Consider the following 72089-nt stretch of genomic DNA (forward strand, 5'->3'; position numbering starts at 1 on the left):
GCAGCAAAAGTTTATTCCTTTTACACATTACTTCCCCCAATGTAATAAAGACCGAAGTATGAAGCATTAGGTTAACATAACATGTAAGCAACAAATTTCTTCAATCTCAACACTCAAATTTTACTATGTTTAAACTAGTTCGCAAACTTAACTTACAGATTCTTTGGGGTATTGTAATGTTTTCTGAACAATGCACAGGCTTGCAAACAGAATCAACATTAATGCAATCAACAATCTGCAAATCAAAACGTATAAGTCTGCCGGCACCATCTGGGTCCGCAATATTACAGTCAGCTGTGCAACAATTCTCTTTTCCACCGTGTCCGATTACAAACGTCATTCGTATTGGTATGAAATTGGACAAACTAACTGCAAGGACAGATTTCCATTAGCGCTGGTAAAATTTCCAAGGTTCGTCAAGTGATCAATATTCACCTGCATATGTAATGCGGGAAACACCTGCAACTTTCATCTGAAGCAATATATATCTCACTATAGCCAATGTAACGAACAAGTAAACACATTCCTTGTTTGACTGTTGTACTTGTTGCTGAGTGAGTAAGTCAAATTAAACCATTTTGCCTATTGTAAACTGCAACTGCTTAAGCATTTTTGGTAAAGAAACACGTGTTTTATACTATAGTCCAGAATCAAGACCTTTGCTAATTTTACGTAGTAATTTAGTTGTTTGTAACGTTTTTGTATTTCCTAAAAGCTAGGGGAGGTGTCATGAAAAACTAACAAAAATGCTCCGAATTAAACAGAAAGTTTTCAACAACGTATATCGATTGTTTAAATTGCCCTAAACCGAAGGCGTTTGAAGTCTCGTCAGCGCGAACAAACGTTTTATTGCTAACATACGACTGATGTCTGAAACTTTTTTTTAATCTTGTTATGTTTTTTTATTGAGATAAGATGGATTGCGTGCTAACACACACAAAAAATTCAAAATAGAGCACTACCAAGGCACGCAACCGACAAGAATTTGCTTCATTTAAAACAGTGCTTCCCAACCTTTCCCAGCTCGCGGCCCATTTAAAAAAAAATTTGGTGGGGCGGACCACCGTTAATATTGCGACAAAACCACAATGGAAAAGAACTAAAATTGACATAAAAATAATAACCGCACTAGCAATACTTCTGTAAATGTAAAGCCTGAGCTTGCTGATTTGATATGATTATGAGATCACTACTACTTTCTAGGAAAAATAAACTATTCATTTTGTAGCTACGCAAAGACCAAATAAACCTAACAAAGACAGTTACAGCTTCAAGATTTTACAACTAGTACAAGTACTGTTGTGACGCGACAATTGCTTTGTTTAACGTGAAATCTTATGCGGCTTTCATAGTGAGTAATAGTATATTTTTGCGAAAAAAGGTTAAATTTGAAAGTTCGTTCACACAAACTGTGTAACTTTTTTTAACTTCTATATTGGTATGGTAATAGTTTGAAAACCTTCACGGCCCACCAGAAAGTACGTCGCGGACCGCCAGTGGGCCGCGGCCCACCGGTTGGGAAGCGCTGATTTAAAACGATGTCCTAAAAACTTCTACCAGTTCATTTCAGAATTTTCACTTGTTAATGTGTTTCAGTTCTATATTAAATGTTCTAAGTAGAGTGGAAGGTATTTAAAGTAATTTACAGGTTTGTCTGTTTGAACATTTTACCAAAGTTCAGTGAAAAACTAGAGCTGTTTTGATTAAACTATTAAGTACTCAACACATATAATCTGTTCATAACCATCTAATCAGTATCATAACTTACCATGTAAAATTCACATATGTATGGAATACTTTAAATGACTGCTGCCTGCTCACCCAACGTGTAACAAATTCTGAACAGAACGAGTTTGTTGTTGTTTCAAGATTCATACAAATTCAATTTTCAGCCCAAGTAAACCTTTTAATGAACATAACAAGTTACGTTTTAGTGTGAGACAACATGTGTATTTTGAAATTTCCAAACCGGGTGAACGTTCTATCACCAACATCGCATCGACGAGGTTTCTTTTTATTGTCAATCAACATATGGGTATTCAAACTACCACTTTGGGTGAACTTTTTTTCACAAGTATCACATCGAAGTGTTTTTATTCTTTTTAGTGTGAATCAACGTATGGGTATTTAAACTTCCACTCTGGAAAAATCTTTTATCACAATAAGTATCACATCGATGTAGTTTTTTCTTTTGTGTGGGTCAACATATGTCGTTTCAACTGTCCACTTTGGGTAAATCTTTTATCACAAGTATCACATCGATGTGGTTTTTCTTTAGTGTGAGTCAACATGTGTGTTTTCAAATTTGAAATGAAACGGAAACTCTTTTCACAAACATAACATCGATGTGGTTTCTCTTTAGTGTGAATCAACATGTGTGTTTTCAGATTTGAAATGACACTGAAACTTTTTTCACAAACAACACATCGATGTGGTTTGTTATTGGTGTGAATCAACATGTGTTTTGTTAATTCACTACTAGCAGTGAACTTTTTTTCACAAGTATCACATCGATGAGGTTTCTCTTTGGTGTGGGTCAACATGTGTGTTTTCAAGTATCCACCACGAGCAAATCTTTTTTCACAAACATCGCATCGATGAGGTTTCTCTTTGGTGTGAGTCAACATGTGTCTTTTCAAATCTTCACCACGAGCAAACCATTTTTCACAAACATCACAACGATTAGGTTTCTCTTTAATGTGAGTCAACATGTGCGTTTTGAAACTGTCCATACGACCAAACCCTTTTTCACAAATATCACATAGATGACATTTCTCTGTGGTGTGAGTCAACATGTGTCTTTTCAAACCATCAACACGAACAAAGGTTTTTTCACAAACATCACATCGGTGAAGTTTCTTAATGCTGGGTGTCAATATATTTCGTTTTACATTTCCACGTTCAATAAACCCCTGTTCAAAATCATCACTTTGCTCGAAGTCAAAATCCTGATATATCATCTCGTCAATTTAGTTGTTCAGATATTGTAAAGAAATGTTTTTATTTGACTTACGAGTACTTGGTTATGCCCTGTTAATATTTTCACTTTTGTTTTGAATTGTTTGACACAATTTAACAGAACAAACTTACTACGAACCAGAACGTAGAATCAAAGATATATTCACACCATAATTTTCCAAGAAATATGGGTGCAAAGCTAAAATATACTGCACACTTCTATCCTACTATAATGACCGAAATACGAAACACTCAGGAAACATACTAAGTAAAAGCAACTAACCTCTGTTGAATGTCAATATTTGAACTTTGTTTTAACAAATTCGCAGATATAAGAGACTCTGCGGCGCATAGTGTTTTCTAAACTAAGCATCGCCCTCACAAATAGAATAAACGTTAATAAGATGAACTTTATCTGCAAACCATAATTTGAAACCGACATTTGAGCTAAACGACATCAACTTGCTTCGCGATGTGGCAAGCAGCTGTGGAACAATTCCCTTTTCCTGCGTGTCAGATTACGCCTTACTAATATTGGTCCGAAACTGGGCCAAACCAACTGAGGCAAAATCAAAAAGGTTTGACTAGAAATTAATAAGATGTCAAACTCAACAAGTAACAAAATGAAGTGTGGAAATTCCAATAAGTCAAAACGAAAGAAAGTTAATAATGTTGTTAAAATGGTGGGTCACTAACTTTCACAAAACTTGATCTTGGCAAAAGAAGCCAGTGTCACACCCACATCCAATTTAGTAAACGGTCAGACTAAAAGCGTTTTTATTTTACCACATGCCTAAAAAAACCTTTACTCCGTGTGTAGAACAATGTATTCATATTGTTGCGAAGTCTGAATGTTAACACAAAATAAATTGTATACCAATAAACAATCGAAACTTTGGTTGACATTTCTAGGCTTTCTTAGCCAATACAAACCCGTTTGCACATTGCAACGTTTACAGAATCAAATTAAGCTTTTTAAACAGGTCAAACACTTTTGCGATTAACTAGATCCTAATTCTCAACTAAAGTGTTGAGCTGAGTGGCTTCGCAATGCGGCAGTCGGCTGTGCAACAGTTTCCTTTTCATGCGTGTCCGATTACAAGCGTATTTAGTTCGAAACTGTGCCACACCAACTCATAGGAAAGAGTTCACTGACCCTGGCACATTTAAAATTGTTTCCTATTACAGCTCAATGAAATATCGTCTTTAACCGACAACTAATTATAGCAAACAAATTCCAATAAGTCAACACAAAAAAGCTTTGTGGTGGGTCTTAAACGTTATTTGGGCAAAATGAGCGACTGTCACATCCACATCAAATTTAGTTACGGGCCAGGCCGAACTGTTTTCATGTTAACACATGCAGAAAAAAACATGCATTCCTTGTGCATAGCATAGTATTCATAATGCTGCGAAGTCTGAATGTTAACATAAAATAAATTGCAATGCATCCCAATTAACAATCGAAACTTTGGTTGACATTTCTGAACTTTTACCAAACTTGTTGTCACATTACAACGTTTACAGGACCAAACATAAGCCTTTCAAACAGAACAAACGCTTATGCGATGAACTATAGTCTAATTTCCTGACTGTGTAGAGCTAACCGACTTCAACTGGCTTCGCAATGCGGCAGTCAGCTGTGCGACAATTTCCTTCTTCAGCGTGTCGTATAACAAGCGTCATTTATAACTCCACTAATCGGACACAGGCCACTGGCGCTGGTAAAATCAAAGGGCTTTATGCAGTGCTTTAATAAAAACTTAAGTATTTATTTTGCCCGATATTTGTGTGACTCCAACTTGAAGCAACATATCTTGCTGTGGTCAGTGTGACAAACAACAAAATACCTTTTGAACAGACGTATCGGCACGTCGCTTCTTGCAAATTTATTACCGAGATTAGTTTTCGGGTATGAATACTAACAGTATACATTTAATTAATATTTACAGCGTAGGAAGACACAAAACTATTTACATGCATTCGGTTTTTGCAAATAGTGCATCGAATCAACGTATATTAGTAAACAAAACACATTTATATCAACCTATAGGTTACGTAAATCAAATAAATTAAAGCTCCCGGGAAAGAATGCGATATGAATGTACTAAGTGTATCATGGCCGAGACGTTTTTTTTTTTCATGAACACTTCGTTGTTTGAATTGTATAAATCCGTTAATCAACAACAAGAATAATTAAAGCATAATTAATTAACATGTCCAAAAAGTTTTTAAATTGAAACAACTCATTAACCACACAAAAATAGATTTGAAAAATAATTATACTTATGCGTACAGAAGTCAATTTATTATTACAATTTTTTGTCGCACATTTGTTCGTTGCATTATTGCAAACTCTACGTAGATTCCAATGAGATTTAACGGTAGAATATCATAATTGTTGAATTCAAATCCCTCAAAGAATGAGCATAATCAACTGGAGTCGTTTCGTTCAACACGGTTTTTGGCAATCCGTTCCAATCTATTTTTAAGTTATAATTTTACACAGAGGAATGTTAAGGTGAATGACAAAAAATTACTTGTAAAGTCATTGCAGTCATTACAGTGGGAAAAATCTGGATTGTTCATTCCTCCAATGCACACAAATTCACTTCTCCAATCGTTTACTCTAAATAAGAAACAGCTTTTATACATAATAACGTTGCGATTATTAGACGAAGTTACGGCACAAGATTAAGTATAAACTTCGGAAAAGTTGCGCTTCGATAGAAAGCAAAACAGTGTTAAAACATAGAGCAATACAATATATAAAAAATTTAGGCTAGAATCTCCCAGCTCGTTGCTCGGTGAAAGAATACTACCATGAACCTTATTCTTGGTGATTCAAATTTATTAAAATCCCTTCATTTAATTTTATGATTTTAAGATAAAACTCTTTCGCCTTTGTGGCATCTTCCGTATCAAAAGGCAACCACATAAGTATAAATTATTAAAGCATACATAAAACAATAATAAAGACGCATGGAATTAATGTTAAAAATCGAACATTTATACTGCCGCCCCTGAATTCACACCAAGTAACTACATTGAGTAAAACATGTGTAAACCTGCAAACGAAAACGCCATGTAAACCTGCAAACGTTCGGTTCGGTTTTTAACATTAATCGTGGCAGCTGCAAAACGTTTGTTTGAGCATGAAGTGAAATGGTTTATTGACAAATACAGCGGTTTTTCGACAAAGTTTAACTTTCAAACTTACAAGACATAAAAGTTGTGGCTGTGCTTTGTGAGGCATTGCCAATTAAAGCGCAACTATGTGCCAGGTTGTACTGATTTAAACGAAAGTCTTTTTATCGGATAATTATAGGCTTGATTTACATTTTATAATCACAAAGAATTTGTTTGCTAAGTAGACTGTACTTACTTTACAGCAGGACACATTGCGTAGACGCTCCCAGTTCTTCCATAAGCACGAAACTGAACAAAACCGGTCGGTAGAGGTTTTACACTTGGTGGCAGCATCGAGTTAACTACTGAATCGTTTCCGATAGAAAATTGAACTGGCACTGAAAGTACGTCATCACCATAAAAGCAATTTGGACCTGAAACAACGGCGCAAAATTTTGTAAATCATCAAGTTTATTGTGACGTATTGGTATTTGGGAACACTATACACGGACTTGAAAAGTAGTTTAATCACAAACATTACTGCCAAGGTAGTGGTGCAAAAACATGCACCGATGATGACAACAGAGATTGTCGAAAAGTCTGAACGATGTATTCTATATACACCACTACCTTGGCAGTAATGTTTGTGATTAAACTGTTGGTATTTGGTTTTTTTAAAAAGTTTTGCTTACAAAGTTGCGTTTCAGAAATAGTTTCCAATATTTTGAAGGTGAATGCGTTGATCTCTGTTTCAGGTATTAAATCACTAGTTTTCCTACAAAGTAAAATCAATATGAGGATGATCAACTACAAAGGGTAAAACAGCAATTTCAATTTACTTCACAAAAAATCGTGAGCGACAAGTTACCTTGAAATCATTGTGTAACCGAATACTGTGTTGGACACGGCTTTATGGATACTCCATCCAAAATAATAATATGTTGAAGGCGTGTATGAGTACAAACTTACACTTGGAATTTGGGATGATTTCGAATTCTACATGACAAACAGCAAAAGATCGTTTACAATTGTGGTACAATTGTACAGCATGCCAGCTTCATTGTAGGTGATCGCCAGATGATCATCCCTAAAACGTCTATGCGTGCTTGGGCCTTGTGTACTGTGTATATATAAGTGCACCGTGATCGCTGGTCTGCATAGACGCTTTAGGGCTGATTCTAGTTATGATTTTATGTTGATGTGTGACGTGTTGGAATTGTTGTCTTTCATTATTGATGATTGACTTTGATTACCAGGCGCTTTTAGTGCCTTTGAATGAAGAGTTTGCTGGTAAACTGTATTTTAACCAAAGCAGTGTAAAACAGTCTGATTGGTTTTGAGACTTTCTAAAATGGCGTAAAAATGATTTTCAATTGTTTGGCAAACCAAATGGTAAACAAATGCCTGCTTGTGTCAGAAGGTATTCAATGCAACGAACCTCAATATTAATGACGTAAAACCAAACATCGCACAAGCTGGACAATGACGAACCATTTCTACATTGTGTTTCGTAATGTAAAAAGAAGTTGTTAAGCGTGTGATTTCCTTTGTACATAACTTTTAAGTCAGCATTTGGTCTAAAAGCAAACACCTGCACACATCAAATTCTTGTTATTTTAACACAGGGCAATAATTTGACGCTGTATTTACGTACATCGAGGGAAAAAGAGAAGAAGCAGTGATCAAAGTTTCCCACAGCAAACAAGGCAAAGAAGGGATGCATTTTTCGGCTTAAACTCATTATGTTGCCTAGGTCACATCTACATTGTTCACAAGGATTAACAAAAAATATTGTAAAATATATTAGAAAAGATATCTTAAACCAACCTATAATCCAATCCGAAATTTAAAACGCCACCTGGACAGTTTGTTTGATATGTATGTGGATAAAATGCTTGATATGTATATGGATAACATGCTTGACGTGTTTGAAAGCTGATCTGAACAAGATTTATTATTATTCTTAAACAAAACATGTTAATAAAGTTACTTACTCTCATTCCGAAATTGTTACCATACAATTTATTATCATCCAGATAATAAGCAACAGAACCATAGTCGTAAAAATAGAAATCAGAAATTAAATTTGTAATTTCTGTAGATTTCTCCTTAAGTCGATCCAACATCGAGTTTACGTTTGAATAAAAACCTTGAATGACAAACAAAGGAACTACGACACATGTTTTAGTAATGTGAATGATTTTTTGAACTCTAATTAAAAAAACGTTATCCGTACCATTCGCTTGCTTCAGTGGATAATGATAATTGTAAATTTTATGCAAATTTCCTCCGTAATTTTCCATAAATCTGTTTTCCGTTTGATATTGCAGAAAACTCTGTTTTCTGCTGGCTTTTAGTGGTGTTTGGTTTGGGACATGACGTAACATAATATCTTTGCCCTACAAAATTGTCTTGTTGTATTTAAACATTTATTTACTTTATAGACTATTTGCCTGATATTCAAAATATGCTTGACTTTTGAAATCTGATCTTGTGCAAGTAGCAAATGTTCCAAATGTGTTTGTGTTCATCCAATTTTGGTAGTCTAAAATTTTAAAGAAATATTACCTTTTAGCTTTGTAGGAATTAAAAAAAGGTTAAAAAATATAGTTTACCTATTGAAGCTTGAGTAGTCTTTTTTGTTGTAAGAAACCACAAATCACTATAAGATTCTTGTAAAGTGAAATTATTATCATTGATGGTAGCAGCAAGAATCCATCCACCACCAGCAGCTATCATGTCACAGTAAACCTAAACAACGTAAGAAAGTATTTCTTCCCGCTTACTGCTGTTGTAAAAATGTAAAGTGGATTTGCAGAAGAAACACAAAATATGTGCTTCTATCCTTACATTGCGAAACGTTTCACTTTTTTCTGAGCATATTTTTAATAACGCTACAACTAAATTTAGTTGGAAGAAAGGTAGAGAACATAATTTGAATGTATTTTTAGCAGTGTATATTTCATAGTTTAGTTTATTTTCATTTTAGCGGAACATCAGACACGTCAAAGCAGTTTTGCTTTTTATAGTCTAGCGGCCTTAGATGTTGCGTTTTCTTAAACCACACGCACTAGCACTTGCGCAATCGTAAAACTGCTTCTTGTAGCCGCCTTTCTTTCGCAGTAGTTATTTCTTTTGTTTTGGAGCGACACTACCTTTGCCCCGGGTTACGATACCACGTTGTCGCTTGACTACATATTTGCGTTTGCTAATCTAAGTACTTACTTCTAAATTACTTATTTGAACTTACTTACTTACCAGAGGCTAAACGAAGTTATCGCCAACGTTATGCACTTACGTTTGTTGTAGTTATATTCGTTTTGTTTATTAAACCGCTTTAGTTGTTATCAGTCAGGTGTCATTAAGAGTTTTTTATTTTTGGAGTCAGATCGCGCATTTTTCTTCTTAATTTTAACATTGCATAACACCGCAGAAATCGGCCGAATAACTCATATTTATTGCAGCATGTTAAACTACTGGTGCGAAAATGAAAAACAAATTTGACATACTGCTTTGGGTACATATTCAAAAAAATCACAGTTTACCTGAAAAGGAATTAGGGAAGGTTGTATAACGTAGATTCCATCTTGAAACCCAGCGTCTCTCAGTTCAACACATGAAAGAGCTGGATTAAGGAATGTACCAAGCGGTGGTTTTGTTGCGGAATCAATTGTGTTCAACGTTAAATTTGTATTTGTCTGCTGTGCTGCTCAAAAATAATATTAGAATCAATTTACATATGTGTAGGACAATTTTTAAAGGGAATGTTTGTCACTGAAACAACCTTTTAGACACTTTATCGTACAGGTTTTATTGTAGTTTGATTCTTTTAATTAGTTAAGCATTGTGTAATCTCAACTTGGTATTTGAATCGCATAATTTTGTCCACAAATCTAAATTATCTTTTCAGACATATGGTGACCGAAGAAGTTAAAGGCCTTTGTTAACGTTCATAGATTACCCCGAAAATTAAAACATGTTACTTTACTTACTTTGAGAAGTATTTTCATTTATTTTCTGAAACAACAAAACATAAGGTAGTAATAAAAAAGGATTAAACAATCAGTTGATTACACTATTTCAAGAATTTTCAAACACCTGGTTTGTTGTAAAAATGAGTATCCCGAAAACTAGACTCAAAGCAGCCAGGATTACAACAGCACACGCCAATATTATAACCGCGTGCGATAACTTTTGGTGTGTTGAGGATTTTCGCAAACCATTTGGTTGTGTCGTTACAGTTTCTGTGTGATTTACAAAATAATAAAAAATGTTATTCTGATAATCAGTTGAAACGAGATGCATAAATCTTTATGCAAAAAAGGAAGCAGAAACCCCAAAAATATTTTTGTTAAAAAAAATCAGTTGCTTAACAGAGAAAATGGAGTAGAGTAAAACAACTTACCATAATTGTGCATTGCTCTGCTTGTTGTTTGGTCTCTGTTGTTACTTTCTTTTTGAAAATATGCTGAAGATTCTTCGTACACATTACGAAATGTCTCATGATTTCCTGGTTGATTAAATCAAAGATAAAGGTAGGTACAGGTTATAGTTTCAAATCGTTTATCTTCTATAAAATTGCGGTTAAATTTGCGGTTTCAAAAATGTGATGAGGTAATATTGCTGGTCAAACCGGCATTCCTTTACATTAAAGTATTGCCAAAGGATAAAAGCTATTAAACTAATGTTTAGTTACTGCACACATTATACCAAATCCTTTCGACAAATCTTTTGATTTATATTGATGATTTAGTCAACTTCAGCATGTAACAAGTATTGTTACAGCAACATTTTTGCTCATGTTTGATAAACCCACTTGGATTCGTATTATGAGCAACTTGCTGTCCTTTAACCTCCATAGTTTCGTATGCACCAGTATCATTATTTGCAGAAGCTTTAGCCATTTTTAAACTTCCATTAAAATCTGCAAAGCGTACGAACATGATACCTTATCACCGTATGTTAACAGTTGCGAACATAAAAAAGTTGCTTTGTTGGGTCCATATACAATCTTTACCCGACGGATCTTGCGTATAAAAGATGTTTCTATAGTCTCGCATTACCTCAATTGTAACATTTGTATGTAGGGCGCATTGAAAACCTTCCTTTCGTCCAGTAGAAAAATGCTATCTAACGCTCATAACCAAAAACTGGAATGGCAATGGTTGTATTCAAAATAGCAACATTCCTGGAGATGTTTAACTAAACACTGCTTATATAGAAGGCCTGTGTGGTATAATTACGTACACGCAAACTATTGTGTTTGCCCACGGCAATCTTTATTTAAACGCATTCTGTCATCGACAACCAACAAACAGTGGGGTGTTATTTAAAGGTTGTTACGTCTACTGTGGGAAGCAAAGAAACAACCCCCGCCTATTAATCGATACAACAATTCGAACAACATGTTTTGCAGGAGCTGCTGGATGGTTCAAAATCTTGTTGTTTTTAGTTTATGTACCACACAAATTGTACAGTGCACTTGTGACACAAAACGCTGGTGTACATCTTAACACATAATTAACATGTAAACAAGTTGCTAATCAAAACTGCCTAACTATTTGCTTACACTACCAGCAACAAAACGTACCAGACTAATATAATAATTCAATCAAACTATCGCTTAACCTTGCGGTTTATAAAAACTTTTTGCCGTTTTAATGTTCTACTGTCATTGTAAATCTAATTGTTGCTGTTTTGACCGACAATTTAATGAATGTATTGTTTACTTTTTCTGAAATTCGGTTACACTGCCACTTAGTCGTTGAATCTTATTAGATGGTTCCAAGAAGTCTCTAAGTTCTGTTGTTTGTGCAATAATGTATTAATAACTATGCGTGTGCTTATTGGAATACTAATTTTTTTTCGTCTCATGCGTGTTGAGCTGGTCAAGTGGAAAAGAGTGGGCCGCGTTTTATACGAGCAAGCAAACAACTAATCACAGTGGCAAGGAAACAAACAGCATTGCTGTAATACGGTTAAATATAAAATGGTATTATTACACCTTTTTACCTAGTTGACAATACGAAACATTACTGTTCAACACATATCTTGTTAAAAAAATGCTAAACCAGAGGAAAAAATAGACAACATCTTTATGACGTCAGGTCTATTTTCGATATTAAATATAACATGGTTTTCACATGTATCTTGCACAATGAAACACTTTTGTCAGGACATATACTTGTTTAGCATGGTTTAATAGGCAATTGGCATTTAAATCCTTTGTAAGAGGCAAAACGGCATCAAGTTCTGAAAACAGCAGGAACGGAATAACTCCATCTCGTTATTAGACGTTTCCATAAGCAAAACAGTCAATGAAATTTCAACATCCACTTATCGTAAAGCAACAAACACAGGGCTTTGCAGCAAGTGGTTAAAGCTTTACACCGACGCATTTCAAATGCAACCTTGTGTTGGCCTTTTACAACGCGGCTACAAAATTGTCAGTTCGTACAGGATAATTGAAATTGACAGTTCAAGAAAATCAAACAGGTCTTTCGGAGCGGTTACCCGTCCCATTTTATCGACAAGTGTGTGCAACGATTCCTCAGCAAGAAACACTTTACCCGAACAAGAGCTCTAGCCGAATTGCATCTTCCCTTTGTTGGGACAGTTTTCCAAAGTCCGTTAGGCACTGGGCCGGTTTATCGACCGCTGTGGCGAAGGGACAATCGATCGAAACCCAGGGGTTTGGCAACGCCGAATCAGGGGTTCGACGGAGGTCTTTTTGAAGTACAATACAAATACTCGTTTTTGTCAAACTTCAGCGCCTATAGTCGCTAAAAACGGCAGTGTGTGTTTGCCAAATATCGAAACACTGGAAGGTTAAACTTGGTCAGGTGTGTTTTAAACTGCTCTAAATATTTCTGTGGTACTGAAAAGAGTATTACCAGCCTAATAACCATATGTGTTAGAATTTTTGTTCGCCTATTGTAAGCCAACAATGCGACAAAACAGGTACTACAAGCATCATAATATAAATTATGACATCATAAACACTCAAGACTGATCTCTTCGCTGTGCAGCTCAACCTGTGCACCGAGCTAGAATTAATCTGGGCTTTTTGAGCGCTATTAGATGGTAAATACATGATATAAACCAAGTATTTCAAAACAAAAAATATGAAGGTAAATTACGGCAGTTGGTGAAATAAGAATCTACAATGCGGCCGTCCTAGCAAAATAGTTGTGCACCCATGCACTAAGGTTTTTTGACATAACAAAGAGCATTGTTCGCCTTGTTCGTAAGCAGAAACACAACGAAATTTAGGTGGCAGCAAAAACATATTACAGTCAAACTTTGATACTATGCCACCTTGCTATTATGCCACACTCGCTGCTATACCATGTTTGATCGTCACCAAGGAAATTCAATAGAAAATATATTTACTATGCGAACTTTCCGTTTGAGCTCATGATAAAACAGAGAAAACACGAAAAACAAATCGTTGAATAAACAAACGTGGTCATGTTAAGAGGTTTTGCGCTTTGCAGTTATGTAAACGCCGTTCTGTGCTTGTGTCACGGCAAAACTAACAGAACTTGTTAGTTCTAGGCACGATCTATCCGGTTTTTTGTAAATTATACTGTTAGCTGTAATAAATTATAATCGTACAATACAACGTGGCATTACAGTACATTGTCACGTCACAATGCTATGTTTAAAAACAATCCTCGCTATTATGCCACTTTTTCTCGGTCCCAAAGGATGTTTCATGTTTGTGTACAGATGTCAAAAATACAATGCTTCATTTTGGTAAAAAAACGCAAATTCCTGGATGTCAAGCAATCATGAAACAAATTACTTGTATTATTATGACAGAATTTAACAAAATGACAAACAGTAACTGTTGTCACTATGTTTCAACAAAAACTAATTATGACCCACCAAACAAAATGGGTTAAAAACCTAGGATGTAACTTTGGGGTTCGACGAAAGGCTGAAGAATATCGTAGGGGTTCGGCCGTTGTAAAAAGGTTAAGAACCACTAATATAGAGGTCGCCCCGTGCCTCGGCAAACCTCCGCTTGCAACCTTTCCGCGTGCGTTTTATTTCATCTCTGTTTAATTTCACCCTGAGTAAACATTTTAACGAACGTCACACTGGTAAAGCTACTTTTTGTGTTGAGTCAACAAGTGTATTTTCTACCTTAAATGACATTGAATGGCTTTTTACAAACATCGCATCGATGAGGTTTCGTTTTGTGTGAATAAACATGTGGGTTTTCAAATTCCCACTTTGGGTAAATCGTCACAAACAGCACATCGATGAGGTTTCTCTTTACCGTGGGTCAACAAGTGTGTTTACAAATTGGAAATGACACTGAAGTTTTTTCACAAACACCACATCAATGTGGTTTCTGTTTAGTGTGGGTCAACTTGTGTGACTTCAAATCGCTACCACGAGCAAACCATTTTACACAAACATCACAACGATGAAGCTTCTCTTTAATGTGGGTCAATATGTGTGTTTTCAAACTTCCACTTTGGGTAAATCGTTTATCACAAACATCACATCGATGTGGTTTCTCTTTACTGTGGGTCAACAAGTGTGTTTTTAAATTGGAAATGACACTAAACTTTTTTTCACAAACATCACATCGATGAGGTTTCTCTTTAGTATGTGTCAACATGTGTGTTTTCAAATCTCCGCCACGAGCAAATCTTTTTTCACACACATTACATCGATGTGTTCTCTCTTTAGTATGGGTCAACATGTGTGTTTTCAAATTTCCACAATGGGCAAAACATTTTTCACAAACATCACATCGATGAGGTTTCTCTTTAGTGTGAGTCAACATGTGTGACTTCAAATTTCCACTGTGAGCAAATCTTTTTTCACAAACATTACATCGATGTGTTTTCTCTTTAGTATGTGTCAACATGTGAGTTTTCAAATTTCCACGTTGGGTAAATCGTTTATCACAAACATCACATCGATGTGGTTTCTCTTTACTGTGGATCAACAAGTGTGTTTTTAAATTGGAAATGACACTGAATTTTTTTTCACACACATGACATCGATGTGGTTTCTCTTTGGTGTGGGTCATCATGTGTATTTTTAATAATCCCATGCGACCAAACTTTTTTTCACAAACATCACATCGATGAGGTTTCTCTTTAGTATGGGTCAACACGTGTGTTTTCAAATCTGCGCCACGAGCAAATCTTTTTTCACACACATTACATCGATGTGTTCTCTCTTTAGTATGGGTCAACATGTGTGTTTTCAAAGTTCCACAATGGGCAAAACATTTTTCACAAACATCACATCGATGAGGTTTCTCTTTAGTGTGAGCCAACTTGTGCTTTTTCAAATTTCCACAGTGAGCAAATCTTTTTTCACAAACATTACATCGATGTGTTTTCTCTTTAGTATTGGTGAACATGTGTGTTTTCAAATTTCCACGTTGGGCAACACTTTTTTCACAGACATCACATCGATGTGGTTTCTCGTGAGTGTGAGTCGACATATGCGTTTTTGAACTTCCCCTTTCGACAAATTTTTTTTCACAAACATCACATCGATGAAGTTTCATAATGCTGGGTGTCAGCTTATGTCGTTTTACATTTCCACGTTCAATAAACCGCTGATCAAAAACATCACTATCCTGGGATTTCATCTCCTCAATTTAGTTGTTCAAATATTATAAAGAAATATTATATTTGACTTACGAGTGCTATGTTATAAGCTGAAACAAGACGTTTGCCTTGTTGTTTATCAGTTTCACACAATGAAACATTATGTTTAAAATGGGTTGACACACTTAGTTTCACAAACTTTCTAGGTACCAGAACGTAGAAGCAAAGTTATATTCACGCCATACTACAAATTTGAACAACTTGTATGCTAGGCTAAAATATACAGCCCAATGCTACCCTGGTGTAATGAGATTCAAATAAATACAACAAACATTAATGCGATTGACTTTCTGCAATATAATTTTCAAGTGAAGTTTTAAGCTAACCGGCATAAACTGGTTTCGCAATGTGGCAGTCAGCTGAGTAACAATTTCCTTCTCCAGCGTGTCCGATTACGCATTACTTATACTGGTCTCAAACTGGGTCAAACCAGATAGAACTCAATAATATGTCAGATGCAGCCAGTAACAAATATTAATATGCTATTTCCAATAAGTCTAAACTAAAGGAAACTTGTATCATTGTTGAGATTAATTTTCACAAAACGTGATCTGGGCAAAATAAGCGACCGTCACATCCACGTCAAATTTAGTGAACGGTCCCGCTAAAAGCGTATTTTATGTTAACGTATGCAATCCCATGTGTAGACCAAAGTATTTATAATTCTGCGAAGTTATCTTAATATAGATTGTATTGTATACCAATAAAGAATCAAAACTTTGGTTGACGTTTCTGGAATTGCTCTTCCAAAACAAACTCGTTGACACATTACAACGTTTACAGAACCAAACATGTCTTTGAAACTGAACAAACGCTTATGCGATTAACTACAGTCTAATTCTCGACTGAAGTGTTGAGCTAACCGACTTCATCTGGCTTCGCAATGCGACAGTCAGCTGTGCAACAATTTCCTTTTCCAGCGTGTCCGATTACAAGCGTCAGTTATAAAACCACTAATCGGACACGGTCCACTAGCGCTGGTAAAATCAGCATGTTTCGTCCAGTACTTGAATAAAAACCAATACGTGTATTCATTTTTGCGCGATATTCGTGTAACTTCAAACTAGAGCACAATATATCTCGCTGTAGCCAATGTGACAAACAACCAAACACACGTGACAGAGTCACATTTTTGAACCATAAGCGGTCGACGTCGCAATCAAGTGCTTGTTGGGTTGTTATCGAGTTTGGCTTTCGGCTTCACAAAGCAATGGTACACATTTGTTAAGTCCTAAAAGCGATGGAGGCCGGAAGTTATTTACATACGGTTTTTGCAGACAGTTCATCCAACCAATGTTCATAATATTCGCAATACGAAACTTGTTTTTTTTACCAATCAATCTAAAGCCCTCAAAATACATCAATTAAAGTTCGTGTACAATGTGTTTTAGGAATGTGTACAATGTGAATGTATATGGTGTATCATGGCCGATATGTCTGTCACAGTAAACCTAATTCAACAAGAAGTTTACAGCCACAAACTTTGAAATTAAAAAACTAAATGTTCTACCCATACAGTCATTTTGTCACCTTCAAATAGATTTGCTGAACAACAAAACAAAAACAGCTCAATTGGTTACAGTACACACTGATTTAGTAAAGAATAATTTAATCAAAAACATAACTGCAAGGGAGTTGTGCATAAAGAAAACATCATGTAGACGTCTACTCAGTTAGATCAAGTACCTCGAACGGTGTAAGTGAAGGTTGTATGACGTAGATTCCATCTTGATAACCAGCGTCTCTCAGTTCCATACATGAACGGGCAGGATTAGGGAAAGTACCAAGTGGTGGTTTTGTTACGACGGATACCGTCGTGTTTAACTTTGTTTGTTCAGTTGTCTTCGGTACTGCGTAAATAAAATAGCTATGTCACAGTGACTGTGCTTGCCATTAAAGATTTGTGGGAAACATATCTCTTTCATCATAAACCTTATTAAAACATAATATGAATTTTAAACTTCATGTGCATATGCATGGTTTGGTTAATATTTTGTGTTATAAAAGCTTATTACCCTATCCGATATTAATTGTATTTTTGAGACTCTTTAATGTTTTCCAAAAAGTAACATAATAACGGCCAAATCTTAGCTCGAAAAAAAATACTAACTTAGTTGTATAGCAGCAAAAGCCAATAATGTAGTTAATCTATCAAGTATGATAGCTTTTAGAACCCGTAAGGAAAACTCAAAAGAAATTGAAAAAGAATTTCTTTTGTTCAACTTACTTGGTGACATTTCTTCATTAACGTTCTGTAAACGTGGTAAGTGTTAAGGTTTAAAAAGCAACATGAGATTAGATCAGTCTGTTTCAATTTACTAACCTGATCTTTTGTAAAATTAAGAATTCCGAGAACTAGTCCCAAAGTAGCCAGGATTATAAGCACACACACCAAGAATATAATCACCACCGACAACCTTTGGACTTTCGAAGACTTTTTGAGAGATAGATTTTCAACAATATCTGCATATTAGTAAATGCAATGCTATAGTCTAGCATCTAATTTAAAACTACTAGACTTGTTTTGAAGTAGACTTCTTTACTGCAGTTATGATGTGAACTTGCAAAATGACACAAACATATATGTTTGCTTCTTAGCAAATTGCAACTACTTCTTTTTACGGGTCCAGAAAAGCGAAAGCACTTATCAACTGTTGGATTCTCTCGTTCAATGTTTTCTTCATACACAGTTGCAGAAGAATCTGAGTTGAAAAATGAACGTTATTGGTACGTTGATTGCAATATTGTTGCTTTAAAACAAAAAAATATGACCATTTCTTTCGGAGCTCAACAGAGCAGATTAACCAATTATTTACCTGGTTTTCTTGTATTGATCGTTGTTTGCCGAAGTTGTCCTTCAAAGTCAATGCTTTCGTAAACCCTTGCATCACTATTTGCATAAGTACGAGGCATACTTAAACTCGTAGAACATACACAAAGTTTTATTCTTATATCCTAAAACACTGAATTTTTTATTACATTTTGGACAGGAAAAGACTTTTTTTATGTGTTTACGTTGGGTTTGCAGAGTACGACGGCTAGTCAACAGCCTCATCGCTTTTTCTCCGACATGCTTTTTGTACTATGTTACTATAAGTTTTCGTTTAACCCCAGTTAATTGCAAGAACACACCGACCCTGGAGTCTGATAATTCGATACAACTACTTGCATTCACAAACATACAACAAATCCCCAACGCATTTTTTGTCTTAACAGTTGATTACATTGCACATTTCAGTGTAATCGACTACAAAATGGATTTACTGCATTGACTGTAACACGTCGTATCAGCCACCAACATCAACTAATGTGCGCTAGCCTAAACAGAAAGTAGCATAGGTCAAATTCTTATTGTTTGAACGTCCGATAAGCTGACTTCGTTATCATGAAACACGTACATTATCGCCAACCGCATGTTTGTTCAAATATGTAAGTTTACTGAAATGGCCTAATGCTTTTCAAACAGGCCCTTGCACAAGTTGCTGTACCGCGTTATGGTTCTCTCTCGCCGCATTGTGGTTTTGATAACATAAAAGATGTGTTTGTATTATTTCTATTCCCTTAATAATTGTTTGTCTTTGTAGTTAATTTTATTTACATTGTGTTTAAATTTTGCGGTGTATTTTGATTGGCAACTGATTTAGACTTCGCCCAGTTGTTCAGTTTCCTGGAGACTGATATTGTAACCAAAAGCACATATTCGGACAATGAACAGACACTTTGCCACCTCAACTCACCTGAAAGATTAATCGTTTAATTTAAAAAGTCACCCTCAGAGGAGCATGGTCTCAAAATGTCAGTGTTTCAAGCAGTAAGAGGCATTGCGTGTGTTACCAAAACATTGCATAATAAAACCGCTTCTGCGGCAACTCGATGCTTAAATTTTAAACGAATGTTAAATCGTTACCTGTTAAACGTAGTTTAGATCATCGATGACGTACCTCATTATAAATATTCTGATTGGATCATACTTTATTTACCGATTAAAAACAAGAGATATACCGAAGCGGTAAGTCATGTGACACCTTTAGCAAAATTTAACAGTTTTAGTCTGAAATGTAAAGCAAAACTTATATTGCAAAATAATGATGCAAGAAGTTAGGGGAAAGCAGGGCAATGAGGGACGTTAACAGATAAACGACCATAATTAACTTATTTGTAACATTTTTTTAGTTTTTTTATTTTAACTGGTTGATTTTACATTAATAAAGTCATAGACGAAAAATGGCTTTTAAGTTTTGACCGGAAGTGAAATTATTTCAAATTTCATATTTTTGTTATTTGTCTCCCTTTGCCCCGCAGTCGGGGCAATTAGGGACATTGTCACCTTTCCCATTTTGTCACATTTTACTTGTACTAAAGCTTTAGATTTCTATTTTTATTCAACACGCTTCTTAAGCTTAACTGGTGGCATTTGACTTATTACAAGACAACATGTCTACTTGCCTAGAAATTAGTCTTTTTGATACAATGCATCGAAAACTGAGATTTATATTAAACAGCTGGCACAAAACAAGGTCTCTAAACATATCAAAACATTTTCTCACTACAGAAATAACATTGGAATGAAGTTTTATTTGACAACTAAAAATCACAAAAAATATAAACCTGTACCGGTAGAACAGAACAGTGACAATTTTAAGACCGGTAGAAAATAACTTCTAACTTTTCAAGGAGCATTTAACAAAAATCACACACAAATTTTCCTTTGCCACTGTAACTAGAACATTTATCATGGCACCAGTATTTGCACACACTACATTCAATCCAGTCCTCAGTCAGTGGTTGCTGGTACAATTCAAGGCAAAAAATGCACCTATAAACTTTCTTCGCATACAGTTTCTTTTGGCTGGTCTTTGTTGGATTCTTGGACTTTGGATTTTGTTTGCTTTTTGGTTTTGGTTTGCTTCCAGCTGCCACTAAACTGTTCTTAAATGGTGATGATGTTAAAATTTCTGATCTTTTGGCTTTTCTTTTACGACAGGAGAGTTTAGCATGAGGCAATGGCGATATGTCTTGCACAGAAACTTTTCGTGGCGTTGCCAATGATTGCATCAAAGAACTGCAGCAAGGCTGATCATCAACCGCCGGTTGAAAAAGTTCGGCTGTGGCCGTTTCAAAAAGGTCACCAGAAGTGGATGCTTCTGCATTTGCGTTAGCCACAACAGGGTCACTAATTGAAGTACTGACTGGGTTTAGTGCAGCACTTTCTATCACAATTGGTAACATATCATTGCTTATTTCTGGAACACTTGGCACTTCGTTAACTGAAGGACTTTCTAAGTTTGGTGCTTCAGTTTCACGACAACACAACTGATAGAGATGCAGCATCAGAGGTTGTTCCAGCAATGATCTCTGTGACAGTTGAAGGAGCGAAGTCACTGTCACAAAAAACATCTGGATTATATGGTGAGATCCCACAAAATCGAAATCCATTGGACGCTTTTTCCATCGTGGCTGCACGCACATAAGCTTTGCCTGCCAACTCAGCAACATCAAAGTCACTAACACGTTTTCCTGGGTGATTGACCAGCCATTTGCTAACTTCTTGATTGTAAAATATTTTCAGAGGGCCAAAAAATGTCTTGTCCAGAGGTTGAAGTTTATGCGAACTATGTGGAGGGATTGACAGCATGATGATTCCATGTTTTCGAGCAAATTCAATTCCAGGTAGAGATAAGTGGCTGCTGTGATTATCCAGTATAAGCAAAACCTTGTTTTCAGCAGATGAGTTGGAATGAGATTTGAAGTGAATTAACCACTTGTGGAAAATGTCAGAATCAACCCAGCCTGATGATGAACAAAATCCTTCTGAACCTTCAGGAGCACCTCTTATCAGGGTGTCAACCATTCGTTTCCATGGGAAAATAAAAATGGGAGGAATGTAGTGGCCAACAGCATTCATTTAATCTATCATTGTGATAGTCTTGCCACGCTCCGCACTTATGATAAAAACTTGCTTGCTTCCTTTTTGTGACAAAATTTTTTTGGGTTTTTGGACAGAAGAGACTCCGGTTTCATCGACGTTGTAAATTCGACTTTGTGGGATCTTGTGTACCATGAGCACCTGCTCCAGTTTATCAAAAAATGCAGACACTTGGACTTTGTTAAATCCAGTTGCCCTTGACAAGCTGGTTGCATCGGGCTGGTGGAGACTTATGTTTGGATTTCTCATCAAAAAATTTCCCAGCCAGTCTTTTCCAGCTTTCTTTTTACTGTCATTAAAAGGCACTGTGATGTTGTTTGCTTTGGCAAGCTCATAAGCAAGTTTACAGAGTATGTCAGTCGACAAACCAAAAAACATCTTTTGCATTTGCAATACATGTTCTGCAAGCTCTTTTTCCATATTTAATGGTAAAGCAGGCACAAACGACCCCAGCTTAATTTGGTCTGGTCTTGAAACTTTTTCATTAAAATGTCTTTCAAGAGTGCTTTTGGAAATTTTGTATGTTTCAGCAGCTTTTCTAAAAGATAATTTTTTGGAACGGATGTCATCCAAACCTTGCTCTAAGTCTTGCTTCGAGTACTGAGCAATTGCAGTTTTACGTTTATAATTTCTAACCATGATAGTGTAACTTTGACAAACCGAGCTATCTTTACTCAGCTGTATGTACTCTAAGGTAAATACCAGTATGGTACTGAGTAACCTATGCCTATGAACAAATTAGTTAAGGCACCTAAGTTAAGCTCAGGCTAGGCTGAATGTTAAGCTCAGGCTAGGCTGAATTTTAAGCTCAGGCTAGGCTAAGCGCAGGCTAGGACAATGTCCCGCTTTGCCCCCATCTCTCTGTCCCGCTTTGCCCCCATCTCTCTGTCCCGATTTGCCCCCAACGTACAGCCTCCGAAATTACCGTATTTGAAAAACTAAACAAGAGTTTAGCAAAACAACTTTTTCAATGTTTGATCACCATGTTCTAGTGCAGTGGTCGTCAACCTATGGGTCGCCTAAACTTTTTCTGGGGTCGCTATAAGTCACCGAATTAATTTATTTCATTTCAAAATTAATTACTGAAAGTAAAACTAATAGTATATGTTCTTTTAGTTTGCAACTTTTGCTCCTGTTTTGTGGTAAAGCCTGCTACCTCCTGTTGCAATTAAATCGTGGTAGTGGAAAAACACAAAATGGCTTTACATGGATTTATCGCGTAACAATGGGTTTGGACAACGTGTATTATGACTCAACACTATATCTTTGTATTACTTAAGGTGGGACCAGAACTAGTGAATAGTTATTTATGGTGGTGTAGTGTGCAGATATTTCACGCTATTTAAAGTTCGCTTTGCAGGATAGTACCAGTAATTTGTAGCCTGTACGTAAAGCTTAGCATTATACTACCATGGCCTCAAAAATCACAAGAAAAAGATCATATGACGAGGCCTTTTTAAACCTTGGTTTTACTGAATTTTATGGCAAACCAAAGTGTGTAATCTGCCATAAAGTTTTGGCAGAAGAATCGATGAAGAAAAATAAACTTACACGTCATTTAGAAAAAAACCATCCAGACGAACAAACCGTGAACAAACCAACCGAGTTTTTTGAACGTAAATTGCAATCCCTTGCATCACAAGTAGGCGTGATGAAAGCATTCACTGCTGTAAACAAATCTGCTGTTTATTCTTCATATGTCGCCTCTTATCACATTGCAAAGCAAAAGAAAGCCCACACAATTGGAGAAAAATTGCTAATGCCGGCAATGAAGGAAGTTGTGAAAATTATGATTGGAGAAAAGGAGAGCAAAAAATTGGATTCAATTTCATTATTAGCTGCAACAGTAAAACGTAGGATTGAAGACATGTCCAATGACGTTCTTGACCAAATTGTAACTCAAGTAAATGTTTCTCCATGGTATGCAGTTCAATTAGACGAGTCTACTGATGTTGCCGACCTGCCTCAGCTTCCTGTATTTGTTCGATATATCAACGAAGGAGAAGTATTAGAAGAGCTTTTGTTTTGCAAATCATTGCAATTGCATACTAGAGGTGAAGATATATTCAAAAGTCTTGACGATTTCTTCCACGATCGTTGTATATCCTGGGAAAAAATGTGCTGGAATATGTACCGATGGTGCGGCAGCATGTACTGGCATCAATTCGGGGGTTGTAAAAAGGGTTCAGGACAAAGCACCATTCGCAGAATGGACGCACTGTTTTTTGCACATGCAACCACTTGCCGCCCAAAATTTATCAGAGGAACTGCATGATACTTTGAATTCGGTGACAAAATGTGTCAATTACATTAAAGCAAGGCCACTCAACCAGCGTTTGTTTTCTTGTTTTTGTGATGAAATGGGTGCTGATCACACGGGATTACTATTGCTCACAGAAGTGCGTTGGCTGTCACGTAGTCACATACTCGAGCGGATTTATGAACTGCGAAAAAAATTGTTATTTTTCTCCAAAAACAGGAGCATTTGGCTTTGTCTGAAAAGTTTGGCCTGGAAAAGTTCATTGCAAACGTAGCTTACTTAGCCGACATATTTGATTCGCTGAACTGTTTGAATCAATCCATGCAAGGTTCTGGCTTTACAATTCTTGATTATATTGCAAAAATTACCGCTTTCTACAAAAAGCTGATCCTGTGGCAAAGTTATGTAAAGCGAAATGAGTTTGACATGTTTCCAGAACTACAGCAATACATTGTCGACAGAGATGTGGCTATCCAAGATACCATACTTGGACACCTTCAGCAGCTTAGTAAAAAGTTTGAGCACTACTTTGGCAACATTCTGACGCCGTCCAAAGAACATGACTGGATAATAGATCCTTTTTCTATCGTAGATTTGCCTAAACTGCCTCTCCGTGTTGCGGAAGAATTTACAGAAATGACAGCTGATGCATCAAACCGCATTTCTTTTAACATCTTTAAAGTAAAATACCCAAAGGTCTCCGCAAATATTTACTTTTGGGTGTCAATCCACTCAACTTACCCGACTATGTCAAATTTTGTTATTCAACTTCTAATCCCGTTTTCAACCACATGGCTGTGTGAAGCAGGATTTAACGCCATGAGTATTTTAAAAACGAGACATCGTAATCGATTGGAAGAGCATGACATGCGGTTAAGCTTGTGCAAAGTCAAGCCGCGGCTTAAAAAACTTGTGGACAGTATACAGGCGCAACCATCTCACTAACAGTGAAAACAAAATGTTGAACAACTTAACAAGTTTGTGTTCCTAAAATTTGGTTTATGTTTTAAATGAAACTCCATTATCTTTTACATGAAAAAACTTTTTTCGGAATACTTTTGTATCGCCATATTTGTTTGTAATTACGTATAGTTTGTGTACTTGTTCTTTCGTTATAGCATTACTTAAAACATTTTTCTCAGTGCCAAAAAATGGGGTCGCATGTAAATTCTGATTTCATTTTTCCTTAAATTGGGGTCGCCTATAAAAAAGGTTGAAGACCACTGTTCTAGTGTATCTGATGGAACATAACCAAGTTCAACTTTGATGCACGCGTAGGCTAACTTAGATGATTTCTGAAACCTTTTCTTATAGTGAATTAAGCTAAAGGAGTATTTCTTTCATAACTGGACGAAAGTAAACCAGTTCTTCATACTTTTCCAACAACTGCTGGACAAGATGGCCGACTTTGCATGAAAACGGTTAGGGGGCGCTAACGACAATATGTGCGAAAATAATCCCTTGTCCCTCTTTGCCTCGAGTCCCGCTTTGCCCTACTTTCCCCTACACCATAACAACAACGTAAATTTTTAAACGATTGCGTTTGTATACAAAAGCCGTTTAAAAGGGCAATCATGGCGAATTGATGAATAATCAGTTTGGATTAAATTTATCAAACACATCTAGCCCTATTTGTTACAACTTTGTTTTTGTTTTGATATACGATTTCCATAAAATTTATCGATAAAATATCATAAATGTTGAACGCAAATCTCTCTGCGAATGAGCATAATCAACTGGAGTCGTTTCGTTCAACGAGGTTGTCGGCAAACCGTCCCAATCTGCGTTGATTACAAAAACATTTTGAAACCAAAAAGTGTAAAAACAAAAATATATATAATTTACTTGCAAAATCATTGCAGTCATCAAAGTTGGGATATTCTGGATTGTTCATTCCTCCAATACACACAAATTCACTTCGCCAATCGTTGATTCTGAATAAGAAATAGCTAATACAAACATATAACTTATATAGCTGTGTTTGAAATATCACGAAGGTCTCAAATTGGAAATAACTTTGTAATTTTTTGGAAACACTGTTTGTGGGTCTTGTTAGAGAAAGAGTTTCACTATCATTGCAAAAGATTTTTATAAGAAGTTGTTGTCACTTTTCGTACGACAAACATAACAAATCATGATATCGTATAGACACGGTCAGTTTTACAACGTTTGGTTCAACAGATGTTTATCAATCAGTTGCCTTCTACAATGAACTGTTTTGACTCGGAAATACATTATTCTTATCAACAATTGCTTTCGAATTGATATTAGTATTATAAAGGTATTTATTTGATAGTTGCACTTACTTAACAGCAGGACACATTGCGTAGACGCTCCCATGTCTGCTATAAGCACGAAACTGAACAAAACCTGTCGGTAGAGGTTTTACACTTGGTGGCAGCATCGAGTTAACCACTGAATCGTTTCCGATGGAAAATTGAACTGGTACTGAAAGTACGTCATCATCATAAAAGCAGTCCGTGCCTGAAATAAAAAATTGAATAAACTGCTAAGCCCGCAATAAAGGCAGGAAATGTACGGTTCTGCAATAGCTACGAACGCAAATATGGTGACATGTCGAGCAGTAAAAAAATCCGATATATGTAAGAGTATGTCAAAATTGCCCAGGCAGTAAACACCAGTTTACCTTGAAAACATAGTGTAACCAAAAAGTGTGTTTGATACAGCTTCACGAATATTCCATCCAAAATAATAGAATGTTGAATATGTTCTGTTGAATAATTGTATTGAGGGCATTTCGGAGGATTTCCAACTCTACGAGTTAAACAGCAAAACTTTTATTGCAATAGTTGATTTTTTTCAAGTTGATCTGACGTAATGATCGTTTGAACAAGGAGTAATGCATTTTGAAAAGAAGGTCTTTTGAGTTAAATAAGAGATAATTCGTCAAACCTATTTAAGTTTTACAAAAATTTTGCTAACACGAACCCAACGTACCTCAGTATTAATGACGTAAAACCAAACATCACACAAGCTGGCAGATGTGGTCCCATTTCTACATTGTGCTTCATAATGTAAAAAGAAGTTGTTGAGAGTGTGATTTCCTTTGTGTGGAACTATTGAATCTGTATTTGGTCGGTTTGTCGTTACCTAAAAATATCAAAAATGCAAAATATTTAAAAACTAAGTTTTGTTTCAATATTCACTCACCCGAATGTGGAAATAGTCGAAGCAGTGATCAAAGTTTCCTATAGTAATCAAGGCAAAGAATGGATGCATTGTTCGACTGGATCGCATCATGTTGCCAACATCACATCTTTAAAGTTGAATAGTAACTTAACACTTAAGAACAGAAAATATAAAAATTATCTGGCTTACCCGAAATTTAAACCATAATCAATGTAACCAATTGGACAATTTGCTTCATATTCGTATGAATAACAATTTTGATATGTTTCAAAGTAGATCTACCATAACACACTATGTTAATTTTTAAACCATAGAATTACATAAAAGTTGGATAAACTTCGCTTTGTTAAACCTACTGCCATTCCGTAATGATCTCCAAACAAATCACAATCGTCCAAATCATCAGGGTGAGAGCCATATACGTAGGGATAGAAATTAGTAATTAAACTTGTGATTTCTGTTGATTTTGCATCAAGTCGGTCCAACATCGAATTTACATCTGGATAAAAAACTAAAAAAACGGTGGTTTGAAGCCAAAATAACGTTAAAAAGGTTCAACCGGTCGCTTTTCGCAAACATTTAATTTGCAGTTAAATCTACACTACCAGTAATTTCTTTATAGACGTTAATTCAATACTTGGTTGGTTAAATAATTTGCATAAACAACATGACGCCAAGTGTTTGTCTTACCATTTTGTTGTTCTAGTTTATATCGAGAGTTGAACATTTCATGCAAATTTCCCCATAAATATTTGCATAAACCCGTTCTCTGTTTGATATTGCAAATTACTTTGCTCTCTGCTGGCCTCCAGTGGTGTTTCATTTGACACATGACGTAACATTATATCTTTTCCCTGAAAATTAGCAGTTGATTAATAAATCAATTGCATCATGTGCAGATATATTTGCCTGATATTCATAATAAGCTTGACTTTTGAAATCTGACCGTGTACAAGTAGCAAATGTTCCGAAATTATTTGTGTTCATCCAATTGTTGTAATCTAACAATTAAGATGCACGTAAAATGTTTGTTTTGTGCAATAAAATACCATAACTTACCCATACTGTTTTCGTTGTTATTTGACGACTTAACAAACCACAAATCACTATAACTTTCATCTAAACTTAGATCATTGTCGTTTATTGTAGCGGCGAGAATCCATCCACCACCAGCAGCTATCATGTCACAGTAAACCTAAATTATAATTAAAGTACAAAAAATATAAATGAAAATGGATCAGTTTCTGTGAAAAGTGAATAAACCTCGAACGATGCCAATGACGGTTGTATAACGTAGATCCCATCTTTAAACCCAGCGTCTCTCAGTTCAACACATGAACGGGCAGGATTGGCAAAAGTACCGAGTGGTGGTTTTGTTGCCACTGTTGTGTTTGTTTCCAAGGTTGTCTGTCCAGTTGGCTGTGTTGCTATGCAAAAGTGCACAAATGTTAACGAGCAGTTGTAAACGCAAAGAATCATTTCAAAATTAAAGCATTTTGTGTGGCTTTCATTTATTCCTATGTTATGTCACCATGAGTGGTAATTTTAAACGTAGTAAAGTTAACAAATAACAAAGAGAAAGTTTAAAACACTTTTGTAATATTTGACTTATTGCTGTAAATGTCCTCATTTTCGATCTGTAACAAAAAAAATCATGCAGATTTAATCAAAAAACTGTTTCGCTGTTTGTTAAACAAGCATCACATACCCGATCTTTTGTGAAATTAAGTATTCCAACAACTAGCGCCAAAGAAGCTAAGATTCCGACAGCACACACCAAAATTATAACCACAAGGAACATTTTAGATGTGTTTTGAGATTTTTTCTCATCTTTGAATCTTAAATATTTGTGTTGGTATTATTCGCACAACAACAACAAAAATTGTAAGACAAAAACACAAAACAAATCAATTAAAGATTAAAATTTAAATAATTGCTAACATTGTTAACTTGAATAACACATGCGCTTTGTGGTAAATAAAAAAAACGATTTGTTGTGGTTACGCACTGCATTGGTTCGGATTTAAAATAATGTCTGGTTATCTGTGGCCTTCATTGTGTCAAAATGTCTTTTCGTATAAATGTGTAAATTAAACGTTCCTTGAAAAAATCTACCTGGTTTCCTTGTAATATCTGCAGCTTCTCGAAGTTCATCTCGCATCTCAATTGTTTCGTAAGTACCAGCTTCATTATTTACATAGATATTAGCCATATTTAAATTGTTACAAAATCTGTAAAAGTTATGAGCAGTTCACCCTTTCAAACAGGCTTGAAATCCTAGTTTATGCGAAAGTATGTGATTGTTTGGTTTAATTTCCATTCTCTAAGATCGAAACAACATTCACATAATGTTAAAGTGTCTGCTGTAGAGCTGAACGTTTCAATACTACTGTTCTGTCCGAATACCTGTTACTTCTGCAATTAAATTGGTATGTTTTTGAAAAACACAATGCACAGTGTTATAATCAGAACCACCAATCCTGCTGGCCCAAGATGAATTGATATCAAAATATTACACAAGATGTTGCCATATAAATTCAATTATAATTTGATGCACTGCGTGACTGTACATTTAGTTAGTTACCTAATCGCTTTACCGACTATCGCACCACACATTAACACCTACCAACTTACAACAGCCAAAAGAGAAAGTGGCAGACATCAAGTGCTTGGTGTTTGAACGTCCGATAAACGCAGTCTGTTATCAGAATTTATGTACATAATTTAAACCGTAAGTTTGTTCAAATTTGCGCGTGTCGTAACTTCTTTGTGTTGGCCTTTATAAAAATTAAAGTGCTTTTATAAAAAATTAAGATTTCCACACTAAAATGAACCACCTGTTTGGGGTTTTAATTATTTTTTCTTAGCTCCGAAAATCTACTTAAAAAATGTTTTTAATGCATATTTTGGTTGTTTATGAGCTAATATTTACACAACATTCAGGATGAACTTTGTATTTCCCACTGGTGTGCACTTTGCTGTGCTGGTAGTTTCCTAACGACCTAAAATGTAATCCAAACACATTTTCAGTCCATTGCTAATAACAGAATTCTGTGTTAATATACCAACTTAAATCGACTTACAATTCCAATGTTTGAGTGAATACACCCACGAATATGTTGTTACCTTCAGAAACGTATAATATTAGAAAAAATCATCTTCTTCTAGGGTGCAATCAGTATAAGATTGGGTACCACTGGTCTTATGGGATAGTCAGCCGTTCAATACTGTTTTGGCAATGCAGGGTCTAATGTACTCGTATGATTTACAGTGTTCTGAGACTTGAATAAAGTATTTAAGCCGATGCTCATTTGCTTTTTGGGTAAATTCTTGTTTTTTTAGGGAAAGAAAACATAGCGACACAATTACATTAAACAATCAACAACTTAGAAAAAGATGCGCATCATTGAATTGTTATGAAGCGCGAAACAATAAACAAAAATAGACATTAATGTTGCCTGTCACTGGGATTGCAGAGTTAATGTACACTCAAACATAAGGTCTTTGATTCGGTTTGCGGTTAAATAGATGTTTATGTGTTACACAACAGTTAAAGTTAACGGACAAGTGAACCAAACAGAAACATGTTACATTTAGACTATCATCATAGTATGTCAGGCCTACTGAAGGCGCCGAATCAGCCGCCACCACACATTCTAACATACGGCTAGACGTACGCTAAAAACGGCTAGTCTGCGGTGGGATTCGAACCCTCGACGGGAGCACAAGTCGAACCACCAGCACCATTACCTGGTGTAAATGCTCCACATGTCAGCTTCGTAGTAGAGGATCACCAGTCATACATTATTCGGTTAAGATAAGAAAAGTTGTGTCAAAGAGCCTCATCAGTGCAGCTGGTAACAAGACAGTTGGTATTGGCTAGTATAGCCATCTGACGGCATTCCATATGCCTGTTACCCAACAAACTGGTTTGTGGTTGGATGGATAGAACCTACTAGCGAACACGGTCTATTCGTCACCGGCTGCACTAATAAGACCTTTTGGGTCGATATAGTGTGTACTGTCTGCAGCTTACTTATCATTTAATGGCTAGATGCTTTAATATTAATTACATTAACTTTTACCAAAACGAAGCAGGCCTCTAGTTAAGACATGGTCAACTGCTCAGAAAGCGTGTCCATTGATACCGATTCGTACAGGAAAACAATTAGCAAACTGTGGGGGTATTATTTAAATCGTTGATATGTCCAATAAAATCCCGCCCATTATTCAATACAACATTTCGAACAACATGCTTGGCAGGAGTTGTTGTTTGGTTCCAATTTTCTTTTTAGTTTAATATACCACACAAACTTGCATACTTTTCATCTGATGTGAGACAAAAAGTTGACGTACAACTTGACACAAAATCAAATGATAAACAAGTTGCTGATTAAGAACTGCCTGAAAATTTGTTTGAAATACCAGCTAAAAAACAGACTGCTTGTAACATTGAAATTAATCTAAATTGCCATAAATGACCTAGCTGCAGTCAATAACTTTTAGTCGGTTCAACGTTGTGCGTTCATTATCAATCAGATTTTTGGTATTTAGACAGACACTACATGTTGTGTATAGTTTTTCTTGCACTTAGTTCTACTGCCACCCTGACTTTAAATCTTACCAGATGATTAATAAGGACGCCATAACTGAAGTAAAGAACACGTTAGTAATTAAATGCTTAGAACACGAGTTCCTCCTCATGCAACCGACTGAGAAAACAAGAACAATCTTCAAAGAGACCGAGTGGTAAAACTCGTTTTAACACAAAGTTTCATCCTCAGAGGAACCCGCTGCGTCTCATCATCGCAGTTAATGGTCTGTCATACTCTTATGAGGTTCTTAAGATACATACTATAGGAGTGATCCCTAGAAGTAGGATCTTAACTTTTAAAAATTGTATTTGTCAACATAAACGAGATCAAATGTGTTTTGTTTGTGGTGTGTTAGTAATGGATTATCAAAGAATTGGCTGGGTGTTTTTACGTGGGTGTGAAAACTGATTTTTGTTTATCCCTTGTCATCAAAGGAAAGACCACTAGTTAATGAGGTATGTAACTCGGCAATAACATGCTTGATACAGTGTGATATTTACACTAAATTGTGGTTACTAAAAAAGGGGTTGGTTATTTACAGCCAAACGGTTAACGCAACCATCTTGTGCTCACAAGGATGTGGGTTTCAATCCTGCACCGACCTGTGTGTTGGGGGCAATAAACTTAAGTGATATTTGCTCAAACCCAGTTGATTTGGAATCATGTTATTCTATAAAGTTAAGTCACCCACTCTTCTTCAAAGTTGAAGAAATTAATCAGAAAATAGTTTAATGGACTGACAATGAGAGATATTCAAAGCAAAGTACACCAGTTTTATTAAAGGCGTAATACAGAAACAACAACTCAGTTTCTCAAGCATACCAACGTTATCATGGCATGCAGAAACTTACGTTTCGTATCCGTAAAGATTACGTAGGGTTTTCTAGTAAAATTTTCGAGTTTTTTTACAGTGTGGGTTAAAAAATTAGCCTGCGGTCCGCTGGTGAATTCATCCAAAGTCGGATAACTAGCACCGTTGCTTTCCTCATATGCTGCACTTGTCAGCTTCGTTGTAGAAGAGTTCCATTTCGATCATTTGTTTGCTAAGATAAACATCCATTTGTACACAGGATCAACCCCAAAGCATTTTTGTAGACCAATAAGCAAGGCATACTTATATGTGAATTACAGTACTCATATTATTGAGTGTTCACCTTATCTGAAATATACATATTCATTCGACGGCGGTCTAATCATAAGCTTGCCCTCATAGGATAGAAGTGAAACAAATAACAAAAGAGGGCAACAATACTACAGCCTTAAGTTATTCCCAGATTTTATTTATCTTGTCTAATACACCTTCCTACAAACTAAAGTTACACGTCCAATTTTTTTTCACATTTTGTCGTTCCCAGTTATTCATTCTAAATTTTCCTCTCTTAACTCACGCGATAAGTCACGGTACGATGGTAACTACGTCATAAACGCACGCAACCCAAATATTGACTTTTGTCTCGTGAAACAACGTACTGAGTTGAGCTGGTACTGTGTAAATAACAAGCTGATTGTGAAACTGATCACTGGTGATGTTGAGGTAGAGTACTCACTAAAACCGAATTTAAATTTTAGCCTAAAATGTAGTACGTCAGATTGATTGTGGGCGGTATTCCGAATCAACTGGTCTTGCTTTTCAGGCTTTTAAATAGACGTAGTGTACACTGATTTGTATAGTGTGCCGTGATTGTTGATTTACATGAACGCTTCATGGCTGATTCTAGCAATGAATATATGCTCATTTTGACTTGTTAAGTTAATTAGCGTTGAGTAGAGTATAACAATCAGAATTTGTAATGCAGTAGATGCAAAATACTCTAACATGCATTTTTCCAAGCTGTTGTCAAAACTGAAATACTTGTCATATAGGACATGATCAAGTCTATAGTTTCCTGGCTGATGTGTATGTAAAATAATTTCTCTAACTTGATAGAAAATATAAAAAATGGCATTTGCAAAAAAATGGTTCAGCAAAATTTGCAAACTTTTTTGGACTTTTGTGGAGAATATTTTAGCAGAAAAAGGCGACTAAAGCATATGTCAACATTTTTTCTTGTATTTCTGACAATTTTCGCTGTAGCGAGTCTGACGGTGACGTCATTAGGCACGCCTGAGTGGGCAAGCAACAACTCGACTGGTTTTTCAACTGGACTCAACACTTACTGCAATTTTACTCAATGCTATGGTTATGGTAAAGGTAAGTTTCTGAACCAGTTTAGTAAAATCTAAGAGTCAACACATAGCAATCAACATAAAACATCTACTATTTTTACTAGTTGCGTTTGCGGAGGTTTTTAAATTCCCATTCGTGTGAACTCTCGTTCACGTTTCAACGTTGCGCAGCTGTTCCTAAGTAGTCGATTTATGTTGTATAATTTTATGCCTACGTTTTTTTTTTTTTACCAAGCGTAATAAACTCATCTAATCACTTTTAGTGAATAAAAACATACAATTAGCGTACGATTTCTATTTAGATGACAAGTATGGAGCGTTCTTTGCAACTGGTTTCTTCATATGGATGGCTATCATGTTGCTTTTCGGAAATGTTGTTTTTTATTCCACTATGACGTTCTATTCCTGCAAGAACGATCTTGAGTTGAAGCGAAATGCAAAAGCAAGTTTAATTGCGTTCGCACTAACAGGTGAAAACGATTTGGAAGCTAAAACCGTAAAAAAATAAAAAAAACTATTATTGCTCACCTATCATTCTATGATGTTTAATGAATTGCTAATTGTCTTTTGAATGCTAATCTTTCACAGATATTAATGTGCAAACCGTTCATGCTAATTGTCTTTTGAATGCTAATCTTTCACAGATATTAATGTGCAAACCGTTCATCACATCAATACATTTTTGTTTTGGGTATATTGTTGTTTAACATCCAATTTCCACCTAATACTTTTAGGTTTGCCTGGAATCATTGCGATGACAATATTCACAATAGCTTACCCAACTCCTGTACTTACATACGGTTATTCCTACTACCTCGGTTGGTCTTCCTGCTGTGTCAATTACACCTGCTCTCTACTGTGTCTAGCGATCGCTGAATCAAATGTCTATTGGTTGAAGCACAAAGAAATTAATGATTTATGAAAAAAGACTTTTATTTCTCAATGATATTATTTTGTGGCATTTTTTTTAGTTTGCATTATGTTTTGTTAGGCGTCATGTTAGTTGCATAAGTTTCACTACAAATCTACAATGGTTTTATCAATAGATATTAAGAATTTTTTTGTAATTTTAAAATATTGCAGCAGTATATTTGCGTGCAGCAGTAAGTATGTTAAGTAAGTTAAGTATAGGCAATACACCGTTTGCGTTTAAAAGCCCAGAAACGTATTTGCGTAAACCACAGCTCCATTTTTGTTCGGTTAAAGGTTTCTGTAAATATGTGTATTGCAAATAATACAGCTCTCATATGTCTTTCTTTCAGGTATTCTGAACTCTGTCAATTAAGTTTGGAAAATCACGCTCAATCTGATATGTCGCTGAAATGAACATGCAAGACGTTGTCAACGGTTTTTAAATCACGACTTACGAGATTATTGCTTTAGTCAAAGTCCTTTGCAGAACACTTTATACTGTATATGTCACAGCAAACGGATATTTTAGTTTAGGCAGCAAACACAAACAAAATCTTTCAGAACAGAGTTGCAGGACACGAAAATCGGTGCCCCCCCAAAAGTCCCAATATGACTTAAAAAAAATAAGCCCACACTGTAGGTTGGTGTAGCCACTTAACAGTAAACAGTCTTAAAAACCATAGACCACAAATTGGATTGTGATGCAGAGCATGTAGCTTAGTTATTATGTGATGAGTTCACGATGTGATATACTGATATACTAAGGAATAAAATGTGGAAAATAAGCGAAAACAAAAAATGCCAGAAAAAAGACAAGGGAAATGACACACGAACCATAATACATATTTACCCAGTTTATTAAACCTCTTATATCGTTTAAAGCTTCGACAATTTTTTTATAAAATGTTAAACACACAAGCCCTGATGAGATAAAGTAAATTCGAAAGCTTAATAAAAACTCAAACTAATATAGTAAGAGTTACATGTTTGTAAATATTCAGGACTACTGGCAAATTTAATACCTAATAGAAGTGATTGGTTTAACTATAACCGTACACTTTACTTACTACTTTCGCAGGAATAGCGTGACAGCAAAAAACGCATTTTGCAAGCTTTAAGTTGTTCTTCTAATAAAAGTACAACACGATATTATCACAAATTAAGAAAAATGAAAAGACAATACAAACGAGAAAAAAGGCAATACAAACGCTTCAAGAATTGAAATACATTTGTTATTGTTTACGCAGTTAAGCTGAGAATGATTGCAATCGGCCACTTATGACCAACTTATAATTTGAGCCTGGCGGTCACGTAAGACGTAATCAAACGAGATACAAGACATACGTAAATATATTTATGATGCAACCACAAATTAACTGCCATTCCCAACTTCCCCATTTACTCATTATTTGAGTCTGGTGGCTTAAAGTGTTCAATTCGTTCCAATACAAAGGGTTGCGCGTGAGGTTTCTTCCTACGTCCTTCTACAGTGTTGGGTTGCTGCCCAGATCCGTCACTCTTGCATGGGAAGACTTTCTTTCTAATGAAGTCATCCATGACGCAGTACAGGAGGAATACGACGATTCCCTGCAACCCGTTCACCAAGCTGTGCATGTACATAAACGTCACGTTTAAAGTGTCGTTGCCGATTCCTGTAGAAACAAATATGCTTTTTACAGCAGTGATTCACGTATTAAATTTAAATAAAACTATGATATATAAATTAAACTTTTTCTTTTAGGGGTGCAACGTGGTATTGCACTAAACCATTAAATTCAAAGTTGGTAAATAGGTTTGCTGCGACATAGCAAAATATATTTTAAGGTGCATTTTCCAGGCTGAAAAACCAAAAGTTGTCCTAAGATGTAAACGTTTGGTTATCTAACAAAATGAGGATATAGCGTTGTAATGTACACAGACGTCACGGCATCTTGCCATAAACGGGAGTTAAAATTGCATTCTGCCAAAACGAATACTACGCTCCACACTTCAGTTTAGGAAGTAAGTTTAGAAAAAAAGTTGTGCATTAAATAAAAAACAAACCTGTGAAAAATGCCAAAGTCCATGTTCCACCCAGCATGAGGAAAAAGATAATGAACGATTTTGCTGCCCTCAATGCGTCTTCCGTTCCAGGATCTTCACCTCTGTTGCGCATCCTTCGTGAGTTGAAAATCACATGAGTCGTCTTCACGATGATCATCAAGTTGATAAGGAGGACGAGAGCAAGAGGAGCGACGAACGTTGAATAAAATATCGGGGTACCGGGATCCAACCAGCATCTGTCATACTTGGGATTGGATGAAGACTGGTTTGAATACTTGTGACACTGTTCGTAGAATGGCTGGTGCTTCATATAGATATCATAGTGAAAACCCACTCCCGCAGATGGCATCGCGATGAAAGCTGGAATGACCCAGCCCATCAGAATGAAGATTTTGAGACGTTTATCGGGTTCTTGGATTCTGAATGTGTAGGGAAATGAGGTGGCCATCAGAAGACGGATGCCTTCCACAAGAAACCAAAATCCTTAAACACAAACATGTTTCAAGATGAGCTTTAACAGATTTTTGTTCAAAGGTATACTGTAACTTAGACGTATGAGTATTGTCGTTTAACCAAGATGAACAGATGAAGTTACCCTGAAAGGTTCATGCAGACCAGCCAGCACGTTACCATTATACATAAATCACAGTATGGCAGGCCCATTCACATGACATCCGGCATGCTTGGGAAATAAGCTTGAATTGGTATAAACCCTTAAAAGGGCTGGCGCACTATTGTCGTTAGTTTATGATTTACATGCTTCTTACCTAATAGTTTATGATTACATGCATCTTACCTAATGACAGCAAGCAATAATGGTTAGCCACAGTAAACACCATGCATGAGGTTTCATGCAGAACGACAAGGTCATGGGATATGTTCACTGCGTGAAGAAGCAGAAGAGCCACTGACAAGTTGATTTGAACTGGAACCCGATCGTTTTCGCCTTTGAAATGGTGAAGGATTGCTATTGTGATTATCAATGCCACAATGGAGGCAATTTCAGTGGTGTAAGATGTGATCTGCATTACATGAAACGTTGATACATTTGTTTTGAGCTAAATTGATTTGGTTATCAGCCTAATAACATCATCAACCTTAAACAATTCCTTTTTTGCAATACTGCTGTTACCTTTACGCCATGAGGGAGAGTGACGGTTTCCATTGCCATGAGAACACTAAAAACGGTCAGGTGGTTGCACACGCAAGTGACGTCACCCGTTACGTCATTGGTAATGGTGGCGCAACCTAAACCTGAATATTTCCTTAAAGCTACATCGAAGAAGCGACAGACGTGTTGAAGCTTTGTGATCCTCAGGTTGCTTGTGTTTTTCATTTCTTCTTCGATCTGCTTGCAGACTGGTTGTGTCGATGGTGGGGTTACGACAAAGCTAGCGTTTCCTGGCAACTGATCGCTTCCTGCAGTGTAGTTGGATGCAGGCAGGAAGCTATTGGCATTCCAGCCAGCAATAACAATAAACGATGAGTTATCTATAGCAATGTACCGCGTTATAGCGAGTGAACTTCGACTGGGTGATTCGGTATCTACAGTTTTGGTTTGGTTTATCTTATAGATAAACACAGCAACAACGATTTGACTAACGTTAATTGTTTGTAGCGTAAAGTCGATGTGAGTTGATTGAAGGTGAAGAATTGAGTTGTACGTCTCCTCGTCAATGTTGGTAACCACGACACGTAACTGGGCATCTGTCAGGTTGTAGGTAGTTCCGTTGGTATCGGGATGATTCCGGCCAAACTCCTCAATTATGCATTCGAGGTTATCTAATCCACTCCCGTCAGTCGGTTTCTTAACTTCCAACTGCGGGGAAACTGTAGTTTTCTGTACTTCCAACTCCTGGGAAACTGTGGTTTCCTGAACTTCCAACTGCGGTGGATCTGTATTTTCATGATCTTCCAACTCCGGTGCAATTGTAGTTTTATGAACTCCCAAAGTTTCTGTAAAACATTTAACAAATCCAACACTTTTAAAATATGATCCAGTGCACAGTTTAAATACTTGAATATCCTATAATTCTAGCACTCACAGCCCACGTGGAACGAAAGGAAACGAATAGTTTACAAACCAAGATTTGGGTATAATCGAATTTGAAATACAGGGGTTTCTACTTTCACCCATTATTATTACTTTCACTTTTCTAGGATTCTCAAAAAACATGTTAAAACTCTATATAGTATCTGCTGCTTGCATGGATAAAAACGGGATCTGAATAAAAACACGTTCTAAAACAACCTAAAAGTTGACCGATGCTCAAGCAAACTTCCAGCTTGAAACAGCCACAATGTTAGGGATTGGCCAGAACCACAATTTCTAAATTTTCCGATAAATCAATAATGGACCAAAAAACATACAAACAGCGAAAAAAATAAAGAAAGCGATTTGTTTAAAGTCGGCTACTTTTGACAACCGTTCTCGAACGACTTTGAGGAGTTGGACCTGAACTGCATGATTGGGTCAAAACTAGGCGAAATTTCTCACAGTGGGCCTCTGATCTCCTGCCTAAGAAACCCTGGTCAAACCAGGTTAAAGAGAGCAAACAATGTAGGTAGTTCCATCATTAAAAATGCCCATGAATACAAGTTGTTTTAAAAAGATAAGTTCCACTGAAAATCTGGGTTGTGGAAGTCGCAGATTTAGTTTTGAAAACAAATGATGCAAACCTGAATTTACCTGAATCTGGACAAGTTTCTGGATCGCTAAATTCGAATTCTGCACAAAATATATTTGCAAATTGCAAATTGTTGGGTAAGGTATTAGATCGTGTGCGACTCTTACCTATGCCATCCGAAAATAGAAAAACTGCAAGCATTGTTTTGACATGTTTCTTGCAAAAATTCTCTGCTGCTGATATATCGAAAAACCTCGCACACTCTGGATCTGCAACAAACCAAATACAACCTATTTTATACAGTAAATGCACAACTATCGTATTGTTTGACAGTTATTCCGACAAGCAGGTGCATTCATTAGACTTAATGTCAGACATTCAATTGTTCAAGTTTTGATTGTTTTTTTTCACCGAGCCTTTTGACGCCTCTAATAGGCCAGAAGTTATATGGTTTACATTAATGTGTTTATGTATACACAAGTAGATATTTAGTGTATAAAAAGCAAGCAAAATGTTGTACGTTGTCGTATTGAACAAAAGGCAACTTGCATTCAATTTAACTTAAAGAAGAATGTAAATTGGTAAGCTCAATTCTCCATATAATGAGAAGTATGTAGCGATCTAAATGAGTTGGTCCACGGCATAGATCCAAACGAGCAATTTCTACACAAGCGTACTTACGAATAATGTTGGAGCAGTTATCAGTGCAGTATGCTTGACCATTCCCTGGACCGCATCTTGGCCCTACAAAAGTCATATGAACATGAAAACTTTAAAAATACTTGTGTGGGTTATTGCCATTATAGGATTGAAATGATGATCATAGGTAAACCAATTGAAGTTACTTATTTTAATAGGTCGTAAAAACACATTAGTAATGAACCAAAACACTAACAGTATGGCGGGCAGAAAATAAGGGAATTCTGGTAAATAGGAATGAGCAACTTAGAGTACCAAATCGGAAGGATTCGGTTCCTAAAATCATTTGGTGTCCGAAATTAGTAACCGGATAGTAGGATTCGGTGTAAATCATTACCTACTACCCACGATAAAAATGAAATAAACATAGAAACTATTTCTAAAGGTTAACTAGGATGAACGTTCTACCCAGTGACAACAAATTCATTAGATTCAATTTACTGACGTGTTTCAGGTTGTTTTAGAGCTCCTGCTTTCTGGTTTCAAACTCAGAACAACATTTGCCTTGAAGTTAAAAGCAAACATAAAATGAAACACAAATTATAACACATCCATGAAATTTATTGTTTTCATCCGCCAAGCTTAAAAGTTATTTCTATGTTAACTTTATAAGTTCTTCCTACCGTTGTATTTTGTTCCATTCGTTGAATCTAAACAAACAATAAGAGAAACATTTTGAACGCAGTTACTGTTGTACTATACAGTATACAGAATATGTTTTGTCCAATGCATGTACAGAGCTGCAATGATAACCCTGTTACAGGCCATTGAGGTGATTTTAGTAAACAGTAAAAAAAATAGTAAAATCGCCATGTCAAAATTATACATTTGCATGGGCGTCCCAGTTGTACAATCTAAAGTTTCTATTTTATCTCAATATTGGTTTGTTTTAAAACAATTAACTCAAAACCTCTTTGAGTTGGAGATCCTTACGAGAAATTATGTTGTTTTCCAAGGATTATTTAATCACAACAATTTGGTTATGAGGTAAAGATTATCTAATCGCAGTTATGCTACTATTGACGAATGTATTGCGCTGCTGCTGATAGATAGTCAATGTTATTTTCGCTATACCAGCGTGTCATTGCATATATTTGCATACTTGCTGTTATAAATTATGATTGTCGCTGACTTGATCTATACGGTAGCTAGCTGTCCACATACTAACGTGCCAATGAAAAAAAATCTTTTGGGATCGCCAAGAGTCCAAATGGTGTTTGGCACTGAACAAATGACAGGTACAAGAATTTGATCAAACTTGGTCACCTAGTTCGTACTCGGTTTGAACCTCATAACAAAAACATCTTACCTTCAAGCTGAAATGAAGCTGTTTGCATTATAACAGTGGTTAGTTTGCTGAGAATTTCACTTAGGGCGTCAAAGTTGCCGACTATTAAAACGTGTTCGTTCACTCCAGCGATTGTTAGAAGTTCATTATCATTAATGTTTGATCCAATTCCAACCGATACGATTGTGATGTTGGCCGCCCTGTTTAACAAACCTCTTGTTTGAATATATATATATTTTGAACTGAGGAAGGTTCTGGATTTCAAGTTTTATTGGACGGAACGGTTTATTATAAAGTCCATGTGCATTATGATTTTGTTTACTAACAGACAGTAACGTAAATCCAGACGTTTTTCAGGACCGAATTAAGGCCTGTTTGTTAAAAAAAACTAAGCCGAACCCAGGCCGAAACCAAACCTGGTGCAAATCCGGCCCGAAAACCTTGACCCGACTTACAACTCTGCTTTATTAAATGGTTACACTGTGAAAAAAAGACGGCAATACTTTTGGTGTCGCAATTGACATAGCTTTTAAATCTTATGATATTTTCTTATACTTGAGACACAAAACTATATTATATAATTTTTTTAACAAAAGCTGTTTTACGGGAGTTTTTCGACAACCTTGCATTTCTTGCTGATGAGTTAACCTGGCTTGGAAAACCAGATTGGCCATCTGTCATCACAATCATGAGGCGTGGAATGTTGCTGTCAGTTGGAGCGGCCTTAAACTCTTCGACTGCCTTTTCAATTCCATTGTAGGTATTGGTACCACCACCCGCGTAATAAGTGTTCAACACCAATTCTACAAAAACATCCAAAGCATAAATGAATCAAGGCAACTGTCAAATTATTTCTAAACCGTTACTATCATAACCCAAGCCAAATAGTGCCACTGTAACAATTTTGGCGTTCTATTTTACGTTTGGGAAAAGTCAAACAATATGTTTGAAAAAGAAGGCGATATTGCGTACAATATAAGTATAACCAATCTTGAGAAGTTAGTTTCATACTCACCTATTTTTGAGAGTGCAAAAAGTTTAAAATAAATTTTAGATTAATCAATAACTACATTTTAGGAAAAATATGGTTTATTTAGCCCTAACGGCATAATTAATTCTTTACTCAAACAAAAGTTCTGTGAGAAAATTGCTTTGTTACATAAACAGTGATAATTATTCTGGATGATACCCACCGTATAACAATTCAGCGCTTCTGTTTACCAACAGAATCGACAATCGAGCATTGTCATCATAGTTAACCATTCCAACTCTTACATCACCCACATTGATTGATGACCTACAATAGGAGGAAATTCACCAATTCCATTTGCAACTCAGCAACATGTAGCCGGCATTAGACAACATGTACTCAAATTTCTATCGTTTACCCAATAACAGTCTTGCAAGATATAATTAACCTCCACGACTAATTTTCAAGCTTATTCCGCAAAACCGTTTTAGATGTGTTTTTTTAAATTACCTCAAAAGAGTCACCTAATGTTTTTCATGTGCTTAAACCTGCGCACACTTGCTTTATAACAATGAGACTTACTAGGTGATTTGTAAGTTTAAAGTCTGTTACTTCCAAGGGGTGTCATGTATTCCCCTAATTAATGATATTTTAGCATTAGATTTGTACGTCAGTGGATAAGCTTTATCCTTAGGTTTCTTACTCAAAGCTTTTCGTAACGTTGTTTATCCATTCCAACGCCTTTCGGTAATTGGATATACCAACGCTGCCAGACTCATCAACCACAAATATGATGTCAACTTTCATGCGACTTGAGTTTGCGAGTGAGAGATCTTAACAATAGATTTTCTGTTGTAGATGTTGTCAGCAATAATATCACCTTTCAATTTTGTGCGGAGTAAGGGCCATAATGATTTATTTGTGCGCCCTAAATTTCCCACGAGGCAGTAACTGATTGAAACTAGTCTGTAACTGATTACTACGTCTTTTTTATTGCAACTATTACGACAATGGTAACAGACTGTGTTAGCATTTATGACTTTGTTCGATACAGAACTCGGCTCAAACCCGAAAAGAAGCCCGTTCATGCCCGAAAGTTTGGTTGAAAACAACATACACACAGGAAAATGGCCAAACCCATACATTTAGGGCTGTTGGAAATTATGTGGTATCTAGCGACTAGTTGGTAAGTAATTTATATTTTAAATTTACAACTTTGCTTAGGAGATTTAAAAATGTTTCTATTTAAACAAAATGTAGTTCTTCCTACCGTTATTTGATGTTCCAATCGCGGAATCTAAAAAACAAAGAGTGAAAAAAATACAAACACTATTGGTACGATACAGAATAACTTATTCATTTATTTTTTGTCCAATGCATGTATGGAACTGCTGTGATAATCATGTTACAGTCCAATGAGGTTATTTTAGTGAACAGAGAAAAATAGAGACATATTGCTTTTAACAAATTATTAAAAAATCGCAACATTCACTTGTACTGTGGCATAGGGGGTAACATTTACATAATCTAAAGCTTCCATTCCATTGCAATTTAGGTTTCTTTTAATATAATTAGCTGAAAAAGGAGTTTCTCACCAGAAAATATCACAGTAATGCAAATGTCTCCAGAATAATTTATTTGCTCATAGTGTTATAGCAAGTGTATGATGCTGCATGTTATACATTTTGATTTTTCTAACCTGTGCAAACGATGGTAGTTTCAGGTAGAGGCTCAATAATCGATATTCGTTTTCTGTTAAGATTTCCTGAAACAAAATGCTTTACTTTAACCCATTATTTCAAAAAATCACTAAATTACGTGTTCTTCACAGACCTTTGTTACAATCTGTGTTTTTGTTACAAGGATGCTTGTTGAACGGTTTTATTGAAAAACAAGTACAAAGCTTTGAGAAACAACCGCTACAAATTATTTTAAATCCAGTTTCAACAATGAAAGGTTGTAAATACGCAAGGGCATAGGTTAGGGCAAAAGGTTCAATGACCTTTACCAAATAAGTTGCTTATTGAGAAACTTCAATGCACTATTGTTTTGTATCACGCCACGACTAAATTACAATAGGAATATATATACATTTTCAGTAATGACTGTTGTTCCCCAGTTGTAAGCCGTAAAAAAAGTTGACATAGCCTATATTCTTGCAGAAGCGAAATACATAAATCAAATAGGCTGATTGGTGGTCCCATCGAAATCCATTTTGGAAAACCCTGGTCAATACACCTGTATTGCACCAGAAATTATTTGGCCGTTCTCAAAATTGTTAGCTTCCTACGCCATTGTAAAGTGACCTGTTTTGGGCGAACATAAACTGTGCTTGTAGCATTCAACATATTTACAGTTTACTAACCTTTCTCACATATGTGGATCTTTGAACATTGGAATTTCTGGATAAAATCAGTCACTTTGGGACATTCTACAAAACAAGCAACAAAAGATGCCATGCTTCGTTACATTGGTGTTATCTCTTGATATTGTGACGATTTTCTTACCATTGATTCTTCCTTGTACTACAGGATAACACGGGCTTATTTGAAAATCCATCTTTAAAATTCCATCTGCAACAATTTCCCGGATAACTTGTTTATGTAGGTGTACAAAGTCTGCATCGCAATTTTTTACCCGAACCAGTAATCTATATCTAAAAGGCCCTGATTATAATTTATATTTTAACCCCAGTGTTCAGTTTAAACAAAGCTGAATTGGTTACGGTCTCACTTCACCCTAGTTCATAAAATTGCCATCATATGAACATTTGTTTCAAGCTTGCAATTAGCTCAAAAATGCCATGCTTGAAACCAAAACTGGGCCACAACAAATTAAATTAATGGATATAAACCATAGTTTGTAAAAATGCATCAAGTAAAGAAGTAATCAGAAAACCATTCAACGTAAAAAAACGTTCGTAAAAAAGCATGGTAAATAACTTATAACTTATACCTACCTTCAGACTCCGTCCAGTTTTCTGAGATTGAATATTTGGAATAATTTGCATTTACAGATTTCCAACTTTCGATGTTTTTAAGTCTGCAAACGTCACCCGTTCCTAATAACACAAACAAGGATTATTTACAAATTGAAGTCAAATAGTCCAATGGTTTGTTAGTAGATTGGCAAATCATGTTTAAACTTTGTAATATTTCTTTTCGCAGTTAAATATTTTGTAGATATGACTTTGTGATCTTCTGTCTACGCGCTTTTACCCTGTGCGTTGTCCTGTGATTGACACTGCCTGGTACATAATTTTGCGACAGCCAATTGCAAGAGCACGTGTGCACAATTTAACGCCTTTAACCGCGTATATATAAAACCGCAATGGTTTACTTAAGCCCTCTTTGTTTTATTTTTTTCTGGCCTTCCACCTTTCTTGTCAGTCTGGTTTGCCTTTCCGTTTTAATCCGTGTTTTCTGACTGTATTACTACTATAAAACTATAAAACCTAGTTACAAGACACTTGTTTTTTTGGACTCCCTATTGTCAAGCTCAGGAGTTAGGGAGGTTTTCTGGTGACGCAGATACAAATTTGAGACTTATTTGCAAAAACATAACATAAACCCTCAAACGCAGGGACTATGGATTTAAAAACTTTTCTCCACCGAAAAGCCGCACCCAACATGTAGGTCAGTACTGATTAGGGCATCAGGATTTAAACTAGTACGCCAAATGAGCAATGTTTTTTAATCTTATGTTTGATTTTAAATTCACGCGCAAACTTTTTTTGGCACCCGACAATTCGCTTTCAACAAATCAAGCTTACTGCAGATATTTAAGTTTGTTTCTTGGTGAGAAAAATAAATAGTTTTCTTTACAATGCAATAAATAATTTACCGTCTCCATTTATTCCAGTCACGGGTGAATCGTAGCATGCCTTGGGGTAATACGTGTAACAACATTCTGAAAAGGAAAGGCAAAAGAATATGTTTAAACCAAACAAAAATTAAATGAAACTTTCTATCACATAATGAAACAAACTAAATTGAGTTCAATCTTTTACCTGAATGTCTGTTCCGATTTTTCAACGAAGAATTATCGCCAGAAAATATCGCTAGTGTTATGTGCAAAGTGGCAGCTCATGTTTTTTTTAAATCTTTTGACAGTTTGCTGTGTTTTGTTAAATGCGCCCTACCATTAGGTAAACAGAAATAAACACGTTTTTTCCAACAAAGATCATAACATACATTTTGATATGCGACATATATAAGCTTGTTGTTTCTCTCAAACCCTAAATAAGGGTCCTTCTGGCGAAGAACATGTAAAATCTAATTTTGTTCTCACCGTTCCTTGCCGGTTGGAAGTGGTTTTCGATCGCGTAATGACTATAGTTACCGCCTGTGGACAAAATGTGTATCAGTGTTGCAAGTAAAGTGATGTAACAACACAAAACTTACTGATTAGATCTAGGCAATTTCCCCCTGTGCAAGAGTCACTGGGCCCATAGATGCTTGGAACTGAAGTGTGATTTGTGCAGTAAGTTATCTTGTACCCTAGAAAATATTTAAAAACAACATTACTACTTCTTGTTGTGAACAATGTAGAACATAGTCACATTTTAACACTGAATCTAGAAATCGAATGATACTTTAATTAAAAGGTGAAACATACTATAAAGCGGGACACGCCTGTCTGAAACAAACTATCAAATTTACAGGTAGATTCAAAATAATCAAAAGTTCCGAAACAGACATGCAGTTCAGATCGCAATTACATATTTCTAATTAAACTGCAATTGGTTAGAAATCAATATGTATGCTATTTTACTTAGTTAACAGTAATGCCAATACAATAATAACTTAATTACTGAGCTCTTGCAGTTTTCCCACAATATATTTTAGAAACTTTAGCCGATTGTTATCTGAACGTCTCTTTTTTGCAAAAAAATGCAAGGGCACTCACCTTTAGTTTCCAGAAAACACCAAGCTAGGAAATATTGAAATATCAACTTTCTCATTCTGCTTAGTTTATCAAACGATTCATTTTGCCTTTACTTAAAACGAAAAAAATACCAGAAAGACATTAATGATGTAATCAGGTGTAAAGCTAACACTTCATATACCAGTATAGCTTTGCCATAATTATTTTTTTGTTATCATAAACTTTCGGCACCAAGATATGCTGTTTGTCATGACCTTAAACCAGGGGTGTCCAACTTTTTTGCCAAAGGGCCACATGCGGTTTACGAATGATTGCGAGGGCCACTTGAGTGTTTACTTCTAATTTATAATCATACAAATGGCTGTCTTATAATTTCTAATTAAAATCCACACTCCGCAATTCTCATCTCCTCGTTTAAAAATCTAAGAACAATAAACATTCCAAGATATAGTAAAGTGCCCAAAATTTTTACCACACGTCGATATTTCAATGTAAAGTATGGCACTGTTTTTCTCTTACAAGTTTGGCAATATTTGGCGAGATGGCTTATGTAGCAATGTGAAGCGAGTTTTCCATATGGTTATCCGAAACTATTGATCTTACAGGGGATTTGAAGTCACGTGTCCACCTTTCTTGTAATACTCTGTTGGCGTTACCAGCTTTTCGGTTTGGCATAATTTATATCACTGCAGAGTGCGGAAGATATTTCACTGCTAAATGCGTTATGCGCGGGTCTCTGATTATTATCAGATGGACCTCAAAAAGGCAAGGAATATTTCTGACTGACTCTTAAAGCACGAGTTTAATTGTGGACGCAACAATGTAGAAATTGTGATGCGTAACAATGTGTATTATGATGAAATAAAGGTAACTTGAACAGTTGTGTATTACTCCATTAAGAAAGAAACAAAGCAAACAATGAATGCCAATTTGAATGAAAGTTCGCCATAAATTACGTAGGCGATTAGGTTAATAATAAAAGTTATTTCGAAAAATATCACGCGGGCCACTCAAAACCTTACTGCGGGCCACGGGTTGGACACCCCTGCCCAGGCTCCACGAGAGGGGGGTGCAGCCGGTGCGCCGCACCGGGGCCCATGAAAGTCTGGGGCCCCATAATTATTAATGAAAGTTACAGGGTGAAATGTGAAAGACGTTTACTTTGCTGTCTGCCTTCGTATTAACATTTTTAATTGGTCTGTACGTATAGCAGCAATGGGGTCTCATGTCCGACTTAAGTCACATTTTTCGAAAGCTTGACTTGACTTGAGCCTTCTCAGCTGTGAAAAGACTTGACTTGACTCGGTATATCAACAAAAACAGGAATATTTTTACCAGATAACCTGTTCAGTTGGCTTTAACCAAACAATAGCAGAACTTACTGTGTGATTTGTAGGTATACCCAGTATATATTTTATTTTTTTGAGGTCATTTCATCCGGCCCTCGACCATATTTTTTTTGGTTTGCGAAATCGTATTGATAATTTTGTAACATTCAAAATTTGAACTACTCCCTACGAAAGTTTTTCTGTCTCGATATGTGAAATTGATATTACCTAGTCCTAGTTTCACAGGATTACAACGCCTATTAATTGATTCAAAGCTATAGTTTGTTACGTCACAGACAAGACTACAACTGTTGATTGTGCGCAGACAATTGTCTTTCTATGTCACTTGTGACGTAATATACAAGCATTGCTCGTAAGATGAGACTAACTATACCAGGGGTCGGCAACCCCTGGCACGCGTGCCACGGTTGGCACGCTATAGGTGTTTTTTCATGGCAGCCAACCGATTTGCGTGTTTATATTGAAGTAACAATTTAACCTGTTACACTGCTTGTTTATAGTTTTTATCATGCCGTGGTCTTAAAATTCAGCCTTTGGCACGCGTCGCGTTTACTTTGCTGTACGAACGTTATAGTGCATGCAGTAAAAGATAGGAATTTTAGGTTTTTAAAACTTTAAAGGTTTGGCGTTATTGTCCAAGCTGTTTAATGAGTGCGGCTAGCTTGCTTCTGTTTGTTCTTTTGGCGAATAAACGTATTAAACGCTTGATATTCAGCACATAAATAGTGTTCAAAGAGGGGCCCAGAAATTGACTTGCACCAGCATATTTTTTCTCTCTCCAGGGCCCTGCCCCTGCCTTAAACGCTTAAATCGAATTTTCTAACGCGCTTTGCACAGTCAACTATATCGCTTATTATCAGTTTCATACACGACTTTGCACGCATAAAGCGGGTTCCCTAACGAGTTTTGTGCAGTCAATGATAGCTTTGTACCTAAAAGGTGCATATGCTCTACGCTGTTTACCTAACAAGCTAAAGACAAGCAAGATACCGCTCATACAATGACCTACTTTGTGGCTTAAACATGTTTTTTTTGCAGTCAACCATCATACAGGGCATGTTACATGCACTACTTACAACCCTTTAGCGGTTATTCCAATTAGCTTAGTTAAGTCATCTTGCTACACTTACATTATTATACACAAAAAAGTGGAAAATCAACTTTGAATTATTATTTTCTTCTTAAAATTGCCCCTGCATATATTCACGTCTTATCGCAACAGCTATCAAAGCAAACTGAATCGAACGTTGTTAATAACGTTTAGTGCATGGACTAAAAACGGCCAAAATAGGCTTTGTTAAGAATGTACAATGAATTTGAGCAGATCTTCCATACGTACAGATGTGAAGACATGTCGACTTCCGCAAGAAAAGATGGAAAATTGACTAAAGCGTTTGAAAAGCGCCACTGTTCCTCTCTACGTCACAACCGCTCCATAGATCTAACTGGAGGACAAAAGGTGAACAGATTTGTTTGATTAGGTACCATATTAGGTCGCCTTGCTTCTTTATTGATATCTCCATGGAATTGCAATAGGGCGTTGTCCAAAATGTTGACATTAAAAATATATCATAAATTTGACAACGGGATCTGAATTGTCCAAGCGCAGTCGTTCGGCTGCTCCAATATTTCTTTTGTGAGATTTGAGTTGTCTCTGTTTTATTGCATCAATTTATTACATGCTTCAACTTTTCCTGTGGTCACCAGCTTAAATAAAAAAGAATCATTGTTGGTAAAGTCGACATTGGAAAAAATCGTACAACACGCTTGTTTTTGTGGCAATGCAGCAAGGGCAGGGGTCGGCAACCTTTTAAGCGGCGCGTACCCATTTACTTGTTATTTCCATGTGATAATGGCTGCTCGTGCCAACATTTTTTGTGGATAATAGTGGTTTGTGCCAGGTGATCTTAATGGTAAGCAGAAAACAGAGTGTTTTGTGCATGTGGGTTAGTTTTTAAACAATGTCATGATCAAAAACTAAAAACAAGCAGTAAAATAGGTTGTTTAGTACTTTAATGTAAACACGCAAATCGATTGTCGTGCCATGAAAAGTAATGGAGTTTAAAAAATAAACACATTTTGCCGCTGAAGTGCAATGTCGGTGAGTGTAAGAGAAAAACTTGATTCATACAAATCAGTTACTTTAAAATGTCTGAAATATGAGTTGAGTCAAACATACATAAATATGCTGGAGTTGTGCAGAACCTGAGACAACAAAAATGTGTAAGATGTTTAATGAAAACATTAAACCGGCCAATAGACGCAAAATCTGTTTTTATCCCATGCTATATGTAACAAATCCAATATAATGTCCTATATCTGTAACTATCTACCGTTTTCAGGTAATATTTGATTGTACCCTTTTGGTTACGCTTCGTGTACTTTTGGGATGGTTTCTTTTTCTGTTGAACCCCACCCTCTTTCCACTGGTGGCTAGCTTTTAGGTCCCAACTTGAGTGATTCCACCAACGTAGCCCCCCAGTTTCGTCCAAATGTGCCAACCTCACCTTCTAATGTGAGTCCCTGTCACGTAAGGCTTGTAGTAACGGTGTAGCTGCAGCGCGTCTACCATCTATCCACCAATTGTACACCCAACTTTGTCGCGACTTTTGACGTCTATTTCCGGTTTAGTGAATATTTTAGCGCAATTGTGCTGTTACGATTTTGCCCGGCGAAATAAATCCTCAATCCATTACTGTTTTGCCTGTTGTGATTACTTTATCGTGTGTGGTATATAAATCGACAATCCAAGCCAATGCTTGTGTCGTTAATATAAACAAACACAAATAGTTTTTAGAAAAGATTAATAATAACAACCATACAAATGATTTTTATAGGTGAGTAGCTTGTTGGGGCCTCCAGATAGGCGATTGGTAACTTAAACAATTCTATGGAAAAATTATCATGGTTGTGAAATGCTAAGTTGGATAATATACGCTTGTTAACGTAGCAGCTACCATCACTAGATCGCTTACAAGAGACGTTGTATTGGCGGAAATAGTTGCTCGACCACAGCACACTACCTGCTGATGTAATAAACCATAACGGTTTACTTACACATATGTTGTGAAGCATGAAACACAAATGACCCTGACCATATAAACAGGAGTCCAAGCAGGTAGTAACACCAAGTGACCTACTTATTTCTTCAGTTCTAACAAGATGCTGTAATTGTTTTACTCATTCTTAGCTTTGTCCAGCAGTCCTAATATATTGTACTTAAAATATCCTCTATGACAGGGGCGGAGCAGCTTCTCCAGTCGGCGGGCCTGATATGGGAAAATGAAGTACTTGGCGGGCCGGATTCCTGAATCGATACATTAATCGCGTATTTATCCAGTGATTTAAAACGGATTTTTGACCACCTTAACCATACATACATTCAAGAACATCACAAATACAATACAGTCCAAACAATCTAACTGAAATAACATAAAATATCCACCACAGTAAATTTAATGCATACACCACAGACTTGCTGAAACACTAACTAGGCTACACGTGATGAAACAAAGGAAACCGTGAAAGCAGGCCACACACAAGGTTGGCAGTTTTATGTCGTAACAATGGACTTATGGTTCAATGGTAACAACGGCGGGAAAGTTTTTTACTATTGGGGAGCGTTACTATCTGTTACAACTACAATTTGACGCAGTAAGCATATGGGGGGAATTGCGGCAGACTGTGGCCGCGGGCCACATTATCATGTAAGACCTGAAACTGTCTGCGGGCCGCTCAAAATCCCGTCACGGGCCGTATGTTGCCCGTCCCTGTTCTATGATATGATATTCCATGAATTTATCAGTTGGCAAAAAAACGTTCATTTCAATATGTTACAATCGGTTGTAACAGAATTTACTGGTTGCGTTAACTGAGTGAAGTAATTTTTATGAAACTGTTCATTCTTCTCATCCCAAATATAAAAAGTTTTGCAGGTAAACTGTTTATATTATCGTGAAATGATTACATCAAAGTATGTACAACTAAATAACGCATTATGAAAGATTTCACTAAAATTAACGAAATAACATTCATATTTTTGTAAGCACAAATTGGACAAAATTTAGTTTCAAATTCACAAAACATTTGAGTTAAAATTATTTCTAAGCCATTAGCAGACACATGGGCAGTAATTGAAACACATAGCTAAAATGTACAGTTTTTAACCTAAACAACTTAATTACAATAATATTTTTAACTCCAATATGTGGCAGAAATGTGTTACGTCTATTTTGACAAAATTTATCGATAAAATATCATAATTGTCGAATCCAAATCTCTCTGAGAATGAGCATATTCAACTGGAGTCGTTTTGTTCAACGTAGTTTCTGGCAATCCGTTCCAATCTATTTTTAAATTACAATTTTTGACAGACACAATGTTACGGTGTTAAACAAAACAATTACTTGTAAAGTCATTGCAGTCTTCACAGTTGGAAAATCTGGATTGTTCATTCCTCCAATACACACAAACTCACTTCGCCAATCGTTCACTCTGAACAATTTACGTTTTTTTATAAAGTAATATTTAAAATAATGAATACTTCAGGTGTGACATTTAGCAGTAATTTTGTTTGGAAAAGAATCTTTTTTACATATTGCTGGGTCACAAAGCTTTCAAATCAGACGTATTAATTTATGGTTTGTTTGGAAAAGAGTTCCAATGTCGACGCTAAGGATTTTTTGATGAGCAATTACACTTGCAACACTTTTGTTCTGACTGTAATTTTTTGTATTGCAGTTGAACCTACGCCATTATGTTAACTACATTTTTTTTTTAAATGTAACAATATTATAAAAGTCAGGTTGGATATTAACTTTGTTAAAGTATCACTAGATGGTATAGGCACCATAGATCTTATCGATTTAACGGATTTTGTTAACCCTTGACAAAAAAGTTTTTTTCAGTCGGTTGAAAGTACAATATATCAAAAAAAGCTTACATGAATACTGTCTATTTTAGTAATAAACCCGTTTTAGGTATATTTGTATGACAGCTGCACTAACTTAACAGCAGGACACATTGCATAGACGCTTCCATGTTTTCCATAAGCACGAAAATGAACAAAACCGGTAGGTAGAGGCTTCACACTTGGTGGCAGCATCGAGTTAACCACAGAATCGTTTCCGATCGAAAATTGAACTGGTACTGAAAGCACGTCTTCCTCATAAGAGCAATCTGGACCTTAAAAAATAAATCAGTAGGTTTGTCACCAATAAATCTAGTTATAGAATACACGCTAGAGCCAGATAGTTAAAAAAACAAACAATAAATCCAATGATTTTTAGATCAATTCAGTTATTATTGAAAAATCTTTATTAATTAACAAAAGCTTGGTAATACAACAAAGACCGTTTGCGTAACGTTGGTGGTTGCAAAACTCACAAAAATCACTTTCCGAAATTACTTCCAATATTTTGTAGGTAAAAGCGTTGACCTCTGTTTCTAATATTAAATCTCCAGTTTTCCTAAACACAGAATTAACATGACTAGCTGTTTTACTTAGTTTCAAGCGTTTTCATCACCAGTATACCTGGAAATCATTGTGTAACCAAGTAGAGTGTTGGACAACGGTGTATATATTTTCAACCCATAAAAGTATGATTTGCTAGTTGTACTAGTTTTCAATTCTAGCTTTGGGTTTCCTGATGATTTCCATGTCTATGTATAAAAGACAAGTTTATTAAAAAACTCCGTAAAATTGGTTTATCTGTCAAGTTTGGAATCGAAAATATCATTTTCTGGGCTGCGCCCCCAAAGTTAGATATCGTATATTGTTGACGAACTTTTTTGTAAGTTGAAATAAAATTTGTATTTTCAACACACGTCACATGTCTATACCCTCTGGTCAAATAAATAAGCGAATAAGTACCCGGTGATTATTGTAAAAGAAACTTTCAATGTACCTGTGTGTTAAAAATGTAAAACATAATGTCACAGAAGCTGGCAGTTGTTGATCTGTTTCTACATGATGGTTCATAATGTAAAAAGAAATTGTCGAGAGTGTGATTTCCTTCGTACCAAAGGATCGAAAACCATGTGGCTATAGACACCAAAATCATGGAATAATTTAAACTGGGCAATATGCAAGTGCTGCATTCACTTACCCCAAAAGAGACATATTTCAAAGAGGGATCAAAATCTCCTATAGCAAACAAGGCAAAGAATGGATGCATTTTTCGACTCGATTGCATTATATTGTCCTGATCACATCTTTATTGTATACAGGAAAAGTAAATCACGTGGTACAACAAAAAAACATCCTACATTTCACCAACCTATGATCTAATCCGTAATGTGCATGGTGATTAGGACACCTTGTTTTGTAATTAAATGAACAAAATAGACAATCTTGACAATATGGATGATTCGGATTATATGCTCCTCTTGCGCTAAAATCGACCTGTACAAACACATTTTTTAGTCGAACAAACATGGCAATTTTGTTAACTTACCCTCATTCCGTAACGTTCCCCGACAATTCCCTATCGTGCAGCTCATAAGCATGAGTACCATAGTCATAAAAATAGTAGTCAGAAATTAAATTTGTGAAGTCTGTAGATTTTTCCTCAAGTCTATCCAACATCGATTTTACATCGGGATAAAACTCTTAAATTAAAAACAAAACCGTCAACCTATTACACAGCCATAAATTGTTGGAAGTACCATTCCCTTGCTGTAATGGATAATGAAAATTGTAAATTTTATGCAAATTCCCCCCATAATTTTGCGTAAATCCGTTCACTGATTGATATTGCAAAATACTCATCTCTCTGCTGACCTCCAGTGGTGTTAGGTTTTGAACATGACGTAAGATTATGTCTTGTTCCTAAACAAGCACAATGTTTCAAAGCGTTTCAAACTATTTTGCATTTTACAAAATTTTTTTTACATGGTATTCGAAATAAGCCTGGCTTTTAAAATCCATTTTTGTACAGGTATCAAATGTTCCAAAAGTGTTTGTGTTCATCCAATTCTAAAGTTCTGAAAATTAAAACTTAAAACAGTTTTTAACCTTTGGGCAATCTACCTTACCCAAGACTGCACTATTGTTGCTTGAAGTCAGAAACCACAAATTACTATAAGATTCTACATAAGTAAAACTATTGTTGTTGATAGTTGCCGCGAAAATCCATCCACCACCAGCAGCTTTCATGTCAAAATAAGCCTTGACAAAATGTAAAAAAAGATAGACGGATACTAATGTTTTTGGAAAAGGTTGCTCATTGTACATAAGATAATCAAACATTTATGAAATGCCTAAATGCAGTTTTGTTTCCTTATTCCGCTCACCGGAACAATTAAAGAAGTTTCAACATATACACAAGAAAAAAAATACAAAGTGCACCTTACAAAGACAAAAAGTTTGATCAGAAAAGATCTCAATGTCCATTTTGAAGCTATTTTGATTTACGAAAAACAAAAATTAAAAACGAAATCGATTATTAACCACACAAACTGTTTCTGTATAATACCTACTTCAAGCGATTTGTGTAACGATTGTATAACGTAGATTCCATCTTGAAACCCAGCATCTGTCAGTTCAACACATGAACGGGCAGAGTTAGGGAAAGTACCAAGCGGTGGTTTTATTGTCATGTGTTCTGTTGCGTTAAAAGCTGGGTGTTCAAATGTCTGCGGTCCTCCAAAGCCATCTAAAATCGTTAAGGTATGATATAACTTATTTTGAAACAGTATTTTATTTACTTACTTGGTTGTTTATAAAGAATAAATATGCCAAAAGTTAGTCCCAAAGCAGCCAGGACTCCAACCACACACACCAAAATTATAATCACATGTAACAACTTCTGATTCTTTGGATGCTTTTCCGGGCGCATGGTAACAATTTCTGTTAAAAAAACATTAGTACATGTCGTTTCCTATCCAGGTTTGCACCATATCTGATATCTGCCTTGATTAATACGTTTGGGAAACGTTAAACCAACAAAGGGCCAAAATCATTCTACAGCTGTTTTAACTAGATTTAAACCGAATTCTGGTCTCCGTTATTAATTTTACCACATTGTACGCATCAATGCAGGTTAACTCACTTTTTGAAAGAAATGAAAGGTGTTGCGATTTTGACACATGCTAAATATTATACTGGGTAAAGAAACGTTTGTCAGTTAAACCCACTGTAAACGCGATGTTTAAACGGTTGTTCTGTGTTTGCCACTTTCATATAAGCGTGGCACACATCGAAACATTATCGGCCAATCGTTACTACGTCATGCTGCAGTAAAGAGAAACTGCAATCGATCGTTATGGTGTGGTTAAGATTTAAAAAAACGACACTGAGACCAACCTTACCTAATGCACTACTTTTTTGTTTGTAGTTGTTTCTCCAGTAGTAAATTTTCCATTTTTTCCGCCTTGCTTTATTTTATACGCACTTATTGTTGTGTTATGTTTGTTCGATTTTTTGAACCTTGATTTTTATGTACATCACAGCACACCAACCAGGTTACCATTTTGTACGAAACCCCAGCCGTTATCATGTGGTTGATTTGTTTTTACCTAGGTTTACTCAACAATATATTTGTTTTGAATATGAATTCTAGGTATAATTCAACAAATATTTGTCCACAGCAAACCAAAATATTTTTGTAATTGTCTAAAAGCCCTTGTTATAAGGTTGCACATACAAATCGCCTAAAGCCCTCATATACAGTATACATTGCTAAGTTGACTTATTTGCGCTGAATAACGTTGCAAAGTTGCGCAGCTATTGAGGACCTAATGATTGTTAATGTAAAACTATTTTGTGAACTTTCAACAAGTGAAATCAATCGTTTAAACATCACAATGCAACCACCGAATATCTCAGCATGTATTAAAGCCTGTAATATTGTGTAGTAGGATTTGAGGTTTTGTCTGTATCACTGCTGGTTTTGTCTGTAAATATTTAGGACATTAAAAGATATGAAATGTAATGCGAGTGCTTTAAATTAAACCTGATTGAGAAACTTTTGTAAGTTAAGTCGACTATGACACGCAACATTAAGTGACTGCCACTTAAAAGGTCACATGACTCACATTAGCTTGCCCTACATCAAAACAATAATGATTGTACTTTTGGCTAATCGTTACTACGTCACCCTGCAGTGTCGAGAAACTGAATCATTGTTAAAGCCGCTATGGTGTGGGTTGGATTGTAATAATCAACACTAAAATGAATCCCAATTTTTGCACTAGCACCTCGTCTGCACGAATTTTCCCCTGGTAAATTTTTCGCTTTTTTTCGTATTGCCTTTTACGCACTACTTGATATTTTATGTTTGTTCGATTTTGTAAAGCTTATTTTATGTGTACGTCACAACACGAATTAGGTGATCATTCTGCTTAAAACCCTAGCTGTTCTTGTGTAGAATTTCTTGTAAGTTTTAAAACTTGAGTTGTACACACCCTGGGATGTACTATATATATCCTGATGACGACGCCTCGAACCAGACATCTAGTTTTAGGCTGAGTTATTTCAATTTCACTGGAAAGAATATACCTGATTGATTTGTTTCCACTTCCGGAATGTTTTTTCGCTGAAGCTCAATAACTTCGTAAGATACAGGATCATTATTTACATAATTATTAGACATCTTGGACTGTTTTAGAATCCTGAAAATAACAGAAATCCTGAAAAGCTAGTCATTACTGAATATAATACGCAGCGTCTGTTTTTTTCTGACATCGTTCAAGTCGAATTTATTTACCGTCTAAAAAAAATTGTTCTCAGTGCCGGATCAAGGCTCTGCTGGCATGTAGGCACATTTTATAAGTGGCCCGAAAACTAGGGTTGCCAACAAAAAAATTAGAATTTCATTCTACTGATTTTAAAGTGGCCTGGATTTTTGACTGGCCTGTAAGCACGGGCCTACTTTGCATAATGGTTGGTATTGACAAACAACAACAAGAAACAAAAAATGATTGACTTGTAGCAATTTTACGGTTAATTTTGAAGTTGTACTTTGAATATGTATATACGAATAACCGAACCTTAAACAGGTTGTAGCTGAATATATCTCCGCATTTAGCTTAACTAAGTAAATAAATCAAAGGTGACATTTTTCAACAGTGACACAAACAACATATATGATAAAATTATTTTGCAAAACATTAATATTACAGCAACAACATACTTATTATTTTACGAATAGCTTGTAACTTAAATAAAGCTTACTGCAAACTGAACTGGATGAAATATCAGAAATATCTGTCTTTACCACCCTTTCAGCACTTACATATCCACGATATGAACTCATGTACATTGGAACACTTTATAAAACGCTATAGCGAGAAACTTTATTGCGGTGCACAATTACATATCCTTACAGATGATTCAAATCAGAAACTCAGTAGACATGATTGAAAGTAGAAACTAGATGACGGTCATTCCTTTATTAATGATATCGAACACATACGACCCAGCTCGAACGCCAGTGATGCCAAGGTTCAATCAGTAAACACAATTGTTTTTGAAGCTTAAAATCATCCTTGGGCCCCAGAATTGAAAAAAAAAAACGAATTTAGTTAAACAAGCTGATAATTTACTTGCCCCGACACTCACCCACCTTTTATTTATTTTCTTACAAACCATTTATTGTTCGTTGTATATGGACTTTACTGATATGGTCATTGCAAAAATAAGTTTTGAACTTCAAACTACCTAGCATACTTGTTTTAATTGATTGAGTTTGTCTTTGATGTCAGTCAGAGAACAGTGGTTAAATAATCATACGATAAATTAATACGTAATAGGAGCGTGGTCTTTACCGCAGGTCACAACGCGTACAAGCTTTTCTACGGACCGTGTCATACTTTGTGAATCATATTTCTGTCTACACTATAACGTGCCATATGCTACAGGACGGTGTTAGTGCAGATAATACAACAAGTAGCATCGCTTCATCACAAATTTAAGCTATCGTTTGAAATTAGTATACTAATTAAATTTGGTTTGACATGATACAATATTCAGCAAAATTGTCTGTAACGTTTCCAAATTTTTTTTAACTGATTGTGAACAAGGTGGTATTTGGATGAGAAATGTATTGATCAAAATGGTATTGCTTTTAACAGCTCTAAATGGTACAAAATCTGACAAAGAAAATTGTAACATGTTAAATAAGTTATACTTTATTCCCGATTGTCTCTGTGTGGCTTGGACAAAAATAACTCCGTGCTGTCAACTATTTCGCAGTAATATTAAATTATTTATGTGACTAGGTGCTTTAGGAAGTGGCTATTAGATAATTTCTCAATAAATTGTTTCTCACCGAGTAAGAAACTAATTAAAAAAAATTGATGGATTGAACTAATATAAATAAAAGTCAATAATGGTCAAATCGATCTGTAAAGGTCCGGTAGCTCAACGACTAGGAGACTGTGAGAAGACAAATGCAAGGGTTGTCTGTCGGCAGTAGGCAAACAAATAAACTGTTGCCAACCTGATTAAAAAATATACATATTTTAGCGCAAAAAATCGGGATCAGTTGTCGGAAAAATCGGCAAAAAACTTGGTGGAAAAAAATAGATAGAGAAAAGCCAAAATGGCGTCGTACTTTACCTGAATCTGTTTGCTTTCTAACCTTTATCTTGTTGAAGCTGACAGAAAAAAAAACTTGTGACCTATAATTTTGTCCTCCAAGTCATTTCTGTCTCAACAAGCAAACCAGTTATAATTATAAAGTCACGAATTTAAACCGCAAAAAAATGCTTGAAGCCCACCTGGTTTGCTTTTAAGTTTTAATTTCAACGCTTGTCCTTCTTTAATTCCGACCGTTTCGTAAGTGTCATCACCATGATTTACGTAAATATGCGCCATAACTAACATAAATTTACAACCTAAAAAGTGTTCTGTTAAAATGTCCATGAATGCAAAACAAACAGAATTAGATGCGATTTATAATTATTGTGAGATTTTCAGTTTCATTTACTGTCAACAAATCTAGTTCCTGTTTGGTTTATGTCCTATTGTGGCATCGAACATATGGGTTTGGGCATGCTTTTTAGCCTGTTTTTGCCACAAAACGCACGTAGCAGAAACGAACCAAAAAAGGGACCAAAAACCACGTTATACATTACATTATATGTAACAAATGCTTTGACAACAGCTTCACTGCTGGGTCATTATAAATTAAAACAGTGTGCTCTGACTTTCGCTTAAATATCTTTACTTTGTTGTTAAAACTCTGTCCAAGACTGTCTTGTGAAAACAACACTTTCTTTAACATTAGTTGCAATACTAACTTCAAGTTAAACTAGGAATTTAAAAAAAAGTTGTTAGTGAAGGGTTACAGCTTTTAGTAACGGACACAACGTATCTGCAGCAACAATATGTGCCAGCTTAAACCGAAAGTCTTCGGTCGTTGTGTTACACAAGATGTGTAAAGTTTAATTGGTAGTAAACCCTTACAAACGGGTATTGTTACATTCGGTCAATGTCAATAGAGATTCCGAAATGTCGATAATAAACAGCGTTTGTGTTAAGCAATTGAACAGCCTGCGTATTTCTTGATCGCAGACAAAACCGACTTGAAATTGTACTTACGTGCTTGTGTAATAACACTCTTAATTTTACTTTTGCGAATATCTATTTGCAAATACACAGCAGTTTAAATACAGTTGCAGAACCTTTAAACCAGGGAGTCGAACCGCTTGTCATATGGGTTCAGGTTCGGTTCGGGTTCACTTGGTTTTGTTTTTAAGGGTTCGGGTTCAGGTCCGGTTTTTAAAAATGTATATTTTCGGGTTCGGGTTTTGTTCTGGTTTGGGCAAATTATCCGGTCCGAACCGGTTTGCGGTTTTTAAACCGGTTCAAATTTTTATTCGTTTTAATTTAATTCTACCCATCAACTACCTGGCCATATCAAACGCCAAAATAATTTTGCCCGTGTGCTGTTATTTTTGACACGCCCTATATAGCGCACTGAAGACTACGCGAGATAACACATATATATGTGTGCGCTGTTTTGAACAAAAAATCATAAAATATAAAACAGACTGCATTTTTTACTGGTTCGGTTCCGGTTCAGGTCCAACGCCAAACAAAATATAGGGTTCAACTCCGGTTCGGGTTTTAAGAAAATCGTAGTTAGCGGTTCGGGTTCGGTTCGGGTTTAATGAAATTAACCGCTCAAACCGGTTTGCGGGTTCGGGTTCAGTTCCGGTTCGACTCCCTGCTTTAAACAAAGAGATATCTGAAGATTGTGGTAATTGATTCAATACATTTTTTTGCTTTTCTTTGTAAACAAACCAAGTTGAAGAATAAAAAGGCATTGTAAAAAAATGCAAATGTTTGTTTTGCAACTCCTCAGAACGCGTTTCTCTCCTCTTGCAACCAAGCAAGGTAGCACGAACAATTATCAAAGTGTCAGGAAGAGTCGTAAACCTCCAGCCAACATCAAGCATCATGCTCAGAGGAACCCGCCGCGTCTCAATTGTAGTATATGTACTGCCGAAGCAAGTATCGCATTTGAGGTTTTGTCATACCTGGTTGACGTATTTATGACACACACTATCGAAATGATCCCTAAAAGTATGATCTTAACGTTTGCAAATTAGTTCAGCAATAAGAATGAGGTGAAATTGTTTATGATTGTGGTGTGCTAATAATTTACATGCTTTGATTTCATATTCAACTTCACTTGTATTCGTTGGGTTCAAATTCCATCACGGTTCAGAAATTCAGAACCACGTCTTGCTACACTTTATTAGTTGAAATCTTGTCCCTAATTACAGGAATTCATTTACTTATACGCACATACAAACATTTGGTGATAGTATTATTTGAAACCATATTTCGAAATGTTGCTTTCTAAACGTGAAAAATCATAGATTGCAAAATTATTTCAGAAAAATGTTATATAGTTCATGCTTTACTACTTTACACTATTGTTTTGTGTTTACTGCCCACCCTTTTTTTCATGCAACAGTGTCTGCTTCATTTGGATTACGTTTTCAAGATACTTAGTGTAGGAATGATCTCCAAAAACACCTTTGTTTACGAATTTAGCAACCGATTGTATCTAAACTTTAACGGCCAGATATCCCAAATCTTTGCTCACTTGTTAAGAACGTTTTGTAGATTGGTTTTCAAGCTATACAAGCAAATCGGGTTGCTGTGTCGAATGTATACGCCGTAAAATATTTATCGGTTGTAAATCTGATCCGATCTTTTTTTTAATTTTCACACAATCCAGGTTTACTTCAAGATAGTTTTATATTTACTTTGTCATGTATTGTATGCTATTATTTTTTCGGTTCAATTTGAAAAAAGTTTGGAATTTAAGAATGACAAAAAGTTTTCATCAAATTTAATAAGGACTGTGTTAAATTTTATATTGTAACTAAACTAATTGAACAAGCAACGTCTCTTTGTTTGTGGACATGTGTTTAACTCGGTTATATTGTACTGTAATAACAGCTGCGGGTGGTTTTCATCATAACAAAGTGTCAAAAAAGTCCGGAAACAAACGGTTGTTAAAAACTCGATTGTCGAGTTATATTCTAGTAATGGTTTGATGTTTCCTGTTCGTCAATTCCACTGAAATCAGATACAATACGTGAGACGAGATCGGTTACAAATCCTAGCAAAACAAGTGTTATTAAGTCCTGGCCTGAACGGACTCAAAATATTATCTGCCTTTACATTTGCAACAAGAAAGAACATGAGAAAAACTAAAATATTCAAAGGCATTTCCCGCAACGTTTTTTTTTTCGAAAACATAATTATTTTTGATATAATTGCCTTTAACTTGTCAAACAATAGGTACATTTAAAACTGGATGTATATTAGCCATTATGTAGTAATTTTCGAGGGAATTAGCACACGCAGTTTGTAGGAACGATTTAAGCAGTGATGATAACGAAAACATCATCTACGTTATATACACACCAGACTGGTTTCAGCTCAGCTACGTGTCGATTAACGAACATTTAAATGATCAGCAATTATATAATCTGAATTTTTATGTATAGAAACAGATCAATTTTGCGATAAAAAACCAGCGCACTAATTCAAGACATATTTATCGATAAAATATCATAATTGTTGAATCCAAATCTCTCTTAGCATGAGCATAATCAACTGGAATCGTTTCGTTCAACAAGGTTCCTGGTAATCCGTTCCAATCTATATTAATTAACACAAACTAAATATATTACTAAACAACTATAAAATGGTATCTTTAATTAAATCACGCTAAATTACTGGTGAAATCATTGCAGTCATCCAAGTAGGTAGAATCCGGGTTTTTCATTCCTCCAAAACAAACAAATTCGCTTCTCCAATCGTTAACCCTAAATAAATTACGAGAATGAAATCCTGTAAATTATTAAACTAATTATTAGGTATAAAAATAAACTGTGTCAACTACGTTTTTTTTAAAACGTTTTTTTTTAACAGAAGTGTCGCAATGTCACATAGCCATTTGTTCAATATTGCTGCAGAAAACGTAAACCAAATATACAATAAACGAAACTAATAAAAAAGCTTCATAAACTATAGTATTTAGGGATCCAACCAAGTCAAATGACGACCCATTTGGTATTCAGATCAGGGGATTGGGGTGCACCGCACTGAACGAATGGATGCACGATTGGGTGTAACAGAATAGCGATAACCTTGTTAGCGATGGGGTGCTTGGTTTAGGCACGAGTATGTCCAACTACTTACTTAACAGCAGGACACAATGCGTAGACGCTTCCAGTTCTTCCATAAGCACGAAACTGAATAAAACCGGTCGGGAGAGGTTTTACACTTGGTGGCAGCATCGAGTTAGCCACTGAATCGTTTCCGATAGAAAATTGAACTGGTACTGAAAGTACGTCATCATCATAATAACAATCCGGACCTGAAGCAAAAAAAAAGAAAACGTGTGAAAGCCTTTTGGTTACTGACTGGAAATGCACCTGCGATTTTAGAACCGGATTAATCGCGTACATTTTTGATATATTCACATGAATATCACTTCATAAAAAATTGAAACAATGTGCATCATCTGTTAGTAAAAACTTTCGTTAACAAAACAAACAATGCTTTTAGATAGCATAGGATTTTTTTACTCACAAAAGTCAGTTTCTGAAATAATTTCCAATATTTTGTAGGTAACAGCGTTGATCTCTGTTTCAGGTATCATGACACCACTTTTTCTAGAAATAAAGTCAAAAATAACAACAGAATTTCGATGTCTGTGTTAGTAATACCACTACACACTGAGCAGTGAACAACAATTTACCTTGCAATCATTGTGTAACCACAAAGTGTGTTGGATGCAGCTTCACGAATTGTCCATCCAAAATAATAATGAGTTGAATATGTGCTGTTGTACAATTCTGTGGTTGGCATTCCAGATGGCTTCCAAATGTATGTCGTAAACATTAAAAAATAGTAAGTCCTTTAACAAACGAACTCCTAAATGCTTAAGTTTAAACAAGGGGAAAATCATACAGCTAAAAACGCAAAGACTAAATTAATTTTCTGATGGTGCAAAAAAGTTCAAAGGTGGCAAACCCAACATACCTCATTTTTAATGACGTAAAACCAAACATCACACAAGCTTGCATTCAAAGTCCCGTTCCTACATTGTGCTTCATAATGGAAAAATAAATTGTTAAAGGTGTGATTTCCGTTGTACGCAACTGTTGAATCAGTATCTGGTCGATAAGCAAGAACCTAAAATATTAAAAGATTACGTGCATTGTTTTATTTAACAATGTACGACCGCACTATTTCCTTACCCTTAATTTGAAATAGTCGAAACAGTTGTCAAAGTTTCCCATAACAAACAAGGCAAAAAATGGATGCATTTTTCGACTCGATTGCATCGTGTTGCCAAGATCGCATCTTTATTGTTTGGCAGTAAAGTAAATATAAGATACAACAAAAAGGCAGGATATTTTTTACCAACCTATAATCCAATCCGTACGGAGAACATTTTCGATGTGTGTAGGTGTAAATCTGTATCATCCATTTTAGTTTTTTTTTAAAAACAAAAAAATAGAATTTCAATAAGCAAACTTACTTCCATTCCATACCTTTCACCATACAGATTATTATCATGCAACTTATCAACTTGAGAACCATAAACATAGAAATAGAAATCAGTAATTACACTTGTGATTTCTATAGACTTAGCAGCACGTCGATCCAACATCGAATATACATCGGGGTAAAAAGCTAAAAAGTAGGAATGGAAATTATGACTTCGGACCAAACCTACACAGCTTAACTATTTGTAAATCGCTTTAAAAAAATTGACTCCTATTGCAAGTTAGTTTATGTTTGCTTTTGTATCAGTCAGAAATGCCATCCGTGAATTATAAAAATATATAAAATTCTTCCTACATTTACATTTAAAATGCTTTTTTTACATTATAAGTTTTTTTTTACAGTCAGGTTTTGTGTCAGAAGTCCTGCAGGCAATCGGTTATACCTATTTATGAAAACAAAAACCATAACAGAAAACATTTTTCTCACTAATTTTTGGTTTCAGTGAATAGTGGTGATTAAAAATTCTATGCAAATTTCCTCCATAAGTTTCTAAAAATCCATTTGCCGATTGATATTGAAGGAAACTCTGCTCTCTGCTGACTACCAGTGGTGTTTGGTTTAAAACATGACGCAGCATTATGTCTTTTCCTTGTAAATTTTCTTAGTAATAAGATCAAAACAAATGTCTTTTTACAAACAATTTTTGCCTGATATTCAAAATAAGCTTGATTTTTAAAATCTGATCTTGTACAAGTAGCAAATGTTCCAAATGTATTTGTGTTCATCCAGTTTTGGTAATCTGAAATTAAAATGGTGGTCGGTGTTTGGATATCATGCTGTAAATCTAGTTTACCGTAAACAGCTTGATCTTTGTTTGACGTCGTAAGAAACCACATATCAGCATAAGTTTCTGTAGTACTAAAATTATTGTCGCTAATAGTGGCCGCGAGAATCCATCCACCACCAGCAGCTTTCATGTCACAATAAGCCTGAGGACAAGAGAAATGGAAACTAAGGTGATGTTACACCCAATGAGGACAAATACCGATTACTATGCTCCATTTTTTTGTTCACACAGATGTTATAAATACGACATACTCCAAAGTGAAATTTCTTGTCCTTTCAATTAAGAAGTCGACCCTAACCAACTACATTGAGTTCACATAATTGCAAATCACTTCAAAAAATACGCGTATCTTTCATGTTAATCTTTCACAACAAGCTTTGGAAACAAGACCGACACCCCAATAAACTACTTGATACTTGAAACGATTTGAGTGATGGTTGTATGACGTAGATTCCATCTTTGAATCCAGCATCTCTCAGTTCAACACAAGAACGGGCAGGATTGGGGAAAGTACCGAGCGGTGGTTTTGTAGTCGCAGATTCAGTTGTATCGTAAGTTGTTTGTTTTGTTATATGTGCTGCTATCACCATGCAAAGACATTCTCAATTAGGAAGTAGGAGAAAAATAATGTAACTGCCAAAATGTCCATTTGTTAAAGTATAATCTGTTCCTTTAGCCAATGTTCTCTTAGTGGTCTAAAAGAGTCCATTACGTAACCTCTGACAATCGGTTACCATGAAAACGTGGCTGCGGTCTATCGTTTGAAGCAACAATATTGGAAATTTGTAAATACACTCCCCAATTATTCTTTACACAAATGAAAACAAGAAGAAAGTATGAGGTTCTATAAATACCGAATGCTTATTATGACCAGAACTTAAGGGGGTCGATTAACAGAGTTCAATACACTCATTAGACCATGCAATTTGTTAAAACTCGATCAGAATATAAGAAAGAAAGATCAGAAATGTAGTGCAGACTTAACCTCACAGCTTATACCACAAACACTTGAAACGTGAACCAATGCTTGATTTTAGAAAATAATTAACTTCAACACAATAAAGGAAACTTTTTTGTGTGACAAAATCGTTATAAATTAGACGTAGTTTCAATTGTTCTTTGCTAAAAAAAATCTCGTCGGCAAGAACAGTTTTGAAAAACAAATAGTAAAGGCATTTTGTTGCAAACACTTTTACAATGTTTGACTTACCTTGGGAAGCTTCTTTGTTTGCTTTCTGAAATAGCAAACATAATAAGTCAATAGCATTAGGACACAAAGCACACTTCATTTAGTTTATGTGACATTACACACCTGGTCTTTTTGGAAATGAAGTATTCCCAAAACTAGTCCCAAAGCAGCCAGGATTATAACTGCAAACACCAAAATCTTATTCATGTTAAAAGTTTTTTGATGACATGACGAATTTTTACTTTGTTTGCCGCTTGATTGTGTTGCAACAACCTCTGCATAATAAGTACAGCATTCTATAGATTAGATAATTATGTAGACAACACAAGCTTTTATTAAATATGCAAGAAAAAATCTAATTCAACAGTTTTATGCAAAACAAAGGCTAGAAAAAGTTATAAAATTAAAATTCAAGAGCCATATCAAATTGAGTATAAATTTTAGTTGCCTTTACTGCACTGTGATTTGGGCATACATGGTAATACGGAACATAACACAAAAAAAGTATGAAAAACCTACCAAAATCTTGCACAGTTGTTACTGTGGGTCTAATTGCATCAATATTTTCTTCACGTACACGTTTTCTTCACGCTGAAGGTTGAGCAAACATGTTTGTTAATACTCTTTGATCATCTTGTTCTGAAAACAAAAGTATTGAAGTTAATATTTATTTTTTACCCCACAAATTTTGGTCTGTTTTATTTAATTGAAGAAGTACACGTATGGTCGCATTTTAGACTTCAACATTTGATTATGTTGTTTGTTAAGCACAACAAGTTGTGATGAACAATACCTATTTTGTTTGAACACTCAAAAGCACAGCAAGCTCAAATCTATGCTTTAGGGTAGGGGTGCATAACATGCAGCCACGTAGACGAATTTATGTGGCCGTAAACATGTGTATCAAAGTTCACGTACTGGCGACCGTGAATGGATTAAACCTCTTTTGCAGGACATTAAGCTTTTGCTGGAATGGAAACATTTAGTTTTTGCTGACATGGAAAAACATATTATATCGCCCCAGACTTATTGTACGCATACTATTTGCAAACAAATTAACAAACAAGCAAACACACAACGTAACAATATACAACGGGGACATTTGGTCGTTGGTAAAATATACGATTTGTCCGTAATGGCGAAACGGTTGTGCACTTCCGATTTAGGGCTAAATTTGGTAACATTTAATTGCAACCTTTTTCATAAAACAACACATATCTGTTCAAATAAAATGTTTACCTGTTTCCTTTGGAATAGTTTGAGCTTGTCGAAGTTGTTCTTCATTAAATTCAATTGATTCGTAGGTCACAGGGTCATTATTCACATATGCCTGAGACATGTCTAACCTTATCAATTGCATGTAGCTGCAAGCACACAAATGTGAAAGGTCTGAGTTTTGATGGTAACAGTTACTTGCTTTAAACCAACTTAATTCGCTCAAAAGACCATAGGTATTAATATGAAAAACGGTTTTTAACTGGTTAAAACCCATGCGTATATTTGCAAATTTTCACGTGATTTTTAATGGGTACAAGACTTTACTGTTACTTAAGCCTTCTTACAAAGTCACCCTGCTTGCAGATAAACTACCTCCGCCATGGTGGGCAGAAATATTAGTCAAAACAAACAGTGCCACATAAAACGACCGCAAATTCAATGCCTTTGTGTAGCCATGATGCTGCGAATATACTACATGAATGGCAAGTGACAGTTTATTTTGATAAGCGCAGTTCGACGGTTGGGAGGTTGCCCAACTTGTTGATTCAGCTGTTTCGTGTTTTCGTTCTTGCCACATTAAGTTGAACTTGGTACTCTATGTCCAGGGTCTTGAAACATTGTTTGTCAAGTCAAAAATTGATTCGTATTATTATTTTAGGTCAAAATTTTATTTCGTAGCAATGTCAAAAAAGTTATGCATGTATTATTATTTTACCTAACAGTGGATAATTGCTTAATTGCTACTCATGTATAAACACAAAAAATGACTTCGTTCGTCGGGTAGTGTGTACCTACCTCCAGGTACATTGTATTAGGGGAATTAGATATTAGCGAATTTTATTGAGTAAAAATTGCTTGTTAAAATCGTACATTCGACGCGTTACTAAATAAATCTTACATTAGGAAAACACCTGCGTAACTAATATATGTTTTTTTTTAGATAAGACCACTTTTTTTTCTTTTTTTTTCAGATTGGATATTTGATGGGCAATAACTTTAGTGTATAACTATAACATAACATTTGTTTTTCCCATTTATCTGAACTTCACGTTGGCAATAACTGTGTATCACTAAATGAAATATCTGGTAAACTTTATACTTCTGTGTATTTGCCAATAACTGTTATGCTTTGAATCACTGTCGGAATGAAAATAGTTGCAAATTTTGTCAAAAGTTATTTTGTTTGACGGAGAACGGACGCACAACCTAACGAGTGAACTAGTAGAATGGGAAATGTTCTAAAATATCTAAGCCGCAGTAATGAATCCGAATTCTCAAATGACGAAGTAGCTTTCACATATCTGTTGCGTGTTATTTCCTGTTAGGTTTATATTTGTCATAAATGTGTTTTATACTACATTGTAACCTGTCAACAAATTTACCAATCGCCTGATGGCGGTTTTCTGGATTAAAGAGTAACTTTCGTCACAAGGACATATACTTCTTTCTGATGTATAACGAGCTTTCCGACTTTCAGCAAATTAATCCAAACAATCGGTATGTCAGGCCTTTTCAATTCAAGTGACTTGGTAGATCGAATTAATCAACACGAAACCATTTTTACATATTCTGCCTAATGTAGTGATTTTTGATTAAAGCAGATGAAATATAACAGAGAATTAGCACATACAGTTTGTACGCGGTTTAATCAGTGATAATCTATCATCATCTACAATTTTCCATTATATATCGAACTTGAGTATTTAAGTATCAGAATTGAGTCAGGAAACACGGGTGGTCAAGATTTCAATGAAAATCGAATACATCAGCAGAATTTTTACATATAATTTTGCGATGACAAGCACTGAAAGTGACCCGATTCAAATCCTATTTAGCGATAAAATATCATAATTGTTGAATCCAGGTCTCTCAGAGAATGAGCATAATCAACTGGAATCGTTTCGTTCAACAAGGTTCCTTGATATCCGTTCCAATCTACATTAAACAGAAACACATTTTTTAAACAAACAAATGTTGAGAAAACTATTATTTACTTGTAAAATCATTGCAGTCATCTAAATAGGGAGAATCTGGATTCTTCATTCCACCAATACAAACAAATTCGCTTCTCCAATCTTTCACCCTAAATAAATAACAAATATTTTTGCTGCACGAATGCGTTAGTCAAAACGTCAAAGTATACAATAAGCGGTACTCCGTTGTCGAATAGCTTCATGAACTATTGCAATCGACGACCCAACTAAATAACCACTCATTTTTAAATCGACACTTGGGAGTTTGGGTGCGCCGCACTAAACGATTGTTTAAATGCACGGATTATTCAAATATGGAAGGGTGTGATTGGAAAACATGGAGATGCCTCGTTTAACGAGAACGGTCGGTATTTGTTGCAGCTGTGCTGTAGCAACGGACTTAGCATCATGAACACCTTTTTCCAACACAGAGATGTTCACAAGTATACTTGGTATAGACCTAGTTTGGGGCAAAGATCTTTGATAGATTTTTACATTGTGTCGACTGACTTATTTTCTGATGTGTTGGACGTTCGAGTCAAACGCAGTGCTGAATTGTCAACTGATCACCACCTAGTGGTATGTTCCTTACGATTTTGCGATCCTTGGCATAACAAGAAAATCCGTAAGTCAACCGTGGCATATAGGATCAAATGGGAGGCTTTGGAAGACAAAGAAGTAAGGAAGAAGTTTGCATCGAGCATGTCATCAAAGTTCAGACAACTTCCAGATGTATCTGAGGACATTGAGATGGAATGGGAATCATTCAAAACAGCCATAATTTCTTCTGCTGCGGAAAGTTGCGGGCGAAAACGACTCAGAGTAACGAAGAACAAAAAGAAAACACCTTGGTGGAATGAGGATGTGAAACAAGTGATTAGTGCAAAGAAGGAGGCTTATAGGGCTTTGTTGCAACACAGGTCTTCATCTGAATTACAATCGCGTTACTCGGAAGCGCGGAGAGCTGCCACTTTAGCAGTTAAAAAGTCCAAAGAGAAATCTTGGGAGGAGTTTGGTCGACAGTTGGATTCCAACTACACATCGGCAAATAAAGTATTTTGGCAGACCATACGCCGTTTGCGTGGTAAGAGATCAAATGCCACAAGCTACATCAAAGACACAAATGGAAACATCATTCGTGAAGAAAGGGATATACTTGCACGATGGAGAGAATACTTTAAAGACCTTTTGAACCCAGTAAAGGCAACGCCAATTGATACACAGCAAATAGTCCAACCAGGAGAAGAGGAAGTCTTCACAGCAGTCGAAGTT

The 72089-nt window shown here is 35.8% G+C and overlaps 8 protein-coding genes, 1 long non-coding RNA gene, 1 other non-coding gene and 2 pseudogenes across 10 annotated transcripts; 2 read left to right on the forward strand and 10 right to left on the reverse strand.

The window, feature by feature from the left end:
• Positions 1-1897: 1897 nt before the first annotated feature.
• On the reverse strand, positions 1898-3073 carry LOC145218806 (uncharacterized). The gene has a single exon (XM_080086212.1). It carries the CDS (start codon positions 2958-2960, stop codon positions 2169-2171), a length of 792 nt encoding a protein of 263 aa, XP_079942338.1. The 5' UTR covers positions 2961-3073; the 3' UTR covers positions 1898-2168.
• An 11181-nt stretch (positions 3074-14254) lies between these two features.
• On the reverse strand, positions 14255-15732 carry LOC145218807 (uncharacterized). Its single transcript, XM_080086213.1, has one exon. It carries the CDS (start codon positions 15710-15712, stop codon positions 14438-14440), a length of 1275 nt encoding a protein of 424 aa, XP_079942339.1. The 5' UTR covers positions 15713-15732; the 3' UTR covers positions 14255-14437.
• A 1011-nt stretch (positions 15733-16743) lies between these two features.
• LOC145219418 (uncharacterized) lies at positions 16744-18644 on the reverse strand. The gene is made up of 5 exons (XM_080086784.1): positions 18548-18644; positions 18344-18433; positions 18055-18194; positions 17959-17983; positions 16744-17581 (listed from the first exon to the last, which is right to left on the reverse strand). The coding sequence occupies exons 1-5, from the start codon at positions 18642-18644 to the stop codon at positions 17397-17399; spliced, it is 537 nt and encodes a 178-aa protein (XP_079942910.1). The 3' UTR covers positions 16744-17396.
• Positions 18645-21030: 2386 nt separating this feature from the next.
• On the reverse strand, positions 21031-21636 carry LOC145219419 (uncharacterized). The gene has a single exon (XM_080086786.1). The coding sequence runs from the start codon at positions 21634-21636 to the stop codon at positions 21031-21033; it is 606 nt and encodes a 201-aa protein (XP_079942912.1).
• Positions 21637-22296, reverse strand: LOC145219420 (uncharacterized). The gene has a single exon (XM_080086787.1). It carries the CDS (start codon positions 22294-22296, stop codon positions 21637-21639), a length of 660 nt encoding a protein of 219 aa, XP_079942913.1.
• Positions 22297-23068: 772 nt separating this feature from the next.
• LOC145219421 (zinc finger BED domain-containing protein 5-like) lies at positions 23069-23932 on the forward strand. The gene has a single exon (XM_080086788.1). It carries the CDS (start codon positions 23069-23071, stop codon positions 23930-23932), a length of 864 nt encoding a protein of 287 aa, XP_079942914.1.
• A 7811-nt stretch (positions 23933-31743) lies between these two features.
• On the reverse strand, positions 31744-31952 carry LOC145221537 (small nucleolar RNA U3). The gene has a single exon (XR_013859007.1). It is a non-coding gene; the product is annotated as a small nucleolar RNA U3 (small nucleolar RNA).
• Positions 31953-33693: 1741 nt separating this feature from the next.
• LOC145219422 (uncharacterized) lies at positions 33694-34750 on the forward strand. The gene is made up of 3 exons (XM_080086789.1): positions 33694-33853; positions 34131-34298; positions 34563-34750. The coding sequence occupies exons 1-3, from the start codon at positions 33694-33696 to the stop codon at positions 34748-34750; spliced, it is 516 nt and encodes a 171-aa protein (XP_079942915.1).
• Positions 34751-36138: 1388 nt separating this feature from the next.
• Positions 36139-37679, reverse strand: LOC145219423 (corticotropin-releasing factor receptor 2-like; the record flags this gene model as incomplete). Its single annotated transcript, XM_080086790.1, has 3 exons — positions 36139-36392; positions 36784-37266; positions 37580-37679. Coding segments are annotated over 3 exons (837 nt in total), but the record flags the coding sequence as incomplete, so codon positions are not given.
• Positions 37680-39577: 1898 nt separating this feature from the next.
• On the reverse strand, positions 39578-40780 carry LOC145219424 (uncharacterized). Its single transcript, XR_013857913.1, has 3 exons — positions 40733-40780; positions 40092-40154; positions 39578-39679 (listed from the first exon to the last, which is right to left on the reverse strand). It is a non-coding gene; the product is annotated as an uncharacterized LOC145219424 (long non-coding RNA).
• A 21124-nt stretch (positions 40781-61904) lies between these two features.
• Positions 61905-62144, reverse strand: LOC145220802 (small nucleolar RNA U3; annotated as a pseudogene).
• A 2125-nt stretch (positions 62145-64269) lies between these two features.
• LOC145219425 (uncharacterized) lies at positions 64270-68965 on the reverse strand (annotated as a pseudogene).
• Positions 68966-72089: the final 3124 nt, after the last annotated feature.

Source organism: Phallusia mammillata, chromosome 3, assembly GCF_965637545.1.
Source record: "Phallusia mammillata chromosome 3, kaPhaMamm4.hap1.1, whole genome shotgun sequence".
In the NCBI taxonomy this organism is placed as follows: domain Eukaryota; kingdom Metazoa; phylum Chordata; class Ascidiacea; order Phlebobranchia; family Ascidiidae; genus Phallusia; species Phallusia mammillata.

Excerpts from the sequence above, each read along its gene's own strand:
- LOC145218806 (XM_080086212.1), bottom strand. The coding sequence starts at position 2,960 with ATGATATATCAGGATTTTGACTTCGAGCAAAGTGATGATTTTGAACAG.
- LOC145218807 (XM_080086213.1), bottom strand. The coding sequence starts at position 15,712 with ATGAAATCCCAGGATAGTGATGTTTTTGATCAGCGGTTTATTGAACGT.
- LOC145219418 (XM_080086784.1), bottom strand. The coding sequence starts at position 18,644 with ATGCCTCGTACTTATGCAAATAGTGATGCAAGGGTTTACGAAAGCATT. Across the intron at positions 18,195-18,343 it reads TTCTGGACCCGTAAAAAGAA|ATATTGTTGAAAATCTATCT; the intron begins GTAGTTGCAATT and ends ACTAATATGCAG. Across the intron at positions 17,984-18,054 it reads TTAATTTTACAAAAGATCAG|AACGTTAATGAAGAAATGTC; the intron begins GTTAGTAAATTG and ends CCACGTTTACAG.
- LOC145219419 (XM_080086786.1), bottom strand. The coding sequence starts at position 21,636 with ATGAATGCTGTTGGCCACTACATTCCTCCCATTTTTATTTTCCCATGG.
- LOC145219420 (XM_080086787.1), bottom strand. The coding sequence starts at position 22,296 with ATGGTTAGAAATTATAAACGTAAAACTGCAATTGCTCAGTACTCGAAG.
- LOC145219421 (XM_080086788.1), top strand. The coding sequence starts at position 23,069 with ATGGCCTCAAAAATCACAAGAAAAAGATCATATGACGAGGCCTTTTTA.
- LOC145219422 (XM_080086789.1), top strand. The coding sequence starts at position 33,694 with ATGTCAACATTTTTTCTTGTATTTCTGACAATTTTCGCTGTAGCGAGT. Across the intron at positions 33,854-34,130 it reads ATGCTATGGTTATGGTAAAG|ATGACAAGTATGGAGCGTTC; the intron begins GTAAGTTTCTGA and ends ATTTCTATTTAG. Across the intron at positions 34,299-34,562 it reads AATTGCGTTCGCACTAACAG|GTTTGCCTGGAATCATTGCG; the intron begins GTGAAAACGATT and ends TAATACTTTTAG.